The sequence below is a fragment of the Myxocyprinus asiaticus genome, chromosome 31 (genome assembly GCF_019703515.2).
Source record: "Myxocyprinus asiaticus isolate MX2 ecotype Aquarium Trade chromosome 31, UBuf_Myxa_2, whole genome shotgun sequence".
Classification (NCBI taxonomy): domain Eukaryota; kingdom Metazoa; phylum Chordata; class Actinopteri; order Cypriniformes; family Catostomidae; genus Myxocyprinus; species Myxocyprinus asiaticus.
In genome coordinates this window covers 5,109,380-5,163,655 of record NC_059374.1, presented here as the reverse complement: position 1 = coordinate 5,163,655, position 54,276 = coordinate 5,109,380, and the positions used below count along the sequence as shown (strand labels likewise).

The 54,276-nt window shown below is 38.2% G+C and overlaps 1 protein-coding gene across 1 annotated transcript; it reads left to right on the top strand.

Moving 5' to 3' along the window:
• Window positions 1-18,107: 18,107 nt before the first annotated feature.
• LOC127422279 (pannexin-1-like) lies at window positions 18,108-51,911 on the top strand. The gene is made up of 6 exons (XM_051665684.1): window positions 18,108-18,645; window positions 29,392-29,516; window positions 42,152-42,360; window positions 47,272-47,773; window positions 48,097-48,244; window positions 50,761-51,911. Exons 1-6 carry the CDS (start codon window positions 18,462-18,464, stop codon window positions 50,835-50,837), a joined length of 1,245 nt encoding a protein of 414 aa, XP_051521644.1. The 5' UTR covers window positions 18,108-18,461; the 3' UTR covers window positions 50,838-51,911.
• Window positions 51,912-54,276: the final 2,365 nt, after the last annotated feature.

Below are 54,276 nucleotides of genomic sequence, written 5' to 3'. Positions count from 1 at the left end.
AAGTGGTAAGGAGTTCCACCTGAGATGAATTGCTGCTCATTACTGTTTCTATTTTGGCAGTGAGAGATGGGTAGATAAAAGCGGCCCAGTCCACAGATAGACAGAGAGAGAGTTGCACACCAGTGACTGGGTTTCTGTGTTTTAGAGTGTTGTGCTGTAAAGCTGATCTGTGTTACCGATACCGTTTATGCTGGAAAGCAATTTTGTGTTGCATCAATCTAAAAAGCGTGTTGTGTTTTATGTTAATAAAAAGTGACTCACGTGAACTGTGGAAACCGGCTCCCGCTTCCTCCTTTATCTGCCCTAACACGAACCTTGTTGCACTCTATTTCCAATGCAGTGCCGGCCAAAATTAAGCGACATAGGTGGCTGCATGGGACCCTACCACTGCTTAAGTAGACGATTTAGTTAATTACTTTGCTATGACTACTGAAACTAAGGTCTGACTCCAAAATGACATTGACAAAATGACTGAATGAAGTTTCTATATATCCAACTGTTGGATTTTCATGTAGTCATTTGGCGATAGGGTTAGTTAAATCTGGGTATCGTCTGCATAGCTATGGTACGCAGTTTGGTTCTTTTACATAATTTGGCCCAGTGGGAGCGTATACAGGTTGAACATGAGCAGTGCAAGAATTGAGCCTTGTGGGACTCCACACCTGGGCCATGCACAGACATTTTGAGGGGCAGTGGCTGAAACTATTTTTCCTGAATACAGTTACAGAGAATTAGGGGTTCCTGAAGTTCAACTGGTGGAGCATGGCAGTAACAACACCAAGATCATGGATTTGATTCCTAGGGAACACACAACCTGATTAAATATATACCCTGAATGAATGCTTTGGTTAATTATTTATTTATTTATTTATTTATTTTTTTGTATAAATGTAAATAATTATGATTAGTGCTAATACTACTACTTTTGTTGTTGCTGTTATAAGTAGTGTTCCATTCAAAGATTCCCATGTCTATTTTACTCCTTATACCACCATGCTTGATTCTGATTGGTTGACAGACGTTCTAAGGTGTGCAATTATTTTTCAAGTAAACGCACGGCTATGAAGTAGTTCCAGGCCTTGACTGTATAACGGTTCCATATCACTTTGTCAAATTATTTCAGTTATTTCAAAGAGCCCTACAGGCTTCCACAAAAATAACCAATTAAAACAAAGACATTGTACATCAGATAAGAATGACAAACATTGTCTATAATATCCTTAATTTATTTCAATTTCGATTGGACTCAAGATGGCGCTGAGTATGGCTGCTGCATTGCGTGCTCAGACACAACATTGCAGTTTTTTGTTTGTTTTGTTTACAGTTCTTATGTTTTTTGTCTTGGATGTTGTCTGCCTTATTGTATACAATAGACAAACACTTTTGGAAATTGGTTCTGCAATTGCACACCGAAAACCATACTTCAAATTCCTCAATGCCGACCCGCTGTTTACAAACATGCCAGCGGAGCCCTTTGTCTGGGCTGCCCAGCCGCGGAAACGCAGAAGGAACAGGGGAAATAGAGCCGGTGTTCTCATCAGAGTAAGACGTCGCGCAAATTGACCCCCACTACCCAGTATTCTACTGGCAAATGTTCAATCTCTGGACAACAAGCTCTGCGAGCTGAGAGTGCGGATCTCTTTTCAATGAGAGACTAGGGACTGCTGCATTATCTGCCTTACAGAAACTTGGATGTCTGCAGAGATTCCAGAATCAGCCATCAAACCTGCGGGGTTCTCCGTGTACTGAGCGGACAGAGCGAAAGACCTCTCAGGTAAAAGCAGAGGTGGTGGTGTATGTTTTATGATCAACAAATCCTGGTGTGTTCAGAGGAACGTACATTCTATCAAGTCTTTCTGCTCTCCTGATCCAGAATTTCTCATGCTTCTGTGTCGACCATTCTGGGTACCGAGGGAATTCACAGCAGTCATTATCACTGCTGTGTACATCCCCCCACAAGCCGACACAGACCGGGCACTCAAGGAACTGTATGGGAGTATAAGTAAGCGGGAAACTGTGCACCCTGAGGCCGTGTTCATTGTGACCGGGGACTTTAACAAAGCCAATTTCAAATCAATCGCACCAAAATACCACCAACATATCAGTTTCAACACACGAGGGGACCGGGTTTTGGACCATTGCTACTCTCCCATCCGGGATGGCTACAAATCCCTCCCCCGCCCACCATTTGGCAAATCAGACCACTCTTCCGTTCTCCTTCTGCCCACTTACAGGCACAAACTGAAACAGGAAGCACCCACCCTCAGAAGCAATCCAAAATCACTTGCTTAAATGACTGGCGTCCTGTTGCTCTGACCCTCATCATCAGCAAATGTTTTGAGAGGCTAATCAGAGATTACATCTGCTCTGTGCTGCCTGCCTCACTGGACCCATTGCAGTTTGCTTACCGCAACAACCGCTCCACTGATGATGCAATTGCATCTACACTACACACTGCTCTCTCCCACCTGGAAAAAAGGAACACTTATGTGAGAATGCTGTTTGTAGACTACAGCTCAGCATTCAACACCATAGTGCCCTCCAAGCTTTATGTGAAACTCCGGGCTCTGGGCTTAAACAGCTCGCTGTGCGGTTGGATCCTGGACTTCCTGTCAAGCAGAGGCCAGGTGGTTAGAATGGGCAGCAACATCTCATCATTGACCCTCAACACTGGAGCACCGCAGAGCTGTGTTCTCCGCCCACTCTTGTATTCCTTGTACACACAGCTCCAATGCCATCATTAAGTTTGCTGATGATACGACGGTGGTAGGTCTGATCACTGACAATGATGAAACAGCCTACAGAGATGAGATGCACACTCTGACACGCTGGTGTCAGGAGCACAACCTCTCCCTCAACATCAGCAAGACCAAGGAGCTTGTGGTGGACTTCAGGAGAAAAGACAGAGAACACAGCCCCATCACCATCAATGGAGCACTGGTGAAGAGAGTCAGCAGCTTCAAGTTCCTCGGTGTCCACATCACAGAGGAACTCAAATGGTCCGTCCACACTGAGACCGTTGTGAAGAAGGCACATCAGCACCTCTTCTTCCTGAGACGGCTGAGGAAGTTTGTAATGAACCACCACATCCTCACATGGTTCTACACCAGCACTGTAGAGAGCATCCTGACTGGCTGCATCACTGGCTGTTACAGCAATAGCACTGGCCACAACTGCAAAGCCCTGCAAAGGGTGGTGCGAACTGCCAGACACGGCGAGCTTCTCTCCCTCCAAGACATATATACCAGGTGGTGTGTGAAAAGCTCGGAGGATCATCAGAGACTCCAGCCACCCGAGCCATGGGCTGCTCTCACTGCTACCATCAGGCAGGCGGTATCGCAGCATCAGGACCCGCACCAGCCAACTCCATGACAGCTTCTTCCCCCAAGCAATCAGACTTTTGAACTCTTGATCTCTCATGATCAATATACATCAGCACTGCACATTATTAATCTTATTATCTCACACCGGACTGTCATAAATGATATTCTCTCTTGACAACACACTGGCAACTGACTATCAACCGACAGCCTGAATGTCAATACAGTAAAATACAATCTACTGTATATTTTATATATACTTTATATACTATTTTTATTGTATATGTATTCTATATTATGTGTATGTGTATTCTATATTGTGTGTATTGTATACTGTACATTGTATATTATTATTGTGTTGTGTAATTATGCATATATTAGATATGTAAATTGTGTTGTGTAAATCTGATGTTTATTGTAAATTGGTGTGTCTCATCACTGTCATGACTGCTGTGTTGCTCGGAACTGCACCCAAGACTTTCACCCACTGTTGCACTTGTGCATATGGTTGTGAGACAATAAAAGTGATTTGATTTTGATTTTGAAAAGCGTCCTTGGGCTCCCTCTCTTTCGCTCTCATTTCACCCACACACATACCGTAAATGCTACCACAAAAAAATAACCATATAAACAAAGACATTGGTTAAAGTAAATCGGTAAAAAAGGTCAAACAATGTCTATAATATCCTACATTTCTTTCAAATTTGGTTGAAAAGCGCCCTTGCACTCCTCGTCCCACCCGCACTTAAACACGCTCACACACACACACACACACACTGTTCAGTACAATAGTTTGATAGAGATGCTTTGTAATGGCAAAATAGGGGCAAGAACTGCCTGTTCAATAACAAACCATGGAGGGGCTCTCTCAGGTGGAAGCGACCAATGAGCCAAATGTCTGAGACCGAACGCATAATAATAAAACAAAATCTTGGGTAGGCCTAGCCCACCTTTGTCAATCAGCCTATGTAACTTATTGAAATGTAATCTGGGATGCTTACCATTCCAAATGAAGGACTTCCCTATGCTATTAAATTGCTTGAAATAAGTGAGGGGGACATCTACAGGGAGAGACTGTAACAGGTAGTTGAATTTTAGAATACAATTCATTTTAATAACATTAACCTTCCCAATCATAGATAAATGTAATGAAGTCCACCATCCCACATCGCTCGAAAATCTTTTTATTAAGGGATCAAAATTAACTCTAAATCAGACAAATCTACTGGGAATAAAATGCCCTAATACTTAATGCCCTGTTTGGGCCACTGGAAGACGCCCGGCTAGAAAGCCATTACTGGGCAGTATGCTGTCAGAGCCAAAGCTTCGGATTTAGACCAATTGACTCTGTATCCCAGGAACTTAGAAAAGGAATTAATAATTATGTGGAGGCAAGGCATAGATCTAATGGGGTCGGAGACAAATAATAAAATATCATCTGCGTAAAGCAAAAGCTTATGCGCCACACCTCCCACCACCACCCCTGGAAAATCATCTTCCCTTCTTATCATGGCTGCCAGTGGTTTCAGGGCAAGACAGAACAATAATGGAGAAAGAGGGCAACCCTGCCGGGTGCCCTTATCCAGATTAAAATCATCTGAAATTAATCCATCTGTTTGTACCACTGCTACCGGATGTCTATAAAGTAACTTAATCCAATAAAAGTATTCCCAAACCCGTATATTTCCAAAATCTTAAAAAATAATCCCATTCTACCATATCAAATGCCTTTTCAGCATCAAGTGAGATGGCAGTGACCGGAGTCTGATCATTCGCCACTGATTACATAATATTGATGAGATGCCTAATGTTGTCAGAAGAGCCGTGGCCCCGAATAAACCCTGTATGTGATCTGTATGTATAAGAGATGTCATAACTTTACTTAATCGGTTAGCCAAAATTTTTGACAATACTTTAATGTCTAGCTGGATCAGGGAAATTGGACTGTAACTCTTACACTCACTTGGATCTTTGTTTTTTTATTTTAAGAATCAGACTGATCCGGGCCTGTGTCATGGATGGCGGAAGCTTTCCATTCTTTAGTGATTCTGTATAAACTTCTAACAAAAGTGGAGCCAGTTCTGTAGGATAAGATCTAAAAAACTGGGTGGCAAAGCCATCCGGCCCCGGAGCCTTGCTTGTAGGCAAGGCCTTAATTACCTCGCTAAACTCCTCCAAGGTTATCTCAGAATCAAGAGAGTTTTTATGCTCCGTCATCAGTTTAAGGAGTTCTAATGGTTCCACAAAATGTCTAATATCCTCATCAGTAGACAAAGACGTGGAATTATAGAGATCAAGATCGAATTCTTTAAAAGCATTATTAATATCAATGGCCGAGGTAAATATCTTACCACCAGCAGATTTCACTGAGGGAATGGTAGAAAAAGACTCTCTGCTTTATATATCAAACCAAAAGTTTCTCTGCTTTGTCCCCTGACTCTGAGTATGACTGTCTTGCCCTGAATAGCCAAAACTCCACCTTCCGTGAAAAAATAGTATTATATCTGTTTTTCAATCGGGTCAATTCTCTGAGGCCATCGGATGACATTCGGTGCTTCAGCCTCTGCACTTTTAATATTCTCTTCCAACTCCACGAGTTCTTGTGCTTTGGATTTTTTGGTGAATGATGCATACTGTATGATCCGACCCCTAAGAACCGCCTTTAGTGCCTCCCAAGCCATGCCCACAGAGGATACTGAGGACAAGTTAGTCTCCATATAAACATTGATTTCAGCCTTTAACATTTGTTGGAAAACAGGATTTTGCAAAAGGGATCAATTAAAGCACCAACTATATGATTTATTTTTCTCCATATGTGGCAACACCTCTAAACTCACCAGGGCATGATCTGGGACTAAGATGTTTCCAATTGAGCAATCCACAACAAATGAAATGAGGGACTTAGATATAAAAAAAATAATCTATACAGCGCCAACCAGCGTCCATCCCTCTAAACTCAAAAAGTCCATGTACGCCTATGACAGTCCCCGTGACAACTTCTCCATCGAATTGCTCAAGTCCGGTGCTTCTATACAAATTTTGTGAGACAGAATACATAACAGAAAATAATCTATAAAACAAACTCCAGCCAATAGGCAGAATAAACACCAAACTGTCTTGAAGGTGTGTTCCTCCACAAAACTAATTCCAACCGCTAGTGGAACCATCACAAAACCAGCACAAAAAAATAAAAATTATATATATATATATATATATATATATATATATATATATATATATATATATATATATATATATATATATATATATATACACACACACACATACATACAGTTGAAGTCAGAAGTTTACATACACCTTAGCCAAATGCATTTAAACTCAGTTTTTCACAATTCCTGACATGTAAATGTAGAAAGCACTCCCTGTCTTTGGTCAGTTAGGATCACTACTTTATTTTAAGAATGTGAAATGTCAAAATAATACTAGAGAGAATTATTTATTACAGCTTTTATTTCTTTCATCACATTCCCAGTGGGTCAGAAGTTTACATACACTTTGTTAGTATGTGGTAGCATTGCCTTTAAATTGTTTATCTTGGGTCAAACATTTTGGGTAGTCTTCCACAAGCTTCTCACAATAAGTTGCTGGAATTTTGGCCCATTCCTCCAGACAGAACTGGTGTAACTAAGTCAGGTTTGTAGGCCTCCTTGCTCGCACATGCTTTTTTCAGTTCTGCCCACAAATTTCCTATCGGACTGAGGTCAGGGCTTTGTGATGGCCACTTCAATAACTTGACTTTGTTGTCCTTAAGCCGTTTTGTCACAACTTTGGAGGTATGCTTGGGGTCATTGTCCATTTGGAAGACCCATTTGCGACCAAGCTTTAACTTCCTGGCTGATGTCTTGAGATGTTGCTTCAATATATCCACATAATTTTCCTTCCTCATGATGCCATCTATTTTGTAAAGTGCACTAATCCTTCCTGTAGCAAAGCACCCCCACAACATGATGCCGCCACCCCCATGCTTCACAGTTGGGATGGTGTTCTTCGGCTTGCAAGCCTCACCCTTTTTCCTCCAAACATAACAATGGTCATTATGGCCGAACAGTCCAATTTTTGTTTCATTAGACCAGAGGACATTTCTCCAAAAAGTAAGATCTTTGTCCCCATGTGCACTTGCAAACTTTTGGAGCAGTGGCTTCTTCTTTGTTGAGTAGCCTTTCAGGTTATGTCGATATAGGACTCGTTTTAATATGGATATGGATACTTGTCTACTTGTTTCCTCCAGCATCTTCACAAGGTCCTTTGCTGTTGTTCAGGGATTGGTTTGAACTTTTAGCACCAAACTATGTTCATTTCTAGGAGACAGAATGCGTCTCCTTCCTAAGCGGTGTGATGGCTGCGTGGTCCCATGGTGTTCATACTTGCATACTATTGTTTGTACAGATGAACGTGGTACCTTCAGGCGTTTGGAAATTGCTCGCAAGGATGAACCAGACTTGTGGAGGTCTACAATTTTGTTTCTGAGGTCTTGGCTGATTTCTTTTGATTTTCCCATGATGTCAAGCAAAGGGGCACTGAGTTTGATGGTAGGCATCAAAATACATCCACAGGTATACCTCCAATTCAGTACACCTCCTATCAGAAGCTAATTGGCTAATTGCCTAAAGGCTTGACATAATTTTCTGGAATTTTCCAAGCTGTTTAAAGGCACAGTTAACTTAGTTTATATATATATATATATATATATATATATATATATATATATATATATATATATTATATATATATATATACACACACACAGTTGTGCTAAAAAGTTTGCATACCCTGGCAGAAATTGTGAAATTTTGGCATTGATTTTGAAAATATGACTGATCGGGGTCACGTGACGCCATGCAAGGAGCAGACGTGTGAGCGACGATCTCTGCACACTTTGCTAAATTTTTTATTATTTTCATGTTATAATCTGGTGAATTTGACACACCCAGTTACACATTTGCTCTTTGATGCAAAACATGGCAAAGTCGTCAAAATTCTCATGCTCTGGGGAAAATTAAAAGACACTTACGTGTTCAGGATGAAAGCCCTGACAGGCCTGTGGACCGGGGACTCGATTTGGATGGCGTGGCGGGAGAAGGAATCCAGTGTCACTTGTCCAACATGTCGGTGATGTTGACGAAGATTCTTGCTGACTTGGAGGATCTCGCTGTAATACGTCGATCAATTACGGCGATGGAAATAAAATTTTCTGAGCTAGTTACAAGAGTGACTGATGTTGAAAAATGAATCGATTTTATGGAATCTTCGGAGAGGGAATTAACCGCTAATCCGCCCACAACCAAAGTTGATTTGGAACATCTCCTTGACAAGCTTGAAGATCTTGAGAATAGAAGCCACAGGAATAACGTTCAAATTGTTGGAATTTCTGAGCACAAGGAGGGCAGAGATATGGTGAAATTCTTAGATGAGTTTTTCCCAAGTCTGCTCAACATAACAGGCCACAAGCTGGAAATCGAGCGAGCTCACAGAGTCCCAGCTCACAGATCTGCTGAGGGAGACAGGCCCCGAGCGATTCTGGCCAGATTTCTGAGATCATCCGATAAAGATCTTGTGTTGCGCCAGGCGAGGAGCAAAGGGAAGCTTTCTTGGAAGAACCATAATATTTTCTTGTTCCCGGACTTTGCGAGTTTGACAAGAGAGAAACGCGATCGGTTCAGGGAATGCAAAAAACTCTTACATCAGCATAAAATCTCATTTGCTCTAATGTTTCTGGCCAAACTGAGAATAGAAACGAAGGTCGGTCGCAAAGTATTTATATGTCCCAATAAGGCAATGTCTTTTATAGAATCAATGGCTGAGTAAACCAGTGGATGTTTCTCATGTGAGTGGGTCGACTTGCTGTACTTACTCTTGAGGAAGCTGGGCGACATTTTGGTTATTTGCATTGGCTCCATCGTGCAGCTGGAGCTTGTTTTGTGAATAACACTTTTCCTTAAAGAAACTTTTACATTGACGAAAGATTACTTTTGCATTGAAGTTCCCAGACAGATTGAGAATAGACACTATGGATGACCGCAAAATATCTACATGCTCACACAAAGGATGTCTTTTATAAAGTTGACAGATTGTGTAAGTCATGGTATATAGTTTTATGCGGCTGCCGAGTGAATTGACCCAGTCACCCGGGGAACCGGGATGCCGGTTTTGTTTCTTTTTGTGTTGGCTCCACCGTTTATTTTTTTTATTATATCAATATGTCAGTTGTTAATATGAGTGTACTATTTCTCTCCACATGGAATGTAAATGGGTTGGGACACCCCATAAAAAGAAGGACGGTTATTACTTTTCTTAAACGTAAGAAATATGATATAGTGTTTTTTCAAGAAACACATCTCTCCCCGCAGGAAGCTGAAAAATTTGGGAAGATATGTGGTGGACATATTTTCTTTAGTGCTGGCTCAAGTAAGAGCAAGGGAGTCATTATATTGGTAAATAAACATTTACAATTCAAATGTCTCAAACAGACTAAAGATAAATTAGGGAGAGTCATTATTGTTTTAGCTGAAATTCAAGGGCAAAGATTTTTTTGGGCTAATATTTACACACCTAACGCTGATGATCAGGGCTTTTTTATAGATCTTGAAGGGATGCTGCAAACTGCTGGCACCCCTCATGATATAATATTAGGAGGAGACTTTAATCTTTTGATGGACTCAGTCCTTGATCACAGTGAAGCAAATGTGTGTAAGCCCCCTAGAGAAACATCGACGCTTCACAGGATGTGTAAAAATCTTGGTCTTACGGATATTTGGAGACTTCTGAACCCATCTGGTAGGGACTATACATTTTTTTTCATCAGTCCATAAGATTTATTCTAGAATAGATTTTTTTTTTATATCCAGATCCCTCATTTCATCTGTTGTTGATTGCTCAATTGGAAATATCTTAGTCTCAGATCACGCCCTGGTGAGTTTATATGTGTTGCTATATACAGAGAAAAAGAAATCATATAGTTGGTGCCTTAATGTGTCCCTTTTGCAAAATCCTGATTTCCAACAAATGTTAAAGACTGAAATCAATGTTTATATGGAGACCAACTGGTCCTCAGTATCCTCTGTGGGCGTGGCTTGGGAGGCACTTAAGGCAGTTCTTAGGGGTCGGATCATACAGTATGCTTCATTCACCAAAATATCCAAAGCACAAGAACTTGTGGAGTTGGAAGGAAATATTAAAAGTGCCAAGGCAGAGCTGAAGCGCCGTATGTCATCTGATGGCCTCAGAGAATTGACCCAATCGAAATATAGGTATAATACTATTTTGTCGCGGAAAGTGGAATTTTGGTTATTCAAGGCAAGACAGTCATACTTTGAGTCAGGTGACAAAGCAGGGAAGCTTTTGGCTTGATATATTAAGCAAAGAGATTCTCTTTCTATCATTCCCTCAGTGAAATCTGCTGGTGGTGAAATTTTTACCTCAGCCATTGATATTAATAATGCGTTTAAAGTATTCTATCTTGATCTTTATAGTTCCACGTCTTCCTCTACTGATGAAGATATTAGAAACTTTGTGGAACCATTAGATCTTCCTAAATTGATGACTGAGCAAAACAAAAAAACTCTCTTGATTCTGAGATAACCTTGGAGGAGCTTGACGAGGTAATTAAGTCCCTACCTACTGGCAAATCTCTGGGGCCAGATGGTTTTGCCGCAGAATTTTTTAGATCCTTTGCTACAGAACTGGCTCCACTTTTGCTAGAAGTTTATACGGAATCATTAAAGAACGGAAAGTTTCCTCCAACCATTACACAAGCCCGGATCAGTCTGATTCTTAAAAAGGACAAAGATCCAAGCGAGTGTAAAAGTTACTGTTCAATCTCCCTGATCCAACTAGATGTAAAAAATATTGTCAAAAATTTTGGCTAACTGATTAAGTAAGGTTATGACATCTCTTATACATATAGATCAGGTGGGATTTATTCGGGGCCGTAGCTCTTCTGATAACATCAGGCGTCTCATCAATATCATGTGGTCAGTGGCGAATGATCAGTCTCCGGTCGCTGCCATCTCACTTGACGCCAAAAAGGCATTTGATATGGTAGAACGGGATTGTCTTTTTAAGATTTTGGAAATGTATGGGTTCGGGAGTACATTTATTGGTTGGATTAAGTTACTTTATAGACACCCTGTAGCAGCGGTACAAACAAATGGATTAATTTCAGATTATTTTACTCTGGATAGGGGCAACCGGCAGGGCTGCCCTCTTTCCCCTTTATTGTTCTGTCTTGCCCTGGATTTTCCAGGGGTGGAGGCGGGAGGTGTGGCACATAAGCTTCTGCTTTATGCAGATTATATTTTATTATTTGTCTCTGAACCTACTAGAACCTACTACCAGGGGCAGTGGTGGCTCAGCGGTTAAGGCTCTGGGTTACTGATCAGAAGGTTGAGGGTTCAAGCCCCAGCACCACCAAGATGCCACTGTTGGGCCCTTGAGCAAGGCCCTTGACCCTATCTGCTCCAGGGGTGCTGTATCATGGCTGACCCTGCACTCTGACCCCAGCTTAGCTGGGATATGTGAAAAAAAGAATTTCACTGTATATGTGTGATATATAATTATTATTAATTAATTATTATTAATTATAGATCTATGCCTTGCCTCCACAGAATTATTAATTCCTTTTCCAAGTTCTCAGGATACAAAGTCAATTGGTCTAAAGCCAAAGCTTTGTCTTTGACAGCATACTGTCCAGTAACAGCTTTTCAGCTGGGCGCCTTCCAATGGCCCAAAGAGGGCATTAAATATTTGGGGATTTTATTCCCAGCAAATTTGTCTAATTTAGTTAGTGTCAATTTTGACCCTTTAATAAAATGTTTTTCAAGCTATGTGGGCAGGTAGGCTTCATTACATTTATCTATGATTGAGAAGGTTAATGTTATTAAAATGAATTGTATTCCAAAATTTAACTACCTGCTACAATCTCTCCCTGTAGGTGTCCCCCTCTCTTATTTCAAGCAATTTAATAGCATAGTGAAGTCCTTCATTTGGAATAGTAAACGTCCCAGATTGCATTTTAATAAGTTACATAGGCCGATAGACAAAGGTGGGCTAGGCCTACCCAAGATTTTGTTTTCTTACTATGCGTTCAGTCTCAGACATTTGGCTCATTGGTCACTTCCACCTGAGAGAGCCCCTCCCTGGTTTGTTATTGAACTGGCAGTTCTTGCCCCTATTTCGCCATTACAAAGCATCTCTATCAAACTAATCGTAAAAGTTAAGTTACACTCTGTTATTTCGCATTTACACTCAGTATGGACTAAAGTGTCCAGATTGTTTAAATTGGACACTTATTTAAATGTTGCCTCGAGTATATGGCAGAACCCAAGATTACATATTGGCAAGTCCCCTTTCTGCTGGCCAGAGTGGATTGTGAGGGGGGTTGCTACACTCGGTGACCTATATGAAAGTGGAGTGTTGAGATCGTTTGAAATCTTGGTCCAACATTTTGGGATCCCCAGACCTCAGTTTTATAGATATTTACAATTGCGCCACCTGCTTTGTACTATTTTTGTGAGTAGCACACACCCCCCTAAGGAGGCAGATGCTTTGGGTGAGGTGATTGCGGCTTTTGGAAAAGGTCATGAGGCATCAGTGTACTACTCCCTGTTAATTCAGAGTATGGGGGATGGAGCCTTAACTTCTATTAAGAGATTATGGGAGAAAGATTTGAATTTGGTATTGGAGGATGGAGTGTGGACTAAGATTCTGAAAAATGTCAAGTCTGTATCTAGAGATGCAAGGGTTCGCCTTATTCAGTTCAAGATTTTACATAGATTCTATTTATATGTGTTCATCTAAGACCACAGGGATGTTTGTTGAGGTTTGGGGTGGGGTTGGGTTTGGGGAGGAGGAGGGGTGGTAGTGGGTGTTAAAAGTTGATTTTGTGTATTTATAATTTATGTTTTGTTTTCCTGTGTTTAATAAATAAAAATGTTAATCATAAAAAAGAAAATATGACTGATTATCTTTTATTTAAGGATAGTGATAATATGAAGCAATTTATTATCACAGTTGTTTGGCTCCTTTTTAAATCATAATGATAACAGAAATCACCCAAATGGCCCTGATCAAAAGTTTACATACCTTTGAATGTTTGGCCTTGTTACAGACACATAAGATGACACACACAGGTTTAAATGGCAGTTAAAGGTTAATTTCCCACACCTGTGGCTTTTTAAATTGCAATTAGTGTCTGTGTATAAATAGTCAATGAGTTTGTTAGCTCTCACGTGGATGCACTGAGCAGGCTAGATACTGAACCATGGGTAACCTCAGGAGAAATACAGGCTGCTCTGGAAAAAGATGGTGTGGTTGCATGCCGTTCAGTTTCCTCGGACATTCAAACGAATATTCAGTGAGCCGGCTGTTTCACAAGTGCAGCAGATGAATCCTTCCAATGTCCTGCAAGAAATACTCCACAAAACAAACTCCATCCAATAGGAGGCATAAGCACAAAGAACGAGCAGTTTCATCCACAACTGTCCTGAAGGAGTGTTATTTCACAAAACAAACTCCAGCCACTAGGCAGAACCAGCACAAAGAGAAACAAAAAAGGCACCCAGCTTCCTCAGACAGTCAGGTGTATGTTCAGCAAGACAACTCACTTGGAGGCACGTGAGAAACACACCATGACTTCCTCAGTCCATTGACATCGATTGTTGTGGGCATTTAAATATTTTGCGGCCATCCTTAGTATCTATTCTCAATTTGGCTGGGAACATCAGTGCAAAAGTGACCCCACGTCGATGCAAAAGTTTCATGAAGGAGTGTTATTCCATAAAACAAACTCCAGCCTCTTGGCGGAACCAACACAAAAAGAAAAAAAAATGGCGCCCAGCTTCCTCAGATAGTAGAGTCTATGCTCAGCGAGACTGAGCCACATGAGAAACACCAAAGGATTTACTCACTCCATTGTCTCTATGAAAGACAATGCTTGTTGTGGGCATGTAAATATTTTGTGGCCATCCTTAGTATCTATTCTCAGTTTGGCCGGAAACATCAGTGCAAAAGCGATCTTCCATTGATGTAAGAGTTTCTTGCATTCCTTGAATCGATTACGTTTCTCTTTTGTCGAATTCGCAAAGTCTGGGAAAAAGAAAATGCTGTGGTTTTTCAAAGAATGCTTTCCTTTGCTCCTTGCCTCGCGTAACACAAGATCTTTATTGGATGATCTCAGAAATTTGGCCAGAATTGATCGGGGCCTGTCTCCCTCAGTTGATCTGCGAGCTGGGACTCTGTGAGCTTGCTCGATTTCCAATTTATGGCACGTTATGTCGAGCAGACTCGGAAAGAGCTCATCTAGGAATTTCACCATATCTCTGCCTTCTTCATGCTCAGGAATTCCAAAAATTCGGATGATTATGATTTTCCAAATCCTCCAGTTTTTCCAAAATGCATTGCAAATCTGCTTTGGTCACTAGTGGATTAGCAGCTAATCCCCTCTCCAATGACTCCAGATAATCATGATGGCGCCGCAGATGGCCACCTCGGTGTGGAGCGCTCCTATTGTTCTGTTGTTTTTGTTTGTTTGTCCTGTGTTTAGTAATCTTTTTCCAATCAGTTTTAGCAGAGACGAACTGCTGAACATTTGACACCTTATACCAGACAGTCTTTTCCCGGTTTTTGAATATTCAGACGTTTTGCTGGACATTTTAGTCAGAGGCACGGTTGTTTAAATGCGCTAGGAGACGCAGTCGCGGGAGACGAGTCGGTGCGCTGGTCAAACTCCATCGGTGCGGCTTTCGAACAGCCCTGCCGAGCATTCATCTTTCGAATCTCCGCTCTCTTCCTAACAAAACGGATGAACTACATCTCCTCACGCCTTGCAAAACAAGAGACGCGTCGCAACAGCTGAAGGCGGTCGTCTAGCGCATGTTTACATAACAAACAATAAAAAAAAAAAATCACGCAGACAGTGTTGTACTAGTCATCATTTTTAAATTGCTTTGACGCTGTGGATAAAAAGCGTCTGCAAAATAAATACAGGTGCATCTCAATAAATTAGAATGTCGTGGAAAAGTTCATTTATTTCAGTAATTCAACTCAAATTGTGAGACTCGTGTATTAAATAAATTCAATGCATACAGACTGAAGTAGTTTAAGTCTTTGGTTCTTTTAATTGTGATGATTTTGGCTCACATTTAACAAAAACCCACCAATTCACTATCTCAAATTAGAATACATCATAAGACCAATAAAAAAAAAACATTTTTAGTGAATTGTTGGCCTTCTGGAAAGTATGTTCATTTACTGTATATGTACTCAATACTTGGTAGGGGCTACTTTTACTTTAATTACTGCCTCAATTTGGCGTGGCATGGAGGTGATCAGTTTGTGGCACTGCTGAGGTGGTATGGAAGCCCAGGTTTCTTTGACAGTGGCCTTCAGCTCATCTGCATTTTTTGGTCTCGTTTCTCATTTTCCTCTTGACAATACCCCATAGATTCTCTATGGGGTTCAGGTCTGATGAGTTTGCTGGCCAGTCAAGCACACCAACACCATGGTCATTTAACCAACTTTTGGTGCTTTTGGCAGTGTGGGCAGGTGCCAACTCCTGCTGGAAAATGAAATCAGCATCTTTAAAAAGCTGGTCAGCAGAAGGAAGCCTGAAGTGCTCCAAAATTTCTTGGTAAACAGGTGCAGTGACTTTGGTTTTCAAAAAACACAATGGACCAACACCAGCAGATGACATTGCACCCCAAATCATCACAAACTGTGGAAACTTAACACTGGACTTCAAGCAACTTGGGCTATGAGCTTCTCCACCCTTCCTCCAGACTCTAGAACCTTGGTTTCCAAATGAAATACAAAACTTGCTCTCATCTGAAAAGAGGACTTTGGAACACTGGGCAACAGTCCAGTTCTTCTTCTCCTTAGCCCAGGTAAGATGCCTCTGACGTTGTCTGTGGTTCAGGAGTGGCTTAACAAGAGGAATACGACAACTGTAGTCAAATTCCTTGACATGTCTGTGTGTGGTGGCTCTTGATGCCTTGACCCCAGCCTCAGTCCATTCCTTGTGAAGTTCACCCAAATTCTTGAATCGATTTTGCTTGACAATCCTCATAAGGCTGCGGTTCTCTCGGTTGGTTGTGCATCTTTTTCTTCCACACTTTTTCCTTCCACTCAACTTTCTGTTAACATGCTTGGATACAGCACTCTGTGAACAGCCAGCTTCTTTGGCAGTGAATGTTTGTGGCTTACCCTCCTTGTGAAGGGTGTCAATGATTGTCTTCTGGACAACTGTCAGATCAGCAGTCTTCCCCATGATTGTGTAGCCTAGTGAATCAAACTGAGAGACCATTTTGAAGGCTCAGGAAACCTTTGCAGGTGTTTTGAGTTGATTAGCTGATTGGCATGTCACCATATTCTAATTTTTTGAGATAGTGAATTGGTGGGTTTTTGTTAAATGTGAGCCAAAATCATCACAATTAAAGAACCAAAGACTTAAACTACTTCAGTCTGTGTGCATTGAATTTATTTAATACACGAGTTTCACAATTTGAGTTGAATTACTGAAATAAATGAACTTTTCCACGACATTCTAATTTATTGAGATGCACCTGTATATGCAAATGTTTAAATGATGCAAATAATGCAAAAGGGGCAGTGGCTTGGGCCACTGTAGCCAACCCCCTGTGCATGTCCCTGCTCCACATGTCATGGATGTCCACTCAGATTCATAGTTGCATATGTTCAAATAGTAACCCCTCCCATCTAGACCTGAATCAGCTGAGGACCATCCCAGACAGCCCTACCCATTTTTCCAGTCTGTCCAGGAGTATTTTGTGGTCGACAGTGATAAAGCCGCACTGAGATCTAGTAATACCAGCACTGATATTTTGCTTGAATCAGTATTTATCCGAATATCATTAAGTATCTTTATGTGCGCCGTCTCTGTGCTGTGATGCGGATGGAAACAAGACTGGAAATTGTCCAAGTGGCCATTCTAGTTTAAGAATTTGTTAAACTAGACCTTTTCAATGATCTATATTTGAGACTGGTCTGTAGTTGTTTAATATGCAGTTATCCAGATTGCTATTTTTTTCCTCCTGTGTGACAGCGGACAGACGAGCATCTTCTCCGTTTTCACTGCTTCACTACGACCTGTGGACCTCAACGGAAAGTTTCCTTAGATTTTTGGAATTTTATAAGAAGATTGCATTTTTGTGTATTTGTATACTGTTCACACGCGTAAAAGAGCCGTTTGCTTAACAACGTCTTTAGAAAGATGGTTATGTTGTTGTATTTATATTTTATTGGATATTTTGAAATGTATTAATTTTACTTCTCATTAAATGTATTAAATAAATTTTTATAGGATTTAATGAAAATCCTATTGAAAAAATGAATGAGAAAAATACTTCCGGAACACAGATGGCTGAAAAAGTGGGCGGGCAGGCTCTGACAAAAGGTGGTTTCAAGGCAACTCATTCCACTCGGCAGTGCTTTTTGGAACATTCCTGGACAGTTTCCAAAAAAAAAAAAAAAAAAAAAAAATTAATAGGAGAATATGGCGGGTGTAGAACAAAATGTCCCGCCTTTCAGGTAAAATATATATATATATATATATATATATATATATATATATATATATATATATATATATTTTTTTTTTTTTTTCAGGCTGGTCCATTTTATGCGCATGCGCGTTCTCGAGTTGACTGACAGGTGATGTCTTTCTCTAAAAGGTGATTGGCTCTTTTACCTGAAAGGCGGGACATTTTTTTCTACACCCGCCATATTCTCCTATTAATTTTAATACAATTGGTCCGTCCTGGGCTTAACAATCTTTGGTCAGAACTCATAACAGGCTGCCCCTGATTGGCTGCTTAGGCGTTTGTTTGCCTTGAAGAGCAATCATGCGAATCATAATGGGACAACTAGTTTGCCAACCGCCAATAAAATCTATAAGATGATGATAATGGGACAAATGTTTAATAAGTTATACTCATTTGCCTAACCACATCTGCGTAACTACATACGGCATCCGTTGATACATTAAAGCCTTTCGTTTAACCATTCAAAGTCATTTGGGAGGATGTGTACTTCTTGAGATATCAGCTGCTTTCTTTTTTGAGCAATCGAAAGTTCGATAAGTGTAATCAGAGTTTGTAGGTAGAAGTCATGGCTATAGCGCATGCCGCTACGGAGTATGTGTTCACGGATTTCGTGCTGAAGGAGCCCGCGTCAGAGAACCGGTATAAGGGCATTCGGTTAGATCTGGCGCTGGATAAGGTGGTCACCTGTATCGCGGTCGGTCTGCCGCTTCTTCTCATATCTCTTGCCTTCGCCCAGGAAGTGTCTGTCGGTATGTTATTTACGCACTCTCTTGAGATCAAGCACATGAGTCACACTGTTCTTCTGTTTACTGGTACTAAGTGTTTTTAGTGTTTGAAGCGTCACAGAAACTATTTTCTACCTTAATGTTTATGTTAATCTATTCATTGTCGGGAACAGAAAAGGCACATGACCTGATTGAACTGTAAACAAGGCAATAAATGACTCCAGGAAAGCACTGTGATTGACAACTGTCACTTGGAATGGTCAAGAAAAGCACTGGTTATCATGTTTCTTCTGTATTTGTACTTTTATTGTACTTGTACTATGTTTGTTGTAGCTACCTTTTGCTAGCAGTTTTTCTGTTCGTAGGAAGACATCCAGCTTCCATAAGAATGACATTGTACCTGCATGGCAATAAAGTATTCCACTGATCACAGCAACAGAAACACTCCAGTCTTACAATTCTCACAAGATAGAATACTCAGCCTTACTAACGTAAATGCACAAAAACAACAATATTGTAACCTTGTCTAACCTACTGGACCAGTTTGCAGAGTTCAAGTCTACGTCATATAAATGTTGAGATGTATTCAGTCCTAGGAATCCATATATCTGCTAGTAAAATAAATGCAAAACTTTCCCTCCCCACCTTGCTTTGTCTTTGCTTTCAGCAAAGGTGTGGCATGTGTCAGAGGATTTAAATTGTGGCTGACTGAGGTATTCTTTCCCAAGGCCTAGACCTATTTACAAATTACTGAGTGCAAAATGATGCTTCCAATTCTCTAAACGCACTGAGTCTGAGCACTGAAGTCTAAACATACTTCAATAGTGCATCTTGCTTTATTAAGTTTTATCAGCAATATATTAAAGGATTATTGCAGGTTCTTTACAAGTTAGGTTAAATCAACATCATTTGTGGCACAGTGTTGATTGCCACAAAAATATATTTCGACTTGTCCCTTCTTTTCTAAAAAAAAAAAAATTAGCAGTAATCTGGGTTACAGTGAGGCACATACAATGGAAGTGAATGGGGCCAATCCATAAATGTTAAAATACCACAAGATGTGTGTTAACGTGATTTAAGTGTGATAAAATCGATTACTAACCTTTTCTGTGTAATAGTGATGATTTAAACAACTTTACAGCTCAAATAATACTCAAGTTTTAACAGAAGAATCAATGTAAGTGTTTTTATAAAATTAGAAGCTTCACATTTTGGCTTTTAAACCCTCCAAAAATTGGCCCCATTCAATTCCATTGTAAGTGCCTCACTGTAACCTTGAGGTCAAAATAATTAATTTTTATAATCAATAATATGGCAAAAATGCTGTCAGTTAAGTGGAGTGTCTGGTGCCTGGTTTATACTCTAACTACTGCAAATAATGTTAAAGGGATAGGGTGCCCAAAAATGTTCTCATCATTTACTTACCCTCATGCTATCCCAGATGTGGATGACTTTCTTTCTTCAGCTGAAAATAAACAAAGATTTTTTTTTTTAGAAGAATATCATGTTGGTCCATTCAATGCAAGTGAATGGGGTCCTGAACTTTGAAGCACATAAAAGCAGCATAAAAGTAATCCATAAGACTCCAGTGGTTAAATCCATAGCTGTATCCCAAACGACACACTATGCACTTACAAAATATTCTATGCACTCAGCCATGTAGTGCATGAATTTTCAAAGTGTAGTATCATCCCAAATGGAACATTTAACAGTTTACTACACTGAAGCATTCGCCGTTAAACATCAGACGGAAGTGACGTTTCAAGCACAGGTGATGTGTTGCCGCTAGCTTCAGCGCGTTAGCCAACATCAGTTCAACACTTGTCAAGTCATTTTTATTTGTATAGCGCGTTTCACAACACACATCATTTTAAAGCAGCTTTACAGACAATTATGTTTTAACAGAAAAAGCTGTAATATAGTAATGTATTCATGTTTAATAGTGCGTTTACATAATTGTAAATTGCACCTTAAATAAATGATAAAAAATAACTATATTTATATTTAGACCCCCAGTGAGGAAGTTTAAAGCGACTCTGGCAAGGAACACAAAACTCCATAAGATGTTGGTTAATGGAGAAAAATATCCTTGAAGGAAACCAGGCTCACCGCGAGGGCCAGTTCCCCTCTTGCTAAACAGCATGAATATAATGACAATATTAGTTATTTATGTGTAGTACAAGTCAAGATTTAAAATTAGTGAACTAAGTAAGTGTTTGGGGCCAATGTTAAAACAAAAAGCTTTTGTATTAACTGTAAACAGGGCTTGTCCGGGACAAGTGGATTTTTGAAGGGGCAAGTGAGAATTTTGCTTGCCCGATCAGGACAAGCAGACTGATTAAAACATCAATGACAAAAAAATAACTGGCTATATTTATGATAGCCTAGGCCTGTGCCACTTATTAGAAAATTAATATTCTTATTCTGCTGTTGAAAATAATCAAGAGCATGTAATTTTATAATTAGCTAGTGATCTAGTAACAGCTGTGCACTGTTTGATTGACAGGAGGCTAAACATGCGTGTGTTCTGAAAATGCTCACGCTAATGCGCACCTGAACAGTCAAATACATTTCAAAATTCGGCCAAAATGCCCGTCTTGGTGAGGTATTCATGTAAACACAGAGAGTGATGTCTAAAATGAACGTAAACAGCAGAGAAAAAAGCAGATTTGTATTAAAATGTCGGACTTGTAAGTATAAATGTAAGTTAATAGACCTGCTGCTGCAGTGTGTCATTATAATAATCAAACAACCAGAACAAGAAAATGAGAAAACACACTGCTCTTGACTGAATAATGTTAGTAGCTTTAAAAAGTATTAATGTATTATAATCATACAGTAAAGACCAGTAGTAGTTTTATGTTGCATTTCATTCCGAATGTTTACTTGAATACTTGAAACTGCTGTTAAAAATGCTCTGAATTTTTTTTTATTACTGACTGTTTACTAGTCTTGAATAATTAAGAACTTGAAACCATTCTTTCATAATTAACATAAGTTAGTGTTATTATTTGTTGTGGTTTTGAAGCTGGTATTGAGAATCGTCAAATTTCACTACAGACTACTGAAATTTTGGTATCGCAGGGCTCTGTTTTTATGCACATTTTGAAATTGCGCATAAGAAATCCTGAATGGAAACGCTTAATATACTAAAACTTTCTAAATTCGCTTAAAATTTAATGCGCTAGGAGGAGGTGGATTTTTTAGAGTTTCACATTAGTTAAAATGCACATTATGATGATGGAAACGGTTTATTCGCAAAACGATGACGTGTTTTGACCATTCGTGCATGTGATCTGAGTGTGCAATAGCTTGATGTGACTAGTTCACCAAAAGGTCCGACCTCGGGACACAATTCTTTGAACATAGCGCTTGTTGTTCAGAAGTGTTTAACCCACAGCTGGATGATAAAGTGGGTCCTCGCAATCCACCAGAACAGGTTTGAGAGTGGGCGCTCCCAGGTATGTGGAGACTGGCGAGTTTTAAAAAATGTTAAACATTTTGGATGAAACAAGTGAATGTTTGCACCTTGTGTAATAGTTGTGTATGAGTCCCTCAGTGGTCCTAAGTATCAAAAGCTGGATCTCACATCACAAATAAATTAATTATATATATATATATATATATATATATATATATACATACACACACACACACTGGTGGCCAAAAGTTTGGAATGTTTATATGTACAGATGTACAGATTTTGCTCTTATGGAAAGAAATTGGTATTTTTATTCGGCAAAGTGGCATTCAACTGATCACAAAGTATAGTCAGGACATTAATAACATGAAAAATTACTGTTACAATTTAAAAAATGTTCAGAACTTCTTAAACTACTTCAAAGAGTTCTCATCAAAAAATCCTCCATGTGCAGCAATGACAGCTTTGCAGATCCTTGGCATTCTAGCTGTCAGTTTGTCCAGATACTCAGGTGATATTTCACCCCACACTTCCTGTAGCACTTGCCATAGATGTGGCTGTCTTGTCAGGCACTTCTCATGCACCTTACAGTCTAGCTGATCCCACAAAAGCTCAATGGAGTTAAGATCCATAACACTCTTTTCCAATTATCTGTTGTCCAATGTCTGTGTTTCTTTGCCCACTCTAACCTTTTCTTTTTGTTTTTCTGTTTAAAAAGTGTCTTTTTCTTTGTAATTCTTCCCAGAAGGCCTGCACCCCTGAGTCTTCTCTTTACTGTTGTACATGAAACTGGTGTTGAGCGGGTAGAATTCAATGAAGCTGTCAGCTGAGGACATGTGATGCATTTATTTCTCAAACTAGAGACTCTGATGTACTTATCCTCTTGTTTAGTTGTACATCTGGCCTTCCACATCTCTTTCTGTCCTTGTTAGAGCCAGTTGTTCTTTGTCTTTGAAGACTGTAATATACACATTTGTATGAAATCTTCAGTTTTTTTTTTTTTTAGCAATTTCCAGCATTGTTTAGCCTTCATTCCTCAAAACAATGATTGTCTGATGAGTTTCTAGAGAAAGCTGTCTCTTTTTTGCCATTTTTGACCTAATATTGACTAGGGCTGAAACGATTAGTCGACGTTATCGACAACGTCGACAATAAAAAAAATTGTCAACAAAAATGTACATTGGCGAATAGTGGTTTGATCTTAACGTAACATAAGATCATATGAAACTCTAATGATTGCACACAAGAGCAGCACTGCAGCTCGAGCCTGACTGAGGAGAGGAAGAAAACACATCTCACAGTCCAGATGCACTCAAAACTTTCCAAACAGCTTCAGGTGATGTAGATTGCAAAGTATGAGGGAATTATAATGCAAAAATACCAAATAAGTAAATACAGAAGCACTCTTGTTGTGGAATAAGCCGAGCCGGAGCTGACGCTCAGCTTAAGCAAAACTTGTGTGTCGAGCATCTTTAAAGGAAACATCCCGGCATTACATCTTTAATGCAGTTCTATTTAATGCGTTATAGTTTTATTAAAGTTAAAATAATAAGAAAATGCGGTCAGTGCCTCTTCTATGAGTTGCGTGAAGTGTCCCGATCTAAGGGGGAGAGATTGAAACTGCACCCGGCTGCGGTACACTCTGTTGCAGGGACGCTCATCCCTCGAGTGCGCGCTTTTAATGCAGCCAGATTATAATGCGATGGCAACTTATTGAATCATATATGTCACTGTGCATTTCTTATCGTGAAGAAAATTGGCAAACCACAGCTTTATTAATAGGAGAGAGTTTGTTTTTTTGTGAGTTAAAGATGGATTGAAGTGAACAAAAAAGGTGAGAGAGGGTAGTCTTCGCCCCATTATACACAGCAACAAAATATGTTTTTGATTTGTTTTGGCTTGTTTTCCAACATAAATATCTAAAACTCCTTTAAAACAATGTATATTTACTTTAGCAGCTATACTGCAGAAGAAAAAAATTGTTATCTGACAATGTTGAATATAATATTAAAAATACAAATATTTTAAAATATCTAAAAATCCTTTAAGAAAGATGCATTCACCTGTGAAGCAGCATATAAGATATTTAGACTTAGACACTCGCAGAAGTATAACCAAGTGAAAAAATACACTTTCATATACAAAATACACTTATATTTAAGATACATATAAGATATTTAGACTTGTATCTTAAATGTTACTTCTCAAGTAAATGTATGTTGTTTTAAGGATTTTTAGACAATTTTAAATGGAAAAAAAGACAAATACACTTGATAACAATAGGATTTTTTTGTAGATACATTTTTACTGAATTAAACATAATAAAAGTATTTTTTCCCTTTAATTCAGTGAATGTCATTTAGAGTTGTTTTTAAAAGATGATTTTGTCCTCTTTATTGTTAGCAAGCACATTTATTACAACCTTTTAAGTCGGGGCACAAGCTGAATAGTCGGTTTAGAGCTAATGATTAATCATTGCAATAAGCGCCCAAATAGTCGATTAATCGTTCTAATAATCGTTAGATTAGTTGATTATCAAAATAATCATTAGTTGAAGCCCTAATATTGACCTTAAGACATGCCAGTCTATTGCATACTGTGGCAACTCAAAAACAAACACAGACAATTTTAAGCTTCATTTAATGAACCAAATAGCTTTCAGCTGTGTTTGATATAATGGCAAGTGATTTTCTAGAACCAAATTAGCAATTTGTCATGATTACTCAAGGATAAGGTGTTGGTGTGATGGCTGCTTGAAATGGGACCTGTCTAGATTTGATCAAAAATGACTTTTTTCAAAAAGTGATGGTGCTGTTTTTTACATCAGTAATGTCCTGACTATACATTGTGATCAGTTGAATGCCACTTTGGTGAATTAATGTACCAATTGCCTTCCGAAACAGCAAAATCTGTACATTATTCCAAACTTTTGGCTGCTAGTGTGTATGTGTGTGTATGTGTATATGTATATATATATATATATATATATAATAAAAAAATCTTAGTCTTTCTTTACTGTAACTAGATGGCCCAGACACAAAGACTACAAGAGTGCAAACTGACTGAAATCCCAGATGCAGTTTATTGTGCTACACCAATCACAATCAATAATAACCAGGAAAAAAATTATATATGTATTTGGTAGATAATATGGGACTTTTAATTATAAACAAGCCGGAAATACACATGGGACTACTATTTTAAAATGTCAGCACTCCCAGATGTGAACTCAATGACGGCTGATTCACTGAGAAAGTGACTCGAGTTCAAACCGCTAACCTGAGCTCCTGAGTTCAAACGAGCTCTTGTCAGGTGATTCATTATAAAGACCTGGTTCAAAAGAGTAATTTGTTCATGAATCAGACATCATGGCTCGTGCTGTGTTTGTTGTTGCGTGCAGCCAGCAAGCTCATATCATCAACAGAATGGGTGAAAAGCATCGCAAGACACACTGGCGCTCTAAAGATGTATTCAGTAACTCACAAGATGATATCTGACGAAACCGCATATGAGTACACACAACCCAACTGTCGCCAATGGTGACTAGATTTTAAATTATTGTCGCAATCATTTATTTTTGGTCGCATTTGTGACCATTTTAGTCACAGTCTGGAGCCCTGTATTGTGACAGTGTGTAGCCTTTATTGTACATGGCAGATCTTGCTGCAATAACATGATGGAAAAAGTAGATCTCTTTCCATAGAACTATGAGCACCCCTGCTGTTAATGGTGGTGATGGAGGCTTTTCTTTATTTGACATTAACAAACGTAACATAAAATAATTACCATATGACAATAGCCTCCTCCCCTACCCAGTGCAGTTTGAATTCTGTCGCAGAGAATTGAGTTGATTGCATAGGTACACTATTAGGTTGGGCATCGATCATAATTTTAGAAAAATATACAACATAAACTTTGACATGTTACTTGAGCATGTAACTTAAATGTCCTTTTTTCTCTCTGGACAAGTAACGTTTTTACTCAGACACGTGAATGACCAATTTACTTGTCCAGAGGACAAGCACATGACAGTGCTTAATGTCGAGCGCTGTGTAAGATTAATGACTAAAGTCGTAAAAGTTACATTCTTATTTAACTGCGGACATGCAAACAAAAATTGTCCTTTCTCGTTTGGCTGATGAAGGCTGCAATTCATTTATTATCTATGTATTCCATTTTAAGAGTGTAGTCCATCCTTTGACCAAGGTGATGCTGGCAGAGGTCAGTAAGTTGCACTGCAGTTCGACTGTAAGCTGGTGGCAGATTAATTTCTGTTGCAGTCCATCTTAAGTCCAAGTTTCAGGCAGTGTCCAGTGAAGTAACCCATGTCTGATGTTGGTGCTGAAATCAGTCCATCCTCTGTGAAGTCCATTGTAGTTGACTGAAGTGATATCTGGCTGGCACAGGCTGCAGTTAGTCGTCATCACTCATCAACACGTATTAGTGGGAGTTAGATATCGGGCAGGAACGAAGTCGGACATCAGGCAGGACCAGAGCTGGATTTGACAGGCTCTGGTAACCTCAGGATATGTATCCCGAGGTTAAGACAGGGAAACAAATAGAATAATATTACCGTAGATGCCATTCACTTTAAAACAGGATTATAGAATATGAGAAGTGTTTCCAGTTCCAGCAGACCTAACTAATGCAGCATAACTATGAGTTGATAGATAAATTAGGTGTATGCCTTGCTGAAAAAAAAAAAAAGAGTCTTTAGTCTAGACTTAAACTGAGAGAGTGTGTTTGAGTCCCAAACCATATTCGAAAGACTATTCCATAGTTTAGGAGCCAAATAGGAAAAGTATCTACCTCCTTTTTTTGGATTTTGATATTCTAGGCATTATTATCAGGCCAGAATCTTGTGATCTTAGTAAACATGGAATATAGCGTGATAGAAGGTCACATAAGAACTGTGGAGCAAGACCATTCAAAGCTTTGTAAGTAGCTAGAAGTATTTTAAAATGAATACGAAATTTAACAGTAGCCAATGTAGCGACGCTAAGATTGGGCTGAAATGATCATATTTATTGGTTCTAGTCAGCACTCTTGCTGCTGCAATTTGAACTAAATGAAGTTTATTTATAGAACCTGCAGGACATCCTCCAAGTAATGCATTACAATAATCTAGTCTTGATGTCGTCAACCCATCAATTAGTTTTTCAGCGTTAGAAACGGAGAGTATGTGTCGTAACTTAGCATTATTTCTGAGATGGTTTTCAAAGGACAGATTGCTATCAAATATACCACCTAAGTTCTTCGCTGTAGAAGATGAAGTGACGGTACATCCATCGAGAGTCAAATTATATTTTAGCGTCTTACTTTAGAGTTTTTTTGTCCAATAATTAGTACCTCTGTTTTGTTGGAATTTAGCAGAAGGAAATTTCTTGCCATCCAATCTTTTATATCATTGATACACTCTGCTGACTTGGAGGATTGTGAAATTTTGTCAGGTTTTGAGGAAATATAATGTTGGCTATCATCGGCATAACAGTGAAAACTAATTCCACGGTTCCTGGTAATGTCTCCCAGGGGAAGCATATATAAGGAGAAAAGGAGAGGCCCTAAAACTGATCCCTGTGGCACTCCATACTTAACTTCATACTTAATTTTTGTTTGATTTGACAATTCCTCGTTTACACAGACAAAGTGGTAGCAGTCTGCTAAATAGGACCTAAACCGTGCTAATGCAAGTCCATAAATGGCAACATAATTCTCCAGCCTATTCAAGAGAATGTAAGATCTAAAAGCATTAGAAGAGAAATGCAGCCGCTATCAGATGATAAGACCAAGTCATTTGTAACTCTGATAAGTGCAGTCTCTGTGCTATGATGGGGCCTAAATCCTGATGGAAATTCTTCATATATACAATTTTTTTCTAAAAAGCTTGGGAGGACACTACCTTTTCTAGTATTTTCTACATAAATGGGAGATTTGAGATCGGTCTATAATAAGCCAACTCTCCAGGATCATGCTGTGGTTTCTTGATAAGTGGTTTAATAACTGCTACGGTATCTTAAATTTTCTTGGGACATGCCCTAAGGATAATGAGGAGTTAATAATATTAAGAAGAGGTTCTGATATTACAAGAAACACCTCTTTTAATAGCTTGGTTAGTATTGAATCTAACATAATGTTGTTGATTTTGATGTTTTGATAAGTTTGTTTAGCGCTTCCTGTCCTGTGACAGCAAGGGATTGAAGTTGCTCGTGGGGAATAATATGAGACACTGACTTCAGATGTGCTATTGTAGACGGTTGCATAATTCTAATTTTGTTTCTGATGATTACAATTTAATCATTAAAGAAATTCATAAAGTCTTTAATACTGTACAGCAATGGAATTTCTGGTTCAGTCAAAGCTTTATTCCTCACTAATTTATCCACAGTACTGAATAGACACCTAGGATTATTGTGGTTATTTTCTATGAGTTTGCTAAAATATCCATACCTGGTAGCTTTTAGAGCCTTCCTGTAGCTAGAGACACTATCATTCCATGCGCCACGAAATGCATCTAATTTTGTATTCTTCCACTTGCGCTCCATTTTTCAAGTTGCTCTCTTGAGAACATGAGTGTGTTCATTGTACCACAGTGCAGGGTTTCTCTCTTTAATTTTCTTTAATCGAAGAGGGGCGACGCTATCAAGAGTGCTAGAGAAGTCTTGTATCTTGAGAGAACCTTCTCTCTTGTTTAGAGAGAGAACTATTTGTTCACTACATTTTGGACAAGATCTAAACATACGCAAGTTTGATTTAATGAAAAATAGCCTTGAACAGCTCTTATTTATTTTATAGTGTAAAAGTTAAATATGTTTTATTAATGTGTTTAAATGTCATTAAAGTTCATAAAATTATTGTACTTGTAACTAGGCTATCATTTTGACTAGGCTCTAAAATATAAACACTGGAATCTGTACTAACTGTGCTTGAGTTTAGCCACAGACAGGGTTAATAACCTGCTGTTTATTAAAGGAATATTTCACTTCCAATAGTTACACTCCCACCAGTAATCAGGCACTTAGCGGTGAGACTTGGGTGCAGTCAGTCCAGTGTTACCCACAGCTAAAATTTAGAACAGTTTCAGAAATGGTTTATAACGATGACCTGACCTAAAACATTAAAACAGCCCTGCTTGTGTTCTTCCCCAAAAAAACTGAACTCAAAGAAGATAGAACAGTACTATGCTTTTAGTTCTCTTTTCCAGTTAAAACAAAAAGGACAGATGATGTATGATTTGAGGGTTAGCAGGCAAATGGAAACAGCAGCTTGTAAATAAAAAGGATGAAATATTGTAGAAAAACACCACACACATTTGACTCTCCATCTAAAAATTCTGATTTCCATTTCTTCAGGTACGCAGATTAGTTGTTTCTCCCCCACAAAGTTCTCATGGCGTCAGGCTGGTTATGTGGATTCGTACTGCTGGGCGGCAGTACAAACACAGGACACAGGAGGCCTGCCACTCTGGCTGCATAAGGTAAACATACACAAACACGTTCACAACTTGTGCTCTAAATGGGTTGTCTGTGTCACGTGGAATGGCACCTTTTACTGCACAACTTTATTAAAATGGAGCAATGTGAACCTATTCACCTGTCAATGAGTTTCTTCATTTGTTGACACATTTCATGATGGAATAAGAGTTTTAAACTTTGTTGGTTACGCATATTTCCATTTCACAAATTCCATTTACCTCAAGTCAGTCTCCTGTGACAAACTGATCGCAACAGAGTAAAGGAACTCAATCCTTTAAATTGACCTTTAAAGGAATATTCCGGGTTCTGTACAAGTTAAGCTCATTTGACAGCATTTGTGGCGTAATGTTGATTACCACAAAATAATTTGTAAAAGAAGCAACAATCTGTGTTCCAGTGAGGCACATGCAATGGAAGTGAATGGGGCCAATCTGTAAATGTTAAAATACTCACTGTTTCAAAAGTGTAGCCACAAGACGTAAACAATGTGCATGTTAAAATGTTTTATTGTGATAAAATCACTTACTATCCTTTCTGTGTAAAGTTATGTCCAATTCTGCAACATTGTTTGTCATACTGATGTAACACTGCAAATAACACCTGGTAAATTACAATGTCAACAACTTAACAGCTCAGATAATGAACAAGTTTTGACAGAAGAATTAATGTAAGTGCTTTTATAAAATTATAAGCTTCACATTTCTGCCTTTTAAACCATCAAAAATAGGCCCCATTCACTTTCATTGTAAGTGCCTCACTGCTCTGCTCTGCTTTTTTTTTTTTTTTTTAAGAAAAGGGACCATTCAAAATAAATTTGTGGTAATCAACATTATGCTACAAATGCTGTCGGTTAAGCTTAACTTGTATTGAATCTGTTATTCCTTAAAAGAAAATGCAGAACTCATTATCAGATGTGGAGACAGATGGCAAGATGTCATCAAAACTTGCAATTACATTATTTAGCTATTATTCATTAATATTTCAAGATTGCTAATTACAATATTTATAGTAATAGCACATTTATGAAGAAATAGGTGGCATTTTATTAAGTTGTAGTTAGCTTAAGCAGTAGGTGGCAGCATCGCATTTCCAGTAGTGCATTTTACACTGCTGCTTATGTGAATGGAAAAAGCCTGTACATATGAGAGGCAGCAAGATCCGAAGCAAAACTTGCCACCCACTGCATACCGTGTAAAACTGTTTTTGTCAAATGTGGACATGGGTGTGCATAGATTCTATTGGTTATCTTCTATCAAGATGAATTTGCGCTGAAACACTATAGAGCCTTTGCTGTCCAAACTAGTGGTATGCATAATTATATTGTTAATTTTATTGTATACATTCACATTTTTGGGTCACGACCTACCTGTTGAAATCCAGTGCTCTAGACACCTGTGCCCACTGGAAAAACCTGAAAAACAGATCCAGACATTAACAGTATAGTTAACCCAAAAAGGAAAATGTAGTCATCATCGAAACATGATTTTTTCTGGAACACACATTTTTTTTAGTAGAATATCCAAACTGTGCTTTTGCACACAATAAAAGGGGATAGGGACTGTCAAGCTCCAAAAGCACAAAGTATCAGACAGATAGATAAATCGATAGAGTCTCACATTTTGCTGGGAAAAACTTCATATGTTGGTCTGCTACACAATTTCTGACTGTAATTGCAGTGCATGTGGTGAAGTCAGATTGCCAGGCAGGGATTAAATATGCAAATAAGTACTGCACACCTGTGTGTCAGCATGAAGTCCTCTGTCTGGAATTCACCAGGTGTTCCAGATGGCCAGTCCAATCCTGCCTGTGCTAATTCATATATATATATATATATATATACGTGCGTGCGTGTGTGTGGTTGTGTCTGGTGTATCTGCTTAACTGAAAAATTTAAATCATAAAAATCTCATGTTCATATCCTACTGAGGGTGACCCAAGAACTGGACATTTTAGTGTGATAACAGTGCACCCTTAAGCCAGACTCATCCATTTAGGAGAATTGCTTTTCCATTTGTGTACTCTTTAGTCCTTCTGTCTGCTAAATTGCAAGGAATATATTTTGTATCGGTAGGGGGCAGTACAGATACATGGTTGATACAGGGGGTGTAAAATAATGGAAAAGTCTCATGTTTAACTTTGAAGCAGTTACAATTATGATACAATGGTGTGAAATACAGTTAATTGATCATTAGCAGTATGTGTCAGTGATTAAAGGAGTTCTTTTAGCTACTTAATAAAGTCCCAAAGATACCGACCGCATATTTGCTGTTTCATACCAAAAATAGATAGCACACCCAAGGCTGAAATAAAAAACAATATTTAAATCGTCTGCACATTAAGTGGTTCGGGCTGTATTAATTGCAGAAATGTAAGACTTTAAAAAAAAATCCCTAATCACAATGTTTGAGAAATATGAATACAGCGCTGCTTTGCTAGCATTGTAATTACTGCATATACCAAATTCAGCAAAGATCAGCATCGGTCACATCCTACATTTTCTGACAAGGATAAATGGTACACTTTCGAGAGTAGTTGCTAAATAGTCTAATTTGTCAGTACACGCAGTTCAAGACTATGAGGGACTGAAATGAGTTTAACTCTCCCCTAATAAGGGGTTTTGGATCTTGCTCTCAAGAATTAAAATTGATTGATAACTTCCAACAAATGGCTGGAAAAGATTTGGAGTGTAGCACTGCCTCATGAGAACTAAAGTGAGGTACTTCAATTTCTAGACTGTCTGAGTCAGTTTCAGGAAATGTCGAGTACACATTTTTCTTTTCTAAAGTTTGAGGAAATACAGATGGCAATATAAGAACAAACTGTATCATTAACTTTTTTCTTTCCCTGTTACTTAAAGGTGATGTCTTATTTTATGTTAAAGGAGTAGTTCACCCAAAAATAATAATTATGTCATCATTTACTCACCCTTATGCCATCTCATACTCGTATGACTTTCTTGTGCAGAACACAAGCGAAGATATTTTGATGGAATTATTATGTGAATTTATACATACAATGTAAATCAATGGAATCTAAAACTTTCAAGCTCCAAAAAGGACAAATAGGCTGCATAAAGGTAATCCATACGACTCCAATGGTTTAATCCATATCTTTTGAAGCGATATGATCGGTTTTGAGCAGAGACCCTCCCCTAAGGGGAACTTTCAATGTTTCCAAAACCAAGCATAATGTGGCTGTACACTTGCAAGGAGAACAGAGGCCATTCTTTTTAAATGGATGTCAATGAAGAAGATACTTTAGTGTGCTGAATAAACTGCTTTGGGATGGAAATTGCTTATTACTTCATGAATTTACCACCTTTCAGCTAATCTTCAACATGTTTACACTAAACAATCCTTTTAGAGTGAACTATGTGTGGAGTTTACTATGATAAAATTGCTATTTTATAAGAGAAGTCACAGATAATTTTGCTACAGGTAGGTGTCAGTCCCCTCTTCCCATTCATTTGTATGGTATCCACAAAAGTGATTAACTGTTGTAACATGCTGAACCAATCCTAGTGATCCAAGTTGACCGCTACACTGGCTGGGTTTCCATCCAACAATTTTAATGCACATTTTTAAATTGCGCATAGAAATCCTGAATGGAAACGCTTGATATGCGAATACACTCTCAAAATTAGCATAAAATGTAATGTGCTAGGAGGAAATGGATTTTCTAAAGTTTTGTATTAGGTAAAATGCCATCACGGAAATAGATTATTCGCAAAATTACGTGTTTTGACCATTCGTGCACGTGTTATGAGTGTGCGATAGCTTGATGCGAACGAAAGGTCCAACCTTGGCTCACAATTCTTCGTTCATAGCCCTTAGCATTCGGAAGTGTTTAACCCACAGCTGGTCTTTAAACTGGGTCCTGACAATCCGCCAGAACAGTTCTGAGCGTTTTTAGCCCTAATTATATTGCATATTACACTTATTCTGTGGCGTCTCCTGGCAGCATTTAAGAAAACGAGGTACAGTTGCTCCAATCCTGCAAATAAAACACTCTCCGAAGCAAGGAGGACATTCAGCTGCTCCATCATGACAAGGCGGCTCCCACAAGATAATGCGCATGACATAGTGAATGGAAACATGCAACGATATGTATTTTCTGTAGTCGAATTTTTAGAAATGTGCTTAAATGCAAAATATTTCAATGGAAACCCAGCTACTCTCTCTTCTATGATAGAACTGCGGAGGTTGGTATCTCCTTATATAAAATAATATCTGGCGAAGTGCATGTACAGCGCTTTACAAATGCTTCAAAAAAGTGTAATCGAGCTTCTAATCATGATTGCACTTAGGAGACTGCAGATGTATAATACAAGATTTATAGTGAAAAAAGTCACATTTTGGTCTGTTCTCACCAAAAACTGACCATATTGGTTCAGAAGACATGGATTAAACCACATGAGTCTAGAGTATGGATTATCTTTATGCTGTCTTTATGTCCTTTTTTGGAGCTTGGAAGTGTTGGTCCCTATTACTTTCTAATATTATCCCAGCTTAATATGCAGAAGTAACTACAACTAAGCCATTCGTTGTTTGATTTCCCCCGATAAAGCAGGTATTGAACAGATCTGTCGTGATGTCAATTTGATGGCCAACTAGGGAGGCTAATTCGTAATGGATTCCCTCTGAAATTTCCTGTAGGTTTTTATAATGGCAGTTTTTTGTTTAGTTAAATTTACTTGAAAAGCCTTTCACATTTTGTGATCTAGTAGCAAAATCACAAAATCACATAAATAGCAAAGCATACTACAAAGGTGAATTTTGAAGCCACTGTGTTTTTTAAAAATGCATGTTGCTAAAAAGGACAACAGCGGTCCGCTTTGTCAAGCACATAAACAAATCCTTGTTGTATTTGTTGTCCTTACCATTGTGGGGTAAGTTATAGGGCTGTTGCGGCGGCAAATGTTTACCACCCCCTTACAAAAATTGAGAGTTAATGGCAAATTTTCACATGCAAATGAGCTTTGCGTTAAACTTGTGGCAAATTTTCCATTGTTGCCAAAAGTTTGCTGGAAGTTCACCACTAGCGGTGAAGAGCTGCAAACATTTGCGGCAAATCACAGGCTCATTTGCATGTGAAAATAATGAGTGACAAACTTGTGGCAACTTTGCGGCAATTAAAATTTTTTTTGTAAGGGCCGCTGTGGTTAAAAGCCAACCACCGCCGGTGAACGGTGTTGTACGTTGGTTGGGGAGATGGGATTCGCGAACAAATTAAATGTTTATTGTGGATCAAACTTTAAAAAGTGCCAATGAACATGGACTAGAAATTAAACCCTTTAAAATCTTGTTTAAAAATAACAAATAATCCATTTATAGTATTTTGAGGATTGCCCCATCAGTGCTGCGGGAGCTAAAGAGCTGAACACTGATAAACCGAAGTGCTTAGCGGGTTAATCACCCTTTATCAAACACATAATTAGGGGTGCACCGATTGATCGGCCACCGATCTAAATCAGCCGATCTTTGTCTTAAGTCTGTGAATGCCAATCGGCCGATTGTGCCTAGAATCAGGGCCGATCTTTTTTGCAGCATGCAGGGAATCGCACATACACTGCTACTCTAATGTGAGCTTTCTCAGCCCTTGATGCATGACGTGTGGCCTCTGGAGGGTGAATTGTTGGCAATTCTAAGTATTCATGAATTTAAACTTTCAGACGTGCTGTTATTCAGATGAATCTCCAGGTTTGTTTTTAAAAATGTGTAAGAATTACATATGTATGAATATTAAGTTGCCCATTTTCTAGAGTCTCTAGATCTCAGTTGCCTCCACGTCTGAGACCGTCAATCCGTGCATCTTATCATGTGGCTTGTTGAGCGTATTACTGCAGAGACATAGCGCGTGTGGAGGCTTCACACTATTCTCCGCGGCATCCACGCACAACTCACCACGCGCCCCACCGAGAGCGAACCACATTATAGGGACCATGAGGAGGTTACCCCATGTGACTCTACCCTCCCTAGCAACTGGGCCAATTTGGTTGCTTAGGAGACCTGCCTGGAGTCACTCAGCACACCCTGGATTCAAACTCGCGACTCCAGAGGTGGTAGTCAGCATCTTTACTCGCTGAGTTACCCAGGCCCCCATTAATCATAGATATTAATGATTTCTCACTGGAGCAGTTTTAGTGCTTGTAATGGATATATTTTTCTTATTTTTGAACATATCTCTGCTGTGTGTGATGCTTTCATGGTTTTTACTGCTTACCAGTATGTCATAATGACCTTTGATATTGACAACAGAAATACATTTTAGCAATTCACAATTAATGTAATTTTAATGTAATTTTGGTAACTTTATAAAAAGGTTCCATTTGTTAACATTAGGTAATGCATTAGGTATCATGAACAAACAATGAACAATATTTTTACAGCCTTTATTAACTGTGATGTTAGTTAGTAAAATTACAATTGTTCATTGTTAGTTCATACTAGTTCATAGTGCATTAACTAATGTTAACTAATACAACTTTTGATTTAAAAAATGTAATAGTTTATGCTGTAACTAACATTAAGTTCATTAGTTCATGTTTACAGTCCAATTTTTGTTTCATTAGACCAGAGGACATTTCTCCAAAAAGTATGATCTTTGTCCCCATGTGCGCTTGCAAACTTTTGGAGCAGTGGCTTCTTCTTTGTTGAGCAGCCTTTCAGGTTATGTCGATATAGGACTCGTTTTACTATGGATATAGATACTTGTCTACTTGTTTCCTCCAGCATCTTCACAAGGTCCTTTGCTGTTGTTCTGGGATTGATTTGCACTTTTAGCACCAAACTACGTTCATCTCTAGGAGACTGAATGCGTCTCCTTCCTGAGAGGTATGATGGCTGCGTGGTCCCATGGTGTTCATACTTGCATACTATTGTTTGTACAGATAAACGTGGTACCTTCAGGCATTTGGAAATTGTTCCCAAGGATGAACCAGACTTGTGGAGGTCCACAATTTTGTTTCTGAGGTCTTGGCTGATTTCTTTAGATTTTCCCATGATGTCAAGCAAAGGGGCACTGAATTTGATGGTAGGCATTAAAATACATCCACATGTACACCTCCAATTCAGTACACCTCATATCAGAAGCTAATTGGCTAATTGCCTAAAGGCTTGACATCATTTTTCCAAGCTGCTTAAAGGCACAGTTAACTTAGTTTATGTAAAGTTCTGACCCACTAGAATTCTGATATAGACAATTAAAAGTGAAACAATCTGTCTGTAAACAACTGTTGGAAAAATTACTGATGTCATGCACAAAGCAGATGTCCTAAACGTCTTGCCAAAACTATAGTTTGCTAATATGAAATTTGTGGAGTGGTTCAAAAATGAGTTTTAATCACTTCAACCTAAGTGTATGTAAACTTCTGACTCAACTGTGTGTGTGTGTGTGTGTGTGTGATATATATGTATATATATATATATATATATATATATATATATATATACATACAACATATATATATAACTGTAACAGGTAGTTGCTAGGATGAGACTGGAGACGCTGGATCTAATTGCAGGCCTTTAATGAAGATGATGAAATTGAAACAAACAAACGTGAACTCAAATAGCAACAAACAAGAACTGACAAAGAGAGAACAAAACTAGAGGGTATTTATACACACACGGGCTAATGAGGGAATGGAGAACAGGTGAGAACAATGGGGAACAGATGGCAGTGATCAGGGCGGTGCATTATGGGAAATGTAGTCCAGGGGAAACAGAAGACAAAAACCACTTCAAAATAAGAGTCCTTGGAAACGCGACGGAAACACACTGTGACAATGACATTAACCAGCCAGAGTAACAACATAAATATTACCACTTACATCTGCACAGACAATGAAGCAAATGCACAACTGAGCTTGTACTAAATTGCGGGTATCTGCACAGACAATCGAACGAATCCACAGCTGAACTTGAACAAGTTGTTCGCTATGCGTAACTCGCGTTATGAATAGGCCAGTGCCGTAACAGTGCGCTATGTTGCACAAAATCATAAAGTCATTAAAAGAAAAATGAATATGTCTCTAGCATAAAGAATCGATAACACAGTAACAAAGGATATAATACTTCACTATACTCGTTATATGCTATTTTTTTCATGAATTTAATTCAGGTTTTTACAAGGTCTTCTAAGTTGATGCCTGTACGTGCATGTAATTTTACTCTTCTCATCTTGGTCAAAGATTGGACTACACTCTCTTAAAATGGAATACATGGACAATAAATGAATTGCCAGCTAAAGCCTTCAGCCAAATAACAAATGACACTGCATCTGTGTGCACGTCTGGGGTTAATTCAGGATGGACTTCATATAAAATCATTTTGTTTCAAGCCATGACTTGTACTACACATAAATAACTGATATTGTCATTATATTCATGCTGTTTTGCCAGAGGGGAACTGGCCCTTGCGGTGAGCCTGGTTTCCCTCAAGGATATTTTTCTTCATTAACCAACATCTTATGGAGTTTTGTGTTCCTTTGGCTGGCTCACTGGTGCTCTAAATACAAATAATATATTTTAAGGCATAATCTACAATAGGGCTGCTCGATTATGGCAAAAATCATAATCACAAATATTTTGGTCAATACAGAGATCACAATTATTTAACACGACTAATCATTGACTTTGGAAGCATCATGCATTTATTGAACTTTAAAAAAACTTGTCTTTTTAACAGTGGATTTCCTTGAACTTGATATGTGAACTGCGCTGTGTAGGGGAGGAGGCTATTGTCATATACAGTGCATCCGGAAAGTATTTACAGCGCTTCACTTTTTCCACATTTTGTTATGTTACAGCCTTATTCCAAAATGGATTAAATTCATTATTTTCCTCAAAATTCTACAAACAATACCCCATAATGACAACGTGAAAGAAGTTTGTTTGAAATCTTTGCAAATTTATTAAAAATAAAAAAACGAGAAAAATAAATCACATGTACATAAGTATTCACAGCCTTTGCCATGACACTCAAAATTGAGCTCAGGTGCGTCCTGTTTCCACCTTGAACAGTTCTTAATTATTCAAGACTAGTAAACAGTCAGTAATAAAATAACAATAAAAAGCAATGAATAATCAAAAAAAAAAAAAAGAAAATTCAGTGCTTTTTTAACAGCTTTAAAAAAATGTAACAGCAATTTCAAATATTCAAATAAACATACAGAATGAAATGCAACATACAACTACTACTGGTCTTCACTGTATGATTATAATACATTAATACTTTTTAAAGCTACTAACATTATTCAGTCAAGAGCAGTGAGTGTTTTCTCATTTTCTTGTTCTGGTTGTTTGATTATTATAATGACACACTAGACAGCAGCAGGTCTATTAACTTACATTTATACTTACAAGTCCGACATTTTAATACAAATCTGCTTTTTTCTCTGCTGTTTACGTTCATTTTAGACATCACTCTCTGTGTTTACATGAATACCTCACCAAGATGGGCATTTTGGCCGAATTTTAAAATGTATTTGACTGTTCAGGTGCGCATTAGTGCGAGCATTTACGGAACACACGCATGTTCAGCACACACACATATTCCGCCTGTCAGTCAAACAGGGCACAGCTGTTACTATATCACTAGCGAATTATACAATTACGTGCACTGGATTACTTTCAACAGCAGAATAAGAATATTAACTTTCTAATAAGTGACACAGGCCTAGGCTATTACAAATATAGCCTGTTATTGACGTTTTAATCAGTCTGCTTGCCCAGTCGGGCAAGTAAAATTCTTTTTCACTTGCCCCTTCAAAAATTCACTTGTCTCGGATAAGCAGACTAGCGTTAATGTCGAGCCCTGATTAAATATTGTATTCAACATTCACCGATAACAATCTGCAGTAGGCCTATAGCTTCTAAAGTAAATGTACATTGTTTTAAAGGAGTTAGCAACATTTTACTACAGTTGTGTTTTGGCGCTGCTCTTCTGCGTGGATGAATCTCATGGCTTTAGGTTACCTGCTTTGCCTGTGATCACTGGGAGATATTCAAGATATTCAATTAATATTCAATAAATACAAGTAAAGCTCAATCAACAGCATTTGTTGCATAATATTGATTACCAAAAAAAAAAAAAAACAAACCAAAAAAAAAGTCGACTCGTCCCTCCTTTTCTTTAAAAAAAGCAAAAATCTATTTTTCAGTGAGGCACTTACAATGGAAGTGAATGGTGCCAATCCGTAAACATTATAATGCTCACTTTTTCAAAAGACAAGCCACAAGACATAAACAATATGTGTGTTAACATGATTTTAGTGTGATAAAATCACTTACTAACCTTTTCTGTATAAAGTTAAAGCCATGACGATGTAATGTCGACAAACCCTAAAACCCCAAAATAAATGTAAAAAGAACGATTTAAACAACTTTACAGCTCAAATAATACACAAGTTTTAACAGAAGAATAAATGTAAGTGCTTTTATAACATTATAAGCTTCACATTCACAGACTATCTGTTAAAAGGGCAATGGAATGTGATACAACAGCTTGTGCATTTCTGCAATAGCGACACACACACACATATCCAAGTATTACAGCAATTAAACAACTTTGCCAAACAGTTAAGAGTTAAACATGTATCCAGACTGCTGTCGTGACGCTGCTGAAATTGCTGCAGATTCCCCAGCCGACATACACGTGACACAGTAGCCGGCGTAAGGTAAACACGCAAGGACGAATGACATAAGCCTGCATTTTCGTGCCAAATTCGACCCGACAGCTCAAAATATAAGTCATTATTTTAGGCTTACCGTAGTGAATCGGGATATGGCAAGGACAGGGTTTTGAACACAGATTTTATTATGTACTTGCTCAGTTACATTGTTAATTTTTAACCAAAAAATCTTCCGTAGTGCATCCTTAGAGTGTGAATGTTTGTGCCATTATTGGCATTAAACGGATTTGCAAAAATTACTTTTTTCAAACACAGAATCCCACAGAGGCCTTAAAATAACTTGTTATCTTGAGAAAACAAAGACGGAAAAATAATAATAATGCATGGCCTCCATCGGCTTCAATATTTTTGAAAACATCAGTCATTATTTTTGCAATATTTAGGGCCCAAGCACTGAAAGTGCATAGGCACCTGTTGTAATCGTTAGTGTTCTTTTTTTTTTTTATTCTTCTTCTTCTGCCATTGAGTCTATAGCAGCCCATAGAACCATATGTGGGAAAGTTGTGAAATTTGGGACACAGGTAGAGGACAGTCTGAACATTAACTGGAGCAAATTTGGAGTCTCAAATTCAAACTTCACCAACTGCCCAAAGTTTCACACATGTTTATGCTAATAACTTTTGGGCCGTAAGTGCTAGAATCAAAATCTGAATCGATTGTCTTAAATTTTTCTGCCATTTAGAATTTTTCGAAAAACATACTTTTTTGAACTCCTCCTAGACCGTTCGTTCGATTTGCATGAAAATTTAATCAGATCATCTTCAGACCAGGCTGACCAAAAATTAATGGAATTCAAGTTGATTAGTCAAACGGTTCTCGAATAACGCGTGAACAAATTTGATGTAGAGCACGCCAAAGAGGACGTGAGGCTACATCTCTGCAATGCTTTAGCGTATTCACACCAAACGTGGTGTGTGTTATGACAACCATGACCTGAGGGTACCTGCACAGTTTCGGCACAGTGCCACCTAGTGGTTACTAGATATGAAAAATTCATATTTTTGCTTATAACTTCTAAACTGTTTAACCTAAAATCACAAATCTGGGCTTGTTAGATTCTGTGCGGGATGCTGAGTCGAATGATACCAAATAATTTTGGGCGTCGCCCATTTTGAATTTTGTTGTAAAATGCTTTATTTTTCAAACACATTGACATCGTTACGAAACTCGTTATGTGTCATTGGCACAAAGGCCTGAAGGTACTCAAAGTTTTGGGACAGCACCACCTTCTGGTCAAAAGTTATTACCAAATTTTAATAAAATGCTAATAACTTTTGATTACTTTGTGCTATTGTCGTGAGATCCATCTCGGTAGATTCCGTGGGTCATGCCGAGAATGTGGATACCAATTATGCTATGAGTGATCGAATTTCCTGCCATTTTGAGATCCTTTAAAAACCTACTTTTTTGAACTCCTCCTAGAGACATTAACCAAAATCGAATCAGACCACCTTCAGACCATGCCGACAAAAAACCGAACCAAACCGTTTTTAACACAACAATGAATTTGATGGCACGGTGCCAGAATGGTTTTCAGGCTCTGTCTCGGCAACGCTTTGGCGTATTGACATGAAACATTACATTTGTCACCATGACCGCACCTTGACCACACTATATCAATTTGGTGATAGCGCCACCTGTTGGTCAAAAGTAATAAGCTTTTATGTCCCGTTGCAATTGATAATATTCATGGTTTTTCATTTTGCCTAAAACCAGATTGCTTTAATTACATAATTTTTGCCATTGTTGTGCCTAATAATGGTTGATATGCTTGGCCCCTTAATAGCTGTTTGCAGCCATATTTTCCCTTTGGTATCGCAAGTGGTGCAGAAATTATGCACATTAATTTAACAAAGAATTGCTCAAAAAATGGAAGAAAATAATAAATGTGTTGCAGGACACACCACATTCATTTCCTGTAAAATGAACCCCTCTCTTTCTGCAGTTTTTCCCTTATATCCTGTTGCTGGTGGCAATATCGGCATACGTGCCAGCTTTGTTTTGGCGATTTACAGGAGCCCCTGAGCTTTCTTCTGATCTGACCTTTATAATGGAAGAACTGGACCGTTCCTACAACAGAGCCATCAAATTGGCCAAACGCCTTCACACTACAGGAGCACTGGACTCTCTGTCAGCCCGCGTGGACTCACAAAGGTGGACAGCACACACACAGAGCTCCGCAAATGACAAACAGTGCTACTTGAGTTTGGGTTTGCACAGATACAGTGGCATGCAAAAGTTTGGGAACCCCTGATCAAAATTTCTGTTGCTGTGAATAGCTAAGCGAGCAATAGATGGCCTGATTTCCAGAAGGCTTAAAGATGACACATTTCCTTAATATTTTAAACAATTTAACTTTTTTATATTCATCTTTTACAGTTTCAAAATAACAAAAAAGGAAAAGGGCCCGAAGCAAAAGTTTGGGCACCCTGCATGGTCAGTACTTAGTAACACCCCCTGGCAAGTATCACAGCTTGTAAAAGCTTTTTGTAGCCAGATAAGTGTCTTTCAATTTTTTCCATTCTTCTAGTTCTGTGAGATTCTTGGGCCGTCTTGCATGCGCTGCTCTTTTGAGGTCTATCCACAGATTTTCGATGATGTTTAGGTCGGGGGACTGTGAGGGCCATGGCAAAACCTTCAGCTTGCGCCTCTTGAGGTAGTCCATTGTGGATTTTGAGGTGTGTTTAGGATCATTATCCTGTTGTAAAAGCAATCCTCTTTTCATCTTCAGCTTTTTTACAGATGGTGTGATGTTTGCTTCCAGAATTTGCTGGTATTTAATTGAATCCATTCTTTCCTCTCAGTGTTTCCCATTAATTGACTAGACTCTGGTGGCCCGCCACAGTCTAATTTGCCCCACCACGGTCTCATAATGAACCGAAAACATTTTTACACTTCTCATCTAAAATATTTTTGCACTTCTCAGTCTCATAATAACATAAAATAAAAGGTTGTGTTTTGCGCTCTCTCTCTCGTGCGCCAGTCAGCTCCAGTTAGTTCAGTCAGCTCCTCACTCGCTGCTGTAAACTCACACGCTCACACACACTCGCAGATATATGCACTGGAGTATTCCTGGATCCGTCTAACGTTATTTGGTTGAGGAGGACGACAAATCTTTGAGGTAAGTAACGTTAACTAAAATTAAGTGTATTCACTGAATTTATACACTACTCCACACACAATTTATCATCATCAGTGTACAAGAGCAAACAGATAATATTACTGCTGAAGTTAGAATCATGATTAGGGTGACCATACGTCATCTCTCTCGGACCTTAAAGCATCCGGCCGGGATTTCTAAATTTGCGAAAATGTCCGGGATTCGGCTTTAGTTGCATTATGATGTGCATCTGGTCTAATACTTCATTGTGTGTGCGCGCATATTTGCATTGCTTTAACACCTCTTTGTAAGTCCCGCCTTCTCGCACACCAGTTGGTCAATTATAAGAGTCTTGCAGCAACTATTGGCCAAATTCCTGCCTGTCAATCTCTCCGCGAACACGCGAAGCGCTGTTGCGTTCAGCATCAAACAGTTGCTTGACAGTAGCAGCAAATGACATCTGAGTGGAAACAATGCCCAAACAAAAGTGCAAATTTACAGAAGATTTGCACAAAAAATTCCCATGCTTTCATCCAGGTCGAGATCCATGGGAAGCAGAATGTATGACATGTAAAGCTGGCACTTATGTGTCAGTTGCTAATAAAGGTGCAAGTGATTTAGAAGCACACATTAGCTCTGCGAAGCACAAAGGGTCAGCAAAAGGTGAAAGTTCATCAGGTAAATTAATGGACTACTTTTTGCGACCAGGTAAAATTGTTATTACATTGCTTCATTTTCCATGGCCATTCAAAATAATAGTAATAGTAAATGAAGGTACACTCATGGCATCAAATATTTTATTTTAGTACATGGACATTCAAAAGAATGTTGGAAATTCTTATTTATATATATTTATTTTATGCTAATAGAGTGTCTTTTTCACTGTATTAAAGTTTGCATTCATAGTAACACTGGCTGTGTCTCGTTTGGAAGGCTGCGTCCTCCAGAGGTCGCATTTGTCGGCCGCATACGTCATCGAGGCTGTCTCGTTTCATTTTTTATTTTATTTTTGTCTTCTTATTTTTTATCTATTGTCATTGCCTTCTGTGTATATGCACTTACATTTATACAATTCTTAACCTTTTTTGCATTCCCAATAAAAAAATAAAAAAAAATTAAACGAGACCACCTCGATGACGTATGCAGCCGACAAATGCAACCTCCAGAGGATGCAGCTTTCCAAACGAGACACAGCCAGTGTTTTAAACCCTATTATTCGATCCCACCCTGGTGTCCTCTTTAAGGAAAACCAGAATATGGTTGCCCTAATCATGATGATTAATGTAAGTTAACGTTAGCATTACTAGGTTAATTGGCATAACGTTACACTGCTTATGGCTTCACTAGCTAGCTATCGTTAGCAGTCTGAGGTAATGTTAAAAGCTAAAAATGTGAAACTGACATCCCTAGTTTGTACCCTGTGAGAGATTAGTTAGCACCACAGACTCTAGCTCTGAGTGAAAATTGTGGGTCGGGTAGTGTCAATCCCGAAATGTAGCCAGTCACTTTTGGCGAGGCAGGCCTTGGCTCTGTTTGTGAACAGCTGTCAACTAAAACCTGGCTGGGGGTGAAGAGCATCATTTATATGGGGAAGAATTGGGGGCGCTGTTTCTCACAATTCGATTTATTTCAAAGTTGCCTACTGCAGCTTTAAGAGCACAATTTTTTTTTTACAAGAGCACAACACTAGCCTCTTAATTTTGCTCTCAAAGTGCACCAGATGGAAGTATTTAACTTTAAAATGTACAACATTTTCTTACGGGGGAGCATGTCCCCGGACCCCTATAAGGGGTTCACCCCCCATAGTCTCACAAAATCCTGTGAGAAACACTGCCTCTACCAGTGAAATGTTCCCCTGTGTCACTGGCATCAACACAAGCCCAAAGCATGATTGATCCACCCCTGTGCTTAACAGTTGGAGAGGTGTTCTTTTCATGAAATTCTGCACCCTTTTTTCTCCAAACATACCTTTGCTCATTGCGGCCAAAAAGTTGTATTTTAACTTCATCAGTCCGCAGAATTGTTTCCAAAACGCATCAGGCTTGTTTAGATGTTCATTTGCAAACTTCTGATGCAGGAAAGGTTTTCTTCTCATTACTCTTCACCATGAAGGTCGTATTTGTGCAGGTGTCGCTGTAGAACAGTGCACCACTACTCCAGAGTCTGCTAAATCTTCCTTAAGGTCTTTTGCCGTCAAACAGGGGTTTTGATTTGCCTTTCTAGCAATCCTACGAGTAGTTCTCTCTGAAAGTTTTCTTGGTCTTCCAGACCTCAGCTTGACCGCCACCATTCCTGTTAACTGCCATTTCTTAATTACATTTCGAACTGAGGAAACGACTACCTGAAAATGCTTTGCTATCTTATAGCCTTCTCCTAGTTTGTGGGCATCAATTATTTTAATTTTCAGAGTGCTAGGCAGCTGCTTAGAGGAGCCCATGGTTGCAGATTGTTGGGACAAGATTTGAGGAGTCAGAGTATGTATAAAGCTTTGATTTGCATCACCTGGCCTTTCCAAATGATGATTGTGAACAAGCCATAGCCATAACAAGCTTATTAAGGTCTGAGACTTTGGTAAAAGTTATCTGAGAGCTCAAATCTCTTGGGGTGCCCAAACTTTTGCGTAGTGCTCCTTTCCTTTTTTTCCACTCTAAAATTGTACAAAATAAAAATAATACACTAATATTGCTTAAAATGTTGAAAAGAATGTTTCATCTTTAACTTTATGCCTTTTGGAGATCAGTTCATCTTCTACTCACTTAACTATTCACAGCAACAGAAATTTTGACCAGGAGTGCCCAAACTTTTGCATGCCACTATATACTCACCACATACCCACATAAAATACATATACACAGAGCTGTTAAGTGGTTAAATAGCTGAACTCCGTAGAAGTTATTGACTCATACAAAATAACCTGCCACCAGTATGTGTCCATACATATCTCATTGCAAAAACGCATTTTTAGACCCTCAATTCCTCTGCTTTTACCATCCTCTCTCATTATTGCTAATCCAGATTAATTGAATCAATGGACCAGTCAGTAAACTGAAAATCTTCAGTGAATTTTAAATGTATCTACTACTTTAATTACTCTATTTTTAAACTGAATTGTTGGTTAAAAAAAAAAAAAAGTAACACTTTTGGTATAGTGCATTGTGTTTTGGGTTATCGTATTGTAGCTCATTGGATGAGTTTTTTTTTTCAACTGACAGGCTACCATCATACATAAATGTTAATAAAGGTTAAAGTAATGTTCTGGGTTCAATCCAAGTTAAGCTCAGTCGACTGCATTTGTGGCATGATGTTGATTACCACAAAAATGTATTTCGACGTGTCCTTTCTTCAAAAAAAGCAAAAACCTGGGTTCCAGTGAGGCACTTGCAATGGAAGTCAATGGGGCCAATCAGTAAACATTAAAATACTCATTTTCAAAAGTATAGCCACAAGACATAAACAATGTGTGTTAACATGATTTTAATGTGATAAAATCGCTTACTAACCTTTTTGCCATGATGACTTAATGCAGTAAACCTTAAAACCCTTAAACGACTGTAAAAAAAGATTATTTAAACATCTTTACATCTCAAATAATGCATTAATTTTAACAGAAGTGCTTTTATAAAATTATAAGCTTCACATTTCTGCCTTTAAAACCTCCAAAAATTGGCCCCATCCACTTCCATTGTCATTGCCAAACTGTAACCTTGATTTTTGCTTTGTTTAAAGAAAAGGAAGTACAAAGTCCAACTTAATTTTTGTGATAATCAACATTATGCCACAAATGCTGTCTATTGAGCTTATTAACTTGTATTGAACCTGGAATATTCCTTTAATTTAGTGCTTTTTTATAATCTGAATCCAATAACTCCTTGTCTCTGTTTCTGAATGCATGTATAAGTGTCTCTTACATAACCATATAACATTAAAATACCATTATGCTAACACCGTTATGTTTTGTTCTTTAGCTCTGTGCTGGACCTTACTGAGAGCTGTTTTAGATATCCTCTGGTGGAACAGTACTTGAGGACCAAACGCTTCTCTCGTGGACTACTGGTCCGATACCTTTGTTGCCATGGAGTCACCTTCTTGGCCCTCGTATTAGCCTGCATCTACCTTTGCTATTACATCCAGCTCTCCATCACGGATGAGTTTCAATGTGACATCCGGTCTGGAGTGGTTATAAACGACTCCTCAGTACCACAAGCCATGCAGTGCAAGTTAGTTGCTGTAGGCATCTTCCAGCTGCTGAGCTACATTAACCTGTGTGTGTATTTACTGCTGTTGCCATTGTGCTTGTACGCCATGTTAGTTCCATTCAGAAGGACCATGGGGTTCTTGAAGCCCTACGAGATGCTGCCCACGATAGGGGTGATGCAGTTTGAGAGGCTGGCCTGGGATGATCTTTCTCTATATTTGCTGTTTTTGGAAGAGAACCTCAGTGAGCTGAAGAGTTACAAGTGTTTGAAGGTGTGTTGTCAGTTTGCTGTCTTTGTTGGGGACATTTGGGGAAAGATCTTATATATTACCTACATTGTAGGGACTTTCATGAGGCCTCCACGAAAACAGCTTAATATAAAGACTAAATTATGTCTAAAAATGCCAAAAGGTACCTACTTTACATTTTGTTTCACGTGTGTGTGTGTGTGTGTGTGTGTGTGTCTTTCACGTGTGTGTGTTTGTCTTCGTGTTCTAATGTGCAACTGGGTTGAATGTGCAAGTGCAACCAATTAAGTAAGAATGTTACAGGCACAAAGAAATTTTTTTTTTAATGTGTGTGACTGTGTATATAGGTGTTAGAACTGTTGAAGCGGGATGGAGAAGAGTCATTGGACATCATGCCATTGTTGCAGACTCTCGGACAGGTAAAAACAGACATGGTGGATGGCAGATCGCCTAAAGACCGGATAACCTCCAACAGCAATGGCACAGAGCTGAAAGGTGTTTGTTTTTGATAATTATTTGATACATGTATAAGATTTTTTTTATCACAGTTTACAGCCTGAGGTTGATTTGTCTTTGTTCTCATTCTCTGAGGGTACCTGTGCTAACGCTGAAGGAGTTTTCATTGAAAGCCTTTAGTTTTCTCCTAGCAAGTATTGTTACAGTAGGCTGTATTATATGTATGCATCATAGGCAACATTTGGAACAGTATTGTTACATTAAACACAGTGTTTCAACAAGGCATAGATAGTGACCCCTCAACACACCAAAGCAGAAGGGAAAAAAACATTAGCTTACCATTTAAAAAGCGCAGAAACTTTTCTTGGTGCAGAACAATCTGGATTCATGTGTAGCAAGTCCTGTGCAGCCTGAACTTCTTCACAACGTCAAATCTTTGTGGTGCAACAGTCAAAGACATCCGTCCAGCGCATGTTTACATAATAAAACAAAACAGAGCAGATGCACATACATATGCAAAAACAGTGTGAATGGCCCCTAACTCCTCTGTTCCGCCAAATTAATGGGTTTTGATTAGAGCTGCATGATTTGGAAAAATAAAAGTTTCTTTAAGAAAAATACTGCGATATGATTAACAAAAAACTAGTAAGTGATTCCTTTTGACCAAAATTAGGTAATATCTCACCCATGCTCTACTGCCAATTATAAATCACACTTGAGTCCAAACTCAGACCTTTTTCACTTCACCAAAAACAAGCACACAGAGTAGAGTCTGTAAGGATAATCTGAAGCGTAAAGAGTATGTTTTGTATGATGGAAGAAAGTAATTGTTGGGTTTTAGAAGGAGACAAAGGAGAGTCACCTGATTGGCTGTTGCAAAAGTCATACAACTCTGATTTTTCTGTGAGGATGTTTTGCGCAGAGTATTTATTTAATTTATTTAATCGTGGTCCTTTAGGTTTAACTGCACAAGGTCATTGCGATTTGGAATTATTTAGATTCATTAGTAGTGACTAGGGCGGGGCGATATATAGAATATTCACAATATTAACCCAATGATTTTGCTAGCGACGGACAAAATTCATCAATATTGTGAACATCACAGTGATTTTAATACGCTTTTGTATTTTGCCACTATGCTTTCTAAAGAGCATGTCATTAGACTGATTTCACGATCCTACAGGCCTGCACAAATAAACAATAACATTATGTTGTGATTTGGTGAAAAACAAAACGTGAATATTAAACCGCAAAAGGCTGTGATTTAATGTAACGAATGTGTCTGTGTGCATGACAGAGTGGAATGATGACGCATTGTTCTGTGTGCATGCGTGAGGCTGATGAAAACATGTTATGAAAACGAAGTACTGCAGGTTCACACATTCGTGCAAGTTATTACACAGATAAAAAATTGCGACACATCACATAAATGGAGGAGATGACAGCGTTTCACCAGATTTTGTATTGAGGAACATGGTAAACTGTCATATACACACTGACACTGCAGTGCACTTTTAGTGAAGTAAATAAGACAGAAATATAGTACTAATTTATAATGCTTGTCATACATTTCAATGTACACTCAATGTAAAAATTTTTCCGAAAGAAGTGGTGTTCCTGTTTACATGCACTGTATAAGCGGTGTACTCTTTACTCCCGTAAATATGCGGATCAGTTAGTTAGCAGCTTTTTCCACAGCAACGTAATTTCTCCGCAACGCTTGTGTATATAACAAACATGTCATCCGAGGAATACTTTACTATTTTATTCTCCGTTGCTTCGCTTTATTTCCAGATATTCCAGAGTTGTTTCAGTGTTTGTTTCCTTCACTTTTCATTGCAACGTGCAGTGGAATTGCACCGCAATAGTGGAGTTTCCCTCTTACTTAAAACTCCAGGATTCCCCCGACGTACGAGCGCATATAGGTGGACGTGAGGGACTGTCAATATTTTACATAGGTGTGTATAAATGGCTACAGTTTATAGTGTATGTGCTTTTCCCACTGTACTCCCAGAAATGTTGAATTCTTTCCGCTATGTTGACTTGTTGTTGGGTTCCATCCTATGACGTTTGTAATACGGTCTTATATGCACTCCTCAAAAACCTGTAATAACGCTTCTAATGCATTTACATGGCCACATTGCGTTCTCCAAGAGAAACCTTAGTATTTTACACTGCTTTCTCTTAATCCCTTAAACAGCGTGAGAAATCGGCTTTCTCCTTACATGACGTTTCAGAACGCCATTTTCTGCAAAATCCCTGGAATGAACCGTTTTCTTAAGTGCATGAAAAGGTGGTCTTTGAAGAATTTAACAATAGGCTCTAACAGCATCTATGCAGGGGTTTGGTAAAAACAAATATTTACGAGCAAATGGTGATTCTTTCTCCAACTTGTCCGTAGAGGGTTGGGTTATAAAGTTTTGTAAAATGAACTGCTTAATGATGTAAACAAGAGAAATGGTGAGTTACAGAAAAAGATATTAAAGTGTTAGTCCTTTATCTGATTCCATTACTTTCTATGTATTTTGTATCTGATTGTGTCTGTGTTTTCCCAGAGGTTTCTCTGCTTCTGCAGGAGAACAGCTTAGGAAAGTGTGAAGATGAGAAGGTTGTTCGCCATAGGGTGATCTGAATTGCTGTTTCTATGGTGACTACACTGCCAGCATCCTGCTGAGGCTCCCAACATCTGGAAAAGGCAAAGAAATACATTTCGGGGGGAAAAAAAGAGGAATAGACTGGACAGAGGAATCATCCTCTAATAAATGGATAATAACGTTTCTCAGAAATCATGCCTATGTGTGTGCTTGCAGTTGAGTTAACAGAATTTGGCTTTACGTGACTAACACATTATTTTTTAATTTGAAGTGTTGATGTTGTAAAGCTAAAACTCACATGTACTGTAATAACAGTCAATGTTACGAATGTGTATAGAGGGCATCAGAAGTGATACAACATGATGCCAACAAATTCTGTTTTGGGGTTTCATAGAACTTCAGTTTTTTTTATAGCAGAGAGGTTATATTTCAAATTCAGTTTTATGGTACTTTTTAATAGTAACACTGCACAGCAGAAAATTACCTATATGGCTTAAACAGTTATTCTGTTATCACCTTAGTCAATTTACAGTTAGTGAAATATTCAGGTGCATTCTTGCACATCATTTCAACTTATCAGTTTAAAGCACCTACAGAACGCTGCATCGACACAGCCTTTTAAAACTGAAAATCATGCATAAGGAACAAATTGAGAACGATTCCCTGATGTGGTTTCTATGCTAATAATGGACATAAATCAATAGTACATGAATGATGAAATCCATGAAGGAGATATGCTGTCATGCTTGTAATGGATGTTAATTCAGTAGAAGAGTTATTTGGCTCTGAGCAAGTAAAACCTTTCAAAAGCTTTCATGTACCTTCGCCATCTGTGATTGAATGTGGATTCACAGGGCTAAGGTTCACTGGTGTCACAGTTGTCAGTTTCAGTGTTTTAGCTGTTGTAAACAACAAAATAGGAATAAGCATTAGAAGACGGAGTGACAAAAATTGTGGGAAAAGCTACAGCTACTGTCTCATGTGGTGCAGAGATTATGTTGTCATTTTGTTTGCATTGATTTTTGTTTCGAGTTTTTGTATAATTTTTTTTTTTCAAAGATGCCAAAAAAATTGTGCTTTGTATCTCTGTGTTCTCTGAAAGTAAAGTTGATTTGACACTTTTGTAGTTTTTTTTTTCCGCATGTGTGCGCATGCGTACATGTTTAGATCTTTTGGTGTTAAAGGAATATTCCTGGTTCAATACAAGTTAAGTTCAATCGACAGCATTTGTGGCATAATGTTGATCACAAAAGTAAACTCCTTTTCTTTAAAAAAAGCAAAAATCTAGGTTACAGTGAGGCACTTACCATGGAAGCTAATGGGACAGTATTTGGAGGGTTTAAATGCACAGGGTTGGGGAGTAACAGAATATATGTAACGGGATTACTTATTTAAAATACAAAATATAAGTAACTGTATTCCACTACAGTTACAATTTGAATAGTTACATTCAAAAAGTATTTTGATTACTGAAGAGATTACTTTGCATTTTATTGTCATTTGTTTCATTTAATATTTAGTCCTTTCAGATGGAAAACATTTATACATATAAATGATGCGATCCAAAAGTGCATTTGAACAGCAGTGAAACACTTTCTTATGATGTGTTACATTCATACGAGCAGACAGAGAAGTAAGTTTGAAGTAAGTTTGGAGCAGAAGAAATAGAAATAAACCTTGTGTAAATTGTCAGCTTTACGCTAAGATAAAATGCTATTTCTAGCCATTTTACATGCACGTTACCAGGCACAATCATATTTTTTTACCAAGAAAATTCATGTATCATAATTTCTTTAAGACCTTTGATGTTAGGGCAAACATTTTATTCTTGATAATTTTTGTATTGTTTTCCTGTAAAATTATTTAAAAATCCTTAAAACAAGATCAATTTGATCGATCTTGTTTTAGAAACAACACTGCATAAGATATTTAGGTTTTTCAGAGAATATATTTTTAAAATGTGTATATTGTCTTACTGTACTGGCAGAGTTTTTATAGTCAAAACAAGTGAAAAAATCTACCAGTGCTGAAGTAGTAATCCAAAGTATTTAGAATACATTACTGACCTTGAGTAATCTAACGGAATACGTTACAAATTACATTTTACAGCATGTATTCTGTAATCTGTAGTGGAATACATTTCAAAAGTAACCCTCCCAACCCTGAAATGCAGAAATTTGAAGCTTATAATTTTATAAAATCACTTGCATTAATTCTTCTATTAAAACTCGTGGATTACTGTCACAATCGTACCCACTAATGTAATGCCCCCCTTCCTCCCCTTTTTTGTAGCACTCTGACTGTAACTTTGTTGCTAGCACTGGCAATGACGAAGATGATGACGATGAAGTAAAGAACCCAAGTGCAAATTTATTAACAAAAGTGAAATCCAAAAACCCTAACTACAAACGTAAACAAAAAAACATGAACTTGACTAGACATAAACTTGAAAACACAACCAAGGTTACATTCAACAATACCTGACAATGGACCATGGAAAACATGAGGAGATAATACATGACATGGGAGAACACATGACATGAAATATGAACAAGAAATTTCAAAATAAACGACATGAATTAACAAAATACACATGACACTGACTTGTATTAAATACAGTTTTTCTCAATTCATTTTACACATTTCTCTAAAACTATGATCAATATTCTCAAAACAAGTAACATCATTGTGATCTTATGAGTATATGTACATGCACATTTGCTCACATTTGCATAGACACTTAAACATTGATGTTTTGACAACATCTAAAACCTAAATAATTTTACATATGAACAACTTTACAAACATGCAGATATTTACAAAACCTTATTTTGAATTCATGGAATTCATCTTTTGATTTGAATTGTATTTAAAATCAATTAGATTAACTGTTCATTTCCATCACATTTAATTCAGTTGATGCAATTACCTAATTTGACCTAGTTTCATTCTGTTCTGTGTGATTTGTGGCGCTGTATTCAACTCATTTTGAAATATTCTGTCACTTTAATAACCAAGACTAAACTTTAAAATATTAAAATGAATACAAATTATTTTAATTCATCATCATTTCATCAAAACTTAATCATGTAATTTTAATTCTGTTTGCTGTGGAACACAAAAGGAGTGTTCTTTTTTCTTTCAGGGAACTGAAATGCATAAGCTTTGGGTCACAGTAAAGCTAAATCATAATATGATCACATCAGTGAAGCTAACAACACAAACAATTATCATTTTTCATATCTTTACTGAACGCATCCCATTTAGCATTCACAGTGCTGTGGAAAATTAAGTGTACCCTTGGATTTAATTACTGGTCGATCCTCCTTTGGCACCAATAGCCTCAACCAAGTGCTTCGGGTTGAATGTTCAGAAGGAATTTTGCACCATTCTTCCTTAGAAAACTGCTTCATCTCAGCCATATTCTAAGGATGTCTGGTGTGAACGGCTCTCTTGAGGTCATTCCGCAGCATCTCT

What these genes read in the sequence shown, in the direction of transcription:
- LOC127422279 (XM_051665684.1), top strand. Translation starts at nt 18,462, where the DNA reads ATGGCTATAGCGCATGCCGCTACGGAGTATGTGTTCACGGATTTCGTG. An exon ending in CGCCCAGGAAGTGTCTGTCG is followed by an intron (nt 18,646 to 29,391) that starts GTATGTTATTTA and finishes CCATTTCTTCAG; the next exon opens with GTACGCAGATTAGTTGTTTC. An exon ending in TGCCACTCTGGCTGCATAAG is followed by an intron (nt 29,517 to 42,151) that starts GTAAACATACAC and finishes CTCTTTCTGCAG; the next exon opens with TTTTTCCCTTATATCCTGTT.